At 37.7% G+C, this 72,089-nt stretch overlaps 2 protein-coding genes and 2 pseudogenes across 2 annotated transcripts; 1 reads left to right on the top strand and 3 right to left on the bottom strand.

Moving 5' to 3' along the window:
* Positions 1-11,725: 11,725 nt before the first annotated feature.
* LOC146906078 (uncharacterized) lies at positions 11,726-24,775 on the bottom strand (annotated as a pseudogene).
* Positions 24,776-25,157: 382 nt separating this feature from the next.
* On the bottom strand, positions 25,158-31,995 carry LOC146906079 (uncharacterized; annotated as a pseudogene).
* Positions 31,996-37,039: 5,044 nt separating this feature from the next.
* On the top strand, positions 37,040-44,658 carry LOC146906080 (peptidyl serine alpha-galactosyltransferase-like). Its single transcript, XM_085731066.1, has 7 exons — positions 37,040-37,446; positions 39,012-39,426; positions 39,651-39,851; positions 40,600-41,075; positions 42,792-42,956; positions 43,235-43,478; positions 43,913-44,658. The coding sequence occupies exons 1-7, from the start codon at positions 37,160-37,162 to the stop codon at positions 44,510-44,512; spliced, it is 2,388 nt and encodes a 795-aa protein (XP_085587192.1). The 5' UTR covers positions 37,040-37,159; the 3' UTR covers positions 44,513-44,658.
* A 565-nt stretch (positions 44,659-45,223) lies between these two features.
* Positions 45,224-46,838, bottom strand: LOC146906081 (E3 ubiquitin-protein ligase pqr1-like). Its single transcript, XM_085731067.1, has 4 exons — positions 46,711-46,838; positions 46,563-46,612; positions 45,889-45,966; positions 45,224-45,584 (listed from the first exon to the last, which is right to left on the bottom strand). Exons 1-4 carry the CDS (start codon positions 46,783-46,785, stop codon positions 45,293-45,295), a joined length of 495 nt encoding a protein of 164 aa, XP_085587193.1. The 5' UTR covers positions 46,786-46,838; the 3' UTR covers positions 45,224-45,292.
* Positions 46,839-72,089: the final 25,251 nt, after the last annotated feature.

Raw genomic sequence — 72,089 nt, forward strand, 5'->3', positions numbered from 1 at the left:
AGAGTCGACACCCATAGGAGGGCGCACGCTAGGGCACTTAGGCCCTTCTGGAGGGTGCATGGGCCCTTTTGGAGTGACACCGGTCCTTAGAAGCATATTTGGCGGTTCACAACCCCCCAAGCACGAGTCTTGGGACAAGGCAAAGTGATGAATAAATATACCTGTTGAGGCGACGCCTTTGAAGGGTTCTCCCAGGCATTCCAGAGTCTTTCTTGAAGGCGTTTAAGCCCTTAGGAATATAATGACGGTCCTGTTTACACTGATTTTTGGTAAACAACCGCTGGTTTAAACATAGTTACTTGCAAGATCAACCAGTAAATCTTAGGAGCATATTTGTGCTTTTGTTATTTCTAGGAAATTGTAATGTTCTTTGAAAGATTTAAATAAACGAAAATGATAAAAATAGTCGAACTCAACCCAGTTGAATCCAATCGAGTTTTGTTGAATAAAAACAAGTAATAATGTTCAAAAAGAACAAGTAAAATGCAAAGACATTTAAGAAAAAGAACTTAAATTGCATTGATTGAAAGTAAATTGGTACACAGATTCATACATTGCAACTTGTAACTCGTTTCTCGCTTCCATACAGATAATTTGAGTGTAAGTTTTGTATGATTGAATTGCGACCCTTTTTCCTTAAGGAAAACTACTATTTATACAAATAGAAATAACTAACTAAATTCGAATTCAAATCTATAACTATAGAAAACTAACAAGCCTTATCCATCTGTTTGAATTTCGAACATGCCTTTTTAGAAAGAGCCGTTGCTTGTTCACATCCAAAATGATAACTGTTCTTCGTTGGCTTCGTACGTCGAACTGAAGCACGTGCCCCCAGCAAGTCCAACTTCGATAAACTCTTTGAGAATAATTCATCATTTCTTCGATGACAAGGTCAACTCTCTTTGACTGCATTTAATACTTCATTTAATAATAGCCTTTGAAAATATAGGCTAACAAATTGCCCCCCCAGAAACGTCATTGTCGACTCATCTTATTGATAGGGAGAGAAAGATGTTTCTGACCCTGATGAATGTATTTCAGTTTAATCGACATCTTGAAATCAATGACGTCATCCGATTAGAGAAACAATTCAAAAGGTAGATTTTGGTGTCCCCACCATAGTTAGTGGGCTACGTTCCAGTCATTGGGAACTACCACTTTGTAGAAAAACTGTCAACACAAGATGCTGACACCTGTCCAGATCAAAAGGCTATAAAACATATAGCTTTTACCTTTACCTTTTCACTTTTCAAGCTTCCCTTTTTCACTGTTCATACTTCTTCTCCGCAAAGAAAACTTCGCTAGAGAAACCCTTTTTAAAGAAAATTTCATCTTTTCTAGAAAAAATCATACTGTTCTGTTCCTCCTCAAAGGCTACTAAATGCGACGAACCCATCAACTTTTCTAAGGAATTTTCTATTAGTGCTCCTGTGTTTTTAGAAGAACTAGACATCAAAGAAGCTGAAGAGAAAATCTGAAAATCCCAGGTAATTATCTCTTGCCCTAAATCACCACATGCATTATTAGGGCCACTACCCATAGAAAAAGAAACCCCAAAAGGTCTTAGTGCTGTTTTTCCGTGTTGTGAAGAACAACTCCCTTTAATTTTCACTAAGGGTCCATACGACTTGGATTTCTTAAAATCCAAGTTCAGAACGGAGCCAAAAATTGGGGAAAATGACCCCTACATTGGCTGGTTAGACAAGTTAGAAAAGAAGAAAGGTCAATTTTGGAGAGATATAGGAATTTTTGACCTTATTCAGCTGTCTAGACAAGGACCCAAATATCAAAATGAACTGATAATTGCCGCCTTACATTTTTGGAACCCTTCGACAAACAACCTTCACTTAAAATGTGGCATGTTTACGCCTACTTGCTTGATGCCACAGGCATTACTGGCCTCAAACCCACTGGCCAAACTTTCGATCCTGATAAGCATCAATCAGAATTCTCATTCGACTTTGCCAGGCCCACTTATGGTAACTTCATCATAGACCATTATGATACTTCAACCACTGAAGTTTCTGATACAGAACACATTGCCTTTTTAACTTGATGGTTATCCAGGTTCATTTTTTGTTCAAGATCTATCCAGATTCCTAAGAAATTAACAACTTTAGCCATTCAATTACATGAAGGCAAAGATATTTGCCTAAGCAAACTTATTTTAGGATCTCTGTATGAAAACCTGAACCAAGCAGTGATCAATATCAAAGAATACCCATCTCGAGGAAGTCTGATCATTCCTGGCCCCATTTGGCTATTTCAATTGTGGCTCTTGACTAGTTTTAGGACAAGACTGGTTGTTACCCTTCCCCCTCGCCTTTCGAAAGCATACGAAGACTGCTCTATCCAAGGTATAGGCCTGGCCATGCTCCAATATGGCAATAGGACTTCCCAAGACTTGTTCTCTATTGTTTTTAATTACCTTCTAGAAAGTGATACTTTTACCCCCGCTATGGCCCCATTCGCTGTCAGATCTCGAGGACCAGCTTGGTTTACAAAAGAATTTCCAGCAACTTCTGTCGAAGATGAGGTAGAAACAAATGCCATTTGGGAAGCCTATTTGACTCCCACACTTCTGTCTAGTAGGCTCACCACTGGTAGCCCTTATAGGTTATATGGCTATCAGCCAAATCATGTCGCCTGACAATTTGGTTTAGTTCAACCTAAGCCTACTTCTTTGTACAGAAGTGTAGATGACCTGAGGCAGCCAATGATAGAACATCTTTGGAGGTCAACTTTAAGTAAAGCTGAAAAACAAACGCTTGTTTTCAAGCCCATTTCATTTGCTTTATCTACTTCATGTACTGAGGCATTCTTTCGATGGTGGTGAGAATATTACAAGCGCCAGACCAATCGAGTGAATCCCGATCAATTGCTTCCTCAATTAATTCTTGCCTTTAATGTTGTGCAGAACAGGAAAAAGAAAATCAAAGGTACGCATATTCGAGAAATTCAAGCTTTTCAGAAATATTTTCAAACCACATATGACCCTTTACATTTAAAATAGTCAGTTAACTATGATGCCCAAACTCCAAGGGACAAAATTTACGATAAACTTCCTTTGATGAAGTTTCCACCTTTCATTCCCCGTAAATACCTTTTTGCATTACATTTTAAAACCAAATTCCCGCCATTGCCAACTAGTAAATTGGCATTAGCCTTTAGGCCACCATATCCAAGGAAACTGAGGACCTTGCACCCGAAGATCTCGTAAGCCTTATTCAGTTTATTCTACCTTTGAGTGTCACTTTGTGTAATAATCTCTTATTGTTAATGTCTATTCAGCCTGACTCCACTTCTGGGGCCATTGAAATTACTACGACCTCGGAAATGCCAAAAACCAAAGAAGGCCGAAAGAAAAGGAAACATAAAGTCCAAGAGATTATTGTCGAGACTACGCATACCGAAGGGATCGAACTCCAAAAGATTAAAACTCGGCCATAAGGATTCCAATCCTAATAGTGCTCACTCTTGTGTAGGTGATAACGTCTCGAAGGTAATTTATCGATCTAATGCCGTATTTGACATATTTTATCTCATGTCATTTCGATAATCCTTTACAACATTCATTTTGTCTTTCAGGGTATCGAACATGGCATTGTGGATACGTCTCAAAAGGGTCATCTTTTCTCAACTGATAAGGAAATTCCAACTCCTATTGTTGAAGAAGAGGAAGGCGTCGAAACTAGCTCGCCTGATGTTGTTGTTACTTCTCCCAACCAACCATCAAAAACACATGATGAGGGCTTAGACCTCGACAGGTTGATTGAGGAGGGAAGGCCAGTTCTTGAGAAGAACGCTTCTGACTAAAACGACCCTTCATCGAGCAAAGTCACATCAATGGCCAACTTAGACTTGGCGGATGCCATTATGAGTCAGGAAGAACTCGATCGTCTTGAGCAGGAGAACCCTCTAGACGCTTTTGCTTTCTTGATGAAGAATGATGCACTTTTCTCGAAGAGTAGTGGTAAGTCTTCGAACGTTTCCGCTGACGCTCCATCAGAGACATCAAAAGAAAACCTCTTAGCGGAATTTCGAGAAAAAGTCTTGAAAGTCAATCTACTGGAAGCCATCGAGCAAGATGAGAACATCATTGATGAGGTGAAAGGATTGCTTCACAAACTGTGTGAGCTCCGTTCTGGCTCTAAATTCCAAAACCTTTCTCAAATGTTGGGGCCTCTTCTTGATAATATTAATTAAAGTTTCCAAGAAAAGAAGACTAATCAGGCCCAACTCGAAGAGCAAACACAACGTTGTGATCAGCTTTTGGCAGATGTTTCCGCCTTTAATGTCAAATTTGAAGCCTTTCGTCAAGAAACTCTAATCACTCGACAGAAAAGTATAAGAGATTGATGTTGTCATTGCGAAGCACAAGGCAGAAATCCAGGCATTGGAAACCCAAAAGACCACTCTTTTAGACAAAGAGAAACTTATGAAGCAAGTGGCCCAAGTTGCTCTTCAAAAGGCCAAGGAAACAAAACGATTCCAGCAGCAAATACAAGTCCTCACTGAAAATCGCAAAACTCTCGATGGAAAGCTTTCAGAATTCAAAGATCAACTCGACAAGCTTTTGTCCGAATTTGTTGTTTAGCACAAATCTCTTTGTAATAATTTTCTTTTTGAAAACATTTCGTTCCCTTTTAAATTTTGTATTCCATGACGGTATTTCTACCGTTTTAATGGCATTAACGCTTTTTATTTCTTAGAAATTTCATTTGCCAAATTTATTTTCTTTAAAATATTACAAGAATACTATTTAGGAACAAGTTTCAAGAAAAAGTAATGATGAGAAACTAAAAAGTTTCTTTTGTTTAACCAAACAAGTTAAACTTGCCTAGGAAAACGTAAAACTTCTTGTCAATTATGACATTAGAGGAAAATAAATAGAGAATAAATAAATAAATTTTACAACTTCCCTCTTTTTCCAAGGCAAATCTGCAGTTATCACCAAGCCACGTGTGTGCATCTATACAAGTTAGGAAACCGTAAAAAGGTAACCCTCTAAACTTCTTTCCATTTCCATTTCTTGACATACTTCTCAAACTTTTCTTTAAGTTTTTTTTTTCTAAAATGGAGTTTTTGGGTGATGATCTTCTCATCAACATAGCTAAGAGGGTTGCTGTTGATGATGCCCCTTCTTTCTGCAACTTTATAAGAACTAAGAAACGACATTGTTTTCTCTGCCGAACCACTGGAGTTTTAAGAGTTCTCAACGTTCGTTGCGTCGAATTGCTTATCGAACTTGACCTTACTTATGATACTTTAAGGTTCTCATGGCGTTTATGGCACGCTGGCCATCCCATGTTCTGCATTGTTCGATGTACCCAGCAATTGCTTCATCCAAAACCAAAGTTGAATATGGTGAAGAAGTTGCTCGAAAATGCCTTGGCTATTGGTTCTAACAGCGTCAAATACTTTGATGTCTTAATTAGAGCCACCAGTTATTCTTCTCCTGACTACCAACAAATATTTAAGGATTTCGAAAATCTCTTAATGACTAGAAGAATTTTTCAATACCGTCATGATGTTCTGGGTTTCGGCACCCCCTATCGGTTTCACTACAACGAGTATCACCGGCGGCTTCCCCTTGGAATGGTATACCCACTTTTTTGCTATAGCCGGCACAACTGCCTTGGGGATGGATGGATGGGAGGTTACCGTGGATTTCTTCCCGATAGTGATGAAGGTTACTCTTACCAGGGCTATTGCTGTCGCCTCGATACAGAAATTAGGTGGATGATGGATGTTTTGGCTTTGATCGCCATGCCTGAAATTTCTATAGCTTTTAGTCGTTTTTTTTATAATGGTTAACTTATCCAATTTTGGACTTATGATGTAAACTGCCCGTTAGTTGGCACTAAGTCTATAATGCCATGTTTCTTTTTTATTTCGAACTACTCTTGTGCAATTCTAATTTCTTGCAGCATCGGCTTATATTTTTTCAAATATTTTCTGTTTATATGCATAACTCTTTGGTCGTCGTTTAATTCTTTGATTTCATATGCATTATTCGAAAACACTTTTCGAATTTCCCATGGTCCTTCCCAACTAGGAGACCATTTCCCCAACACTCGACTTTTCTTGTCCATTGGCAGAATAACTTTCCATACTAAGTCTCTCTGAGCAAAAAGCTTCGACTTAACTTTTTTATTGTAAGCCTTTGCAATTCTTTCTTTCTGCTTTGTGAGAACTTCTAGTGCCATCAATCTTTCTTCATCTAGATCCACTAACTCATCCAAAATCATATTCCAATAATGATTAGTTGGAATCTCGAATTGTCTTTGAACTCTAGTTGATTGAAGCAAAATTTCGACTGGCAAGACAGCATCATGGCCAAATGTGAGCCTATAGGGTGTAGTATTTGTCGATACTTTGTCGATACTAAGATGGTAAAGTTCGACATGCCCACAAAGCTTCACCAAGAAATTCATGCCAGTTTTGGGGTTTGCCCTTGGCTTTCCTCTTGACTATGGAAATAATATTTTTTTTTGCTGCTTCAACCTGACCATTGGCTTGAGCATAATATGGTGTAGAAGTCAATAACTTAAAACCTGTATTTTCAGCAAACTTTACCATCTTTCGACCAGTAAACACAGATCCTTGATCTTTGGTGATAGTCTCTGGAATGCCAAATCTGTAAATAATATGTTTTTGGATGAAACTTATTACTTCATCTTGCGTAACCTCTTTTAGTGGGATTGCCTCTATCCATTTGGTGAAGTAATCTATCCTAACTAAAATATATTTGTGGCCTTTCGATGACTTAGGCTTTATTTCCCCAATTACATCTAAGGCTCAGCCTCAAAACGGCCAAGGTTCACTTGCTGGCACACGTTGGATTCTAGCGTGCTCTTAGCACCCTTGGCAACCTTTGGCAAATTCTATGCAATCTTTTAGCATGGTTGGCCAATGTACTCCTTGTCGAAACAAAAGCCATTTCATCTTATGGCCCGCCTGATGTGTACCACATGCTCCACTGTGAGTATTGGAAACATCTAAATATGCCTCAGTTTCTCCTAGACATTTAAGTAGAACTCCCTCTGGAGTCTTTTTGAACAAATCGTTCCCCACAATTACATAGCTCAAGGCTTTATATTTTATTTTTCGACAAGTTGTACCATCAGGATTTTCTAAATAATTAACAATGGGTTTTCGCCAATCATTATCAGATAAATTGTTAACAACCAATATTTCAACCAAGTTTTGGTGTTGACAATTTTTCTGGGAGAGATTCTTTCGAACTGCGCTTATTTCTGATCTCGATTGGCTCTTGCTCATGATCTTTTGAAACTTTATACCCAGAAGCCGCTTGAGCAAGGTCGTTTGCTTCTTGGTTCTCTATTCGGGGAATATGTCTTATTTCGATATGGACAAAACGTTTGAGTAACGCATTTTCTATGGTGAGGTATAGAATTAAACTTTCCTTGACGCATTTGTATTCTTTGGTCAATTACCTCAACACTAATTCTGAATCTCCATTTATTTCGATACTTTTTGCCCCCAGTTCGAGTAAGATCTCTAAACCGGTAATTAAGGCCTCATATTCAGCCTCATTATTTAAAGAAAATTGATTAATTCGAAATTTGTACTTAGTTATAGTGTTGTCTGGCGAAACAATCACTATCCCAATCCTGATGCCATTTTTATTACTGGACCCATCGAAATACAACTTCCAGCACTGGTTCTCGATGCCCCCAGGCAACGGTTCTTCCACCGAATGATCAGCGATAAAATCAGCCACATTTTGGCCTTTAACGGATTTCAAAGATTGATATGTCAATGATTATTCCGTAAGTGCTAAAGCCCATTTTCCCACTCTACTATGCAAAATAGGTTTTGACAACATATGTTTAATTATATTGAAATGAGAATAAACACAAACATCGAAAGGCTTTATATAATGCTTAAGTTTTGTACATGAAAAATACAGACAAAGACATAATTTTTCACTATGGGTGATATCTTGTTTCAGCATCATTCAATACCCTACTAAGATAATAAATAGCTCTTTCTACGCCATTTTCATCCTCTTGTGATAGCATACTTCCCATAGTACTTTCAGATGTTGCTATATACAATTTCATCTTTCTATCTTTTAAAAGAGGTGACAAAATAGGAGGGTTCATTAAATAGGACTTGATCTCATCGAAAGCCTTCTGGTGCTCTGGCTCCCATTGAACACATCTTCTTTCTTCAGGCAAAGCAGTGGCGCAAATGCTTGTGTCCTGCCACTTAGGTTTGATATGAACCTTCTGAGAAAGTTGATTTTTCCTAACAAAGACAGCAACTCTTTCTTGGTTGTAGGGGCTTTAGTCTCCATTATTGCTTTGGTTTTGTTTTGATTAATTTCGATCCCTTTCTTGTGGACAACAAAACCTAAAAAAACACCTGCACAAACACCAAATGCACATTTTAATGGATTCATTTTTAATCCATATTGCCTCATTCTTTCGAATGACCGGCGTAAATGGTCTAAGTGCTTATCTTCTGATGATGATTTTACTACAATATCATCGATGTAAACTTGCATAAAATCTTTGATGAAGTCATGAAACATCGAATTCATTGCTCTTTTAAACCAAATGGCATCACCAGCAATTCGTAACAACCTAATGCCCCCGGGCATCGAAATGTTGTTTTAGAGATATCCTCTTCAGCAATAAAAATTTGGTTGTAGCCTGAATAACCATCAAGCATACTCAAATACTCGAAGCCTGCTGCTGAGTCTACTAGCATTTTTGCCACAGGCATGGGATACTCATCTTTAGGAGTAGCGAGATTTAAATCTCTAAAGTCAATACAGACTCTTATAGTCCCATTTTTCTTTATAACAGGAACTACATTTGCTAGCCAATCTACATACCTGGTCGGTCTGATGAAACCGCATTTCAAGAGTCTTTCGATCTCTTCTTTAATCTTTGGCAAGATCTGTGGTGCAAACCTTCTAGGAATCTGCTTCACTGGTTTTTTATTTGACCGAATCGGCAATCTCAATTCTACTACCTTTCGATTTAAACCGGGCATTTTGTTGTAATCCCAGGCGAAACAATCTTTGTGTTCCTTTAGGAGCACTACGATTCGATCTTTGAATTCTTTGGGAATTTTGGCGCTAACATACGTTGGCCTCTTGACAGAGCCATCTCCCAAATCTACTTCTTCTAGGGGATCTTGCGCCTTCATCTTAATAGTAGAACCCATAGGATCTTCTTCGAAACCCAAAGGTTTGTCGTCATATATACAATCCAACTTTTGATCATCAATGAGATCATCAGTAGTCTCTTCTACCGGAGTTTCGATCCACTCTTTCTGCAAGACCTCGACCTCTTTGGCCGTTTTGAATTGGGTTTCGGCCACGTAGGCCGTAATTATTTTCCAAAAATTGGGCTCAACCATGAATTACTTTTCGATGTTCCACCCAGTTGGTAAGATTGCATACTCCGTCGATCCTGGAGTGAGGTCATCAGTAACCTTCTTGTATGTCGAGGCCCTAGTTCTGAGCATGTTTTCTTCTCTTAGGGGAACTTCCTTATGATTCACCATTACGTAATCATGACCAACGAGTTCTCTTTCCCATACAAAACCATCAGGATGTAGTCTCATGGTGTATATTTCATCTTCTGAAATTACATATTTGGGACCCAACGAAAGTACTGGAGAAATGTTTGCAAGTTGTTTATCGAAGTTCTTCTTGGTGATGGTATTTACTTCAGCCATAAAATAACTTTGATCGGCTTCGACATTCTCCACTAGGCCATCTTCTCTCCAGATTGCAATCCTTTGATGTACAGTAGCAGGCACTGCCCCCACACCATGGATCCATTCCCTACCTAACAACACATTAAAGATAGCCTTAGATGGGACTACCATGAATGTAATTGTTCTTTTCACACTTCCAACTATCAAATCAACTTTGACAGCCCCAAGGGAATTGCCAGTTTTTCCTTCATAGTTAGTGAGGACTATGTTATGTGGTTTTAAGTCGGAATCAACAATCCCAATTTTTTCCAAAAAGGATTGGGGTTTCAAATTTACTGTGGCACCTCCATCCACCAGTACCTTATTCACCCCCACACCATTTATCTTGGCTTGGATAAAAAAAGGTTTAAGGTGATGCATCATCAAGATATCAGGCTTCTCGAACACTGCATGTTGATCCTCAATACAACCATTGTTCATAACATAATATCATAATGGCTTGTGAATGGCCATTTCTTCAATGAAATCGCTTTCCACTTCATTAACCTCAGAGGGCACATCATATTCAACCGGTAGTACTGACACAACATTACACACTATGTCGAGACTTGGGTCGGATTCAGAGAAATTTGAAGTCATTTCCTCATCCTCCTTTGGAAGGTCTTCTTTCAAAGTTGATAAAGGGGGAAATATTCTTTCGGTGGCTGGGCTTTTGACCATTTCGAAAACAGTTTCCTGTTTCTCTTCCCTTTTCTCAACTTTAGTGGCGTCTTTCGAAGCACTTGCCTTTTTCTGGCGTTGATACCTTCGCCGTTGTGTTTTGGTCATGGGGTTTTTTCCTTTGTAATTGTTGTTGTAGGCATACTTGCTGGAATTCGACGTCTCCTGCTGATGAGATGTTGTGGCCACTCTTTTCACCCATTTCGTTGGTGGGGCGGAGTAACCAGATTTCTTGCCCCCAGAAAAGAGCCAAGTATCTGTAGGAGCCTTCGAAGAAGGATTGAATGTCTTCCTGTGATTTTTGCCTGGATTTTTCTCTGAGGCTTTCATCTTATAAGGAACCCCTCGTTTGTCGAAACCGAATTTTGGCCAGTTATCAACCCATCCGCCTTTGCGCTTGGCTTGGGGTCGAAATCCCTCGTCGGATTTTGCAGCTTCTTTGTCGAAAACTGCACTGCATCTTGGGCAGAGCATGGCATGTGCATTGGAAATTTTGCACCTATTGAGAAAATCTATCAAATCTTCCTCAGCCTTGGGATACGCCACTTTCATTTTTTCAGCAAATTGGTCTTCAGTAACCGTTGCGCTTTCAAACTGATGGTTATCGGTGACCATCTCCTCACCGGCTTGTAAATTCTCTTTCAATATAGGGGCCGAGAAAGGGGATTCAGTGCCAAATTCTTCTGAAATATTTACCATGTTTATGGCAACCACATCAGCATACATTGAATCAGCTTTCTTCAAAGGATCTGCATCGATTTGCATTGCTGTATGGTCTTATCTCCAAACTTCAACCTTCCCTCATCGAGAGCTGTTTGTACAGAATCCCTGAAACGAGTACAACGAGATAAGTTATGGCCTAAAAATCCATGGAATTTACAAAATCCTCGTTTCTTTCTTTGTTATAAAGGAGGTAGTTTCATGTTTTTTGGCGCTAATATTATGCCATCTGCTACTAAGAGATCGAATATCTCTTCACATTTAGAAACATCAAAAGTATATGTTTTAGGAGGGTATTTGTCATTTTTAGGCTCTTCGGGATTTTTCCCATTCAATGGCCTTAACAATTTGCATGTATAAGGCGGTCCATCTTTTAACTCTGCCAAATTTATCTCATTTTCTTCGACGGAATCTGACCCCAATCGAATTTAGGGTCACTGTCTCCTTCATCTACATAGGCGAATTTTTCCTTTTTAGGGAATTTGTTCATCCAGGCTTTTTCAACCTTAAGTCTTTCGACTTGTCGAACTCTGTCTGCTAATTGTGCCATATCCCTAAGATATTGAGTGTCCAATTTCTTTCAACTGGAATAGTCAAGGCCACCAGCGGCCATTTCAACCAATTCATGCTCTGGCACTGAAGTAAAACATCTGGCCTTGAAAAGACGGAATCTGTTCAGATAATCATCGATTGATTCGTGCATCTTTCGTCGAACATTGGCCAGTTCTTTCAAACTAATTTTAGATTGACCCATGTAGTATTGTTCATGGAAAGCTTTTTCCAATTGATTCCACCTAAAAATGGAATGTGGAGGCAAAGTAGTTGTTTTATCTTGGTTTTCGGGTGTCAAACACTGATTACGTTTGAACCTTTTTAACCGTTGATATCTCATTTTTTCTTGGGAAGGGAAAAAATAAGCAAAACCCTTGAGAATCGAGGTCCAGGAGTTGTTTTCGCTATGGGAAGGTGTTAGGCACCCATAACGACTATAGTATCCTATAGGAACAGTCTTTACTTTCTACGCGCACGCTTTATTTTTAAATGCTATTTTGAAAAATGATATTTACACCCAAGGGTTTACTAAGTGAAGAATTGGAGGGAGAAGAAAGTGTTTGAATTTTTATTTTATTTGAATTGAAGGAATTTTGGTTCCTTGCCTACGTACCCTTTTAAGGGATCATATCCACCGTAGTTCTCTTCCAAAAAATGTTTTTGTTTTCGTTGGTTGATTTTAAGTTTGAAAATTGGAATTTTGAAGAATGAGAGAGAGAGGCCTCAAGGGCATAAGATTGTGAAGTTGTGAGGTTTGATTAGTGATTTTGGAAAAAAGTCAAGTATGATTAATTTTCATTGAAATTTGATTAAGAAAATAAAAAGGAAAATACAATGGGATTTTGATCCCAAGGTTTATTTAGAAAATGATTTGAGTGATATTGTTCATATTTTTTTGAAAAATGGTTTTTTCTAAGTGTAAAGCCTAAGCATTCATCTAAACATTCAATCCTAAACATACATCTAAACATGCATAACCTAAGCATACATCTAAAATAACCATGTGATGTGTGTGTGCACGTGTCGGTGCTTGTGTCGGTGTACATCATTAGAGTCCATATTACATCATGCCCTAATTTACATTCTATGGTCTTGCAAGAATTTAAAATTGCATGAAGTAAAATACAAAATTCCTAAGTCCTTACATTCTAAGCCTTGGTAAAAATTAACGTGTAAGAAATTAAAGTGCAAGAAATAAGAGATGAAAATATGATGTGAGATGCTTATGAAACAATGAACAAAGGGTTAGTAATAATAGGCATTGAATAGTAGAAAAAAGTGGCAAGAAAATAAAGCATATCAACATGGTAAAAAACAATAAAAAGTGGCAAAAATGCACTTAATAAAACACCAAAATTCCAAGGCAAATGCAAGACCTATAACTCTCACATTTTGACACTTTTCAAGGATTTTTTAGGTTCAGCCCCAATGTGAGTGTTACAAGGAAATTATGTGCCAAGGAATCATAGTATACTACTAAGCCAATTTTGCACTAAATCACACATTAACATAACAAGTAACTTGCTAACTAAGCAACCAATTATCACATATCCAAAAACAGCACCACATACTTCAATTTAAACACTAAACAAGGTCTCCAAAATACTCAACAATTAACCACTATTATAAGCAAAAGAATTGGAAACAAACCCTACACCAAAAGTTCTTCAAAATTGCACCAAAACAACACAAATCACAAGCTACTATTCATGCATTTTTCTATCCATTTTCAGCATACAAAATTCACATAAAACAAATCTAAATCATCAACACAATTGCAATAAGGACTCACTAAAATTTTTACAAGTTTTTAACAAGATTTTATCAAGAATTGAAAAGAAATGAATTAACAACAAACAAATATTTTTTCACATATTTTCAGTACTCATCATGCAAGAAATATCAAGAAACAATCAAAAACCATCAAGAAAGAACAATAGAAATTTGTTTGGGACTTTTCTTAAGAAATTTTAACACAACAGTGGTGTATTTAGCAAAAACAGTGTAGAAATAGCAAGGGAATTCACAAAAAAACGAAATCCGCAACATATAAGGGTCCAAGCCCAAGCCTAAGAGAAAAACCGGGTTATTAGGGGACACAGGGATCATTAGATCGATCCAATTGGATCGGATCCAAGATCCAATGTTCAAGATATGCGAAGGAACACAGAACTACCATAGGCGTACACGCATGGGATCAGAGGCAGGTATAAAAGCAAGTCAATGAAGAAAGAAGCCATATTTTGCAAACGTTTCTCTCTCTAACAGAAATCCAGTGAGAGAAGCTCTGAAGGAACGTCGCCGTAGAAGAAAAGAGGGGGCGGTCGGAGCTGCTCCGACGCGGTGGTCGGCGGGAGAGCCGCCGCGTCGGAGCTTTTTTTTTTGAAAATTTTACATCAAAACGCTCCTCTTCTCCTCCTCTTTCCAAATCCAGCATCAATCTTTCAAAACACTCAACATATAGGCCTAGATCTAGCTTACAAAAGACGAACAAAAATTACCTCTTCTACTCCAAAACGCGTCGGATCTTCAAGCTGTGGACTTCGTTCGGTTTGAAACGGCTTCCTACACTTTGCTTCGATCCGTCCTCAGTGTTGTTGTGAAATGACCGATTCGGTTTTGACTCTGGTAGTGAAAAGCTACGCTAGTTTATTTGAGATGCGTTTCCTCCCTTTCTTGCTGTTGTTGATGAATTCGGCTGTGAGTTGCGATTCAGTGTTGTTGCTTGAAACAGTTGAATTCGCGCGTTTGAGATCGATTTCGGATCGATTTGGTGATGAATCTTGATTTTCTGTTTGTGAAATCGAGTTTGTGATGATGTTGCTGAAAGTTACGGTGGTTTTGAGTTGTTATGGCGGTGGTTGGGAGGTTAGGGATGACCGGAAAAGTTTGTTACGGTGGTTCTAGGTGGTGGACGAATTCTGTTATGGTGAGGGAGAAGAGAGAGAAAGAATTTTTCTTTCTCTCTTTCTGATTTTTTTTTTGTGAAGTTTTTTTTGGGAAGTGTGAAAGTGATTGGTGTTGACCATGACTTGGACTGTGACTGGACTATTTATAGCTGATGTGTATGATGACTGGACCAATCTGCTGATGCCATGTGGCACTAGACTAATGACTTGGACAATATGGACTAATCTGCAAAATAATAAAAGACAAGGACCAAAATGCAAAATAACACAAAAAGACTAAAATGCAAAAATTAATAAAATTGAATTAAAAAATGTAATTTGAAATAAACGTAAAGTGAAACGATTAAAAATAACAAAACGGACTAAAACGAACCAATTACTTAAATGAGGTACTTTAAAGTAACCTCTCTCTGTCAAAATTTCGTGTGAAAAGACCAAAATGCCCCTAGGGACTAAAACGACTCAAATGCAATTTTAAAATGGTTTGTGACAAGGAATTAAAGCAAGAGTTTATATAAGCAAATTAAAAGACTCAGAGACAATTTTTTTTAGGAATTAAAAGGAATTTTAACACAGGAAATGACTGAAATGCCCCTAGGGGCTAAACTGACTCAAAGTGACTTCAAATGCAATTTTTGAAATGGATTTTGACATAGAATTGAAATAAAGACTTATTCAAACCAATTGAAAAGACTCAAACAAATTTTTAAAGAACTAAAATGAGTTTGGATGCAGGAATTGACTAAAATACCCTTTTTTATGGATTTTGCAAGTAACATTGAAATAAGATGCAGAGGAAAGTGCAATTGATCAAAGGCAAATTCAAATGACTTAAAATGCAAGAAAAGAAGGATAGAGCTAGTATTTTTAGGTCCAAAATTAGGGTATAACAGCTGCCCCTATTTAGGTTTCTTTGTCCGGAGGGTCAAGAGACGAAGTCTTTGATCTGACGGGACGAAGATACTTAAATATTAACATTTGCACTGTTTTTGGACATAAAAATACGCTCTCAGATTTTCAAAATATGAATGCCATGCAATGTTTTGATTATGAATGCAAGGCAAACGAACTGGAGTCTACAGGGCATGTCATATCACTGGGGATTTAGGTAGACATTGACAGGGTAGACAAACCAGGGAACAAAAGATAGGTACAAGCTGTTCTTTGGATCGAACTAGCCACCTGACCATGAGATACAAGCAAGAGGTGAGTACAAGCTGTTCTTTGGATCGAACTTGCTACTTGACTGGGAATAGAGACACAAGATAGGCACAAGCTGTTCTTAGGATCGAACTTGGCACTTGACCGGAGACATAGACATATAGGCAGATACAAGCTGTTCTTTGGATCGAACTTGTCGCTTGATTGAGAATGTAAACAGATGGGCAGGTACAAACTGTTCTTTGGATCGAACTTGCTGTTTGACCTAGAAATATAGACAAAAGACTGATACAAGCTGTTCTTTGGGATCGAACTTGCTGCTTGATCAATATCACAACATGTAAGTTCGTGCAAACTGTTCTTTGGATCGAACTTGTCGTTTGACCGATAACAAAACATAAGCAGGGTACAAACTGTTCTTCGGATCGAACTTCCCGTTTGACCGGAAACATAGGCATATAAGCAGGTACAAGCTGTTCTTTGGATCGAACTAGCCACTTGACCCATAACAAGACTTATAGCAAGATGCGAATTGGAAGTTTGATTTGAAAAGATACAAATTGAGAGTAGGTTGATATTGACTTGACTTGAAAATAGACATGACCATTATTGTTGGCCCAAGAGCAAATTGAGAGTGGATTAATATTGACAAAGACATTGAATTGAAAGTTTGAGATTGAAATAGGGATTGAAAATTGAAAACAATCAGAGACATAGACAAAGACATAGACATAGAATTTGAATTGAATTGAGAGTTTCACAGAGACATAGACATTGAATTGGAAAGTTGAAATTGAGTTGAATTGGAGATTGAAATTGAGTTGAATTGGAAATTGTGATTGAGTTAAATTTACATTGAGATTGGATTGAAAGTTGAGATTGATTTGAATTTGACAGTTGAAATTGAATTGAATTGAAATTGAGATTGGATTGAAATTGGGGATTGGAAATTGGATTTGAGTTGAATTAAAAGTGGAGATTTAACTGAATTGAAAGTGGAAACTGAGTTGGATTGAAAGTTGAGATTGGAAATGCAACATGTATGTATGGTATAACAAGATTATTGAATGTATGAGCACATAAAAATGCATGATTATGCATGTATGAATGCTTGGAATGCATGATTATGCTTGAAACACTGGAAGATTGGGCACGTAGTGGCTCGTGCCACAACATATTCGCATGGAAATCCTCTTTGGAGAGACTGTCGTTGAAAGACGTATCAAAACCATGGCTGAGGGCAATAAAACTTGTAGAGGAGGGACCCTTGTAAGATTCTTTGATACAGGTCGCCGTTGTTAGGCGTGTCAGTGCTGGGTGAACATTGGATGTTCGCATCTGTGGTCAACGCTTTTCATTCTTTCATTCTTCAATCCCATTTTTGCCTGAACCGCCCTTTCGGGTTTTCGATTCACCGGGGAATAAAATTCTTTACATTGCCCCATTTTTGCCTGAATTGCCTTCATAGGTTGTCAATCAGCGGGGTGCTCATTTTTGCCTAAGCCGCCCTTTTGGGTTTTCAACTTAGCGAGCTTTTTATTTTCATTTTTGCTTCATTTTTCTCTTTCCATTCTGTTTTTCATTCTTGCCATTGACCACAGATCATCCTGGGGAGTAACCTGCTCGTAACATGTATTGATATGGACATTGATATACATTTATTCATGCATGTTTCATTGAAATGTACCTTATTGCTCAGGTTTGCTTTCAAAAATAGACAGGAAAAGATTTTTCAATTTTCAAAAATGTTTGTTTCATACATTGACATTATCAAATAGAAAGAAATTGTTTTGTATATAGCATTGAAAATAGAAAGAAAAATAGAGTTTCAAACAATAGCACAGGCTCAAATTGATGTAGAAGAGTGAGAGTCGGCCAAAGACATAACTCCACGGATTTACAAAGCTTGGAAAATGGTAATTTTATTGGTTGGTGGTACATTGAACACGATGACCGCTACATTTCATAGAAATTTTGAATTCACAAGTACAGAAGCTTCTGATGAAGACAATCATTGACAGCTGCAGATGCCCCAAGGGGTGATGGTGGTTTGCCAGATATAGTTACTTGTCTTTTATTGTCAACCTCATTTTTGCATGAACCGCCCTTCCGGGTTTTCGGCTCATCGAGGCGCTCATTCTTGCCTGAGTTGCGTACAATCTCAGCGAGCTTTTTCATATTCATTTTTTTTGTCCCTAACTTTTGCCTGGACCGCCCTTTCGGGTTTTCGATCCACCGGGAAGCGCATTTTTGCCTAGGCCGCCCTTTCGGGTTTTCGACCTACCACACTGTTCTTTTCTTTTTAGACAAAGTATTTCTTGACTATATCGGAATTAACAGGATTCGGAAGTTCAACACCATCCATGTGTGTAAGAATCAAAGCACCACCAGAGAAAGCCTTCTTGACAACATAAGGACCTTCATAGTTAGGTGTCCACTTGCCCCTTGGGTCGGGTTGCTGGCTTATCCTTCTTTTCAATACAAGTTCGCCTTCCTTGAATTCATGAGGTCGGACTTTCTTGTCAAACGCATTCTTCATTCGCACTTGATTCAACTGTCCATGAGCCATAGCATCCATACGTTTCTCTTCAATCAGATTCAATTGATCGTACCGACTTTGACACCATTCAGCCTCAGTTAATTTTGCTTCCATGATTACTCGAAGAGATGGAATCTCCACTTCCAGAGGGAGAACTGCTTCCATGCCATATACCAAAGAGAAAGGAGTTGCCCCGGTTGAACGGCGCACCGTAGTACGGTAACCATGCAAGGCAAACGGTAGCATCTCATGCCAATCTTTGTAAGTAGTGACCATCTTCTGAACAATCTTCTTGATGTTCTTGTTAGCGGCCTCAACTGCACCATTCATCTGAGGTCTATAAGGAGAAGAGTTGTGATGTTCGATTTTGAATTCTTCACATAAAGCTTGCATCATGCTATTGTTCAGATTGGAACCATTTGTGGCATCTCTTAGCATGTTTGTGGCAGTCACATTCCATGGTTATCCAGTAATAGCCGGCTCTTAATAGTTTTCTTGACATAGTGTGACCCGAAGCATGGGTCCCAAAGGTGCCGTCATGTACATCATGCATCAATTTCTTAGCTTCTTGTTTGTCAACACATCTCAACAGGACCATGTCGTAGTTCCTTTTGTATAGGACTTCTCCGTCCAGAAGGAATTTACTAGCCCATCTTCTCAAGGTCTTTTTATCCCTGTTGGAAGCACCAGGTGGATATTCATGACTCTGCAAGAACTGTTTGATATTATGATACCAAGGTTTTCCATTATTCATGTCTTTATCAGCTTGATCTGGAATATTTTCAATAGTAAACACATGAGCGGGACTATCAAGACGCTGCACTTTGATCACGGGCACATCATTCCAATGATTGACACGGAACATGGAAGACAAAGTGGCAAGTGCATCAACCATTTGGTTTTCATCCCGAGGGATGTGGTGCAGCTCAACCTTGGTAAAGTATGTCAACAGACGTCTTGCATAGTCACGGTAAGGGATCAACTTCTCATGATGAGTCTCCTATTCACCTTTTATCTGATTAATAACAAGTGCAGAATCTCCATAGATGTCAAGGTGCTTAATCCTCAGATCAATGGCTTCTTCAATGCCCAAGATGCATGCTTCATATTCGGCTATGTTGTTCGTGCATTCAAAGGTTATTCGAGCAGTGAAAGGAATGTGGTGCCCCTGCGGAGTTACAATAATGGCCCCAATTCCTTTACCGTAAGCATTGACAGCACCATCAAAGACTAACCCCCACTTGCTATTGGGATTCGGCCCTTCATTGATCAGTGGTTCTTCACAGTCCTTTGCTTTCAGATACATAATCTCTTCATCAGGGAAATCAAATTTAATCGGCTGGTAATCATCAAGAGGTTGACAAGCAAGATGCTCAGCACGGATGCTTCCTTTGATTGCTTTCTGAGCTTTGTACACAATATCATATTCAGACAACAACATTTGCCAACGTGCAATCTTTCCAGTAACGGCAGGCTTCTCAAAGATATACTTGATTGGATCCATTCGGGATATCAACCAAGTTGTATGATTCACCATATAATGACGCAGGCGTTTGGCAGCCCAAGCTAAAGCACAACAAGTTTTTTCAAGCATCGTATACCGAGTCTCACAGTCGGTGAACTTCTTGCTCAGATAGTAGATAGCATGTTCTTTCTTTCCAGTCTCGTCTTGTTGACCGAGGACACAACCCACAGAATCATCTAACACTGACAAATACATAATCAAAGGCCTTCCTTCCACTGGCGGGACAAGGATAGGTGGTTCCAATAGGTATTCTTTAATGCTATCAAAAGCTTCCTGGCATTCATCATTCCATACAACAGGCTGATTCTTTCTGAGCAATTTGAAAATTAGCCCGCAGGTAGTAGTCATGTGAGATATAAATCTTGAAATATAATTCAGGCGTCCAAGGAAACCTCTGACTTGCTTTTCAGTTTGAGGGGCCGACATCTCTCTGATGGCTCGGACTTTGTCAGGGTCAACTTCAATGCCTCTTTGACTGACAATGAAGCCTAGCAACTTTCCAGATCTTACACCAAATGTGCACTTGTTAGGATTCAACCGCAGCTTGTACTTTCTTAGTCTTTCAAACATCTTTTTCAAATACACGACATGCTGCTCTTCATCACTTGACTTCACAATCATGTCATCCACATATACTTCAATCTCTTTGTGAATCATATCATGAAACAGAGTTGTCATACCTCTTTGATAGGTAGCACCAGCATTTATCAAACCGAACGGCATCACCTTATAACAGAATGTTCCCCACGGAGTGATGAAGGACGTCTTTTCTCTATCTTCAGGTGACATCCGTATCTGGTTATAACCAGAGAAACCATCCATAAAGGAGAACACTTTGGATTGAGCAGTACTGTCAACAAGCACATCAATATGAGGCAATGGGAAGTTATCTTTTGGACTGGCTTTATTCAGATCTCTGTAATTAACACACATTCTAAATTTCCCATCTTTCTTTGGTACTGGTACAATGTTGGCAACCCATTCAGGATATTCAGTTGTTATGAGGAAACCCGCATCAATTTGCTTCTGCACCTCAGCCTTGATCTTAAGAGCCATGTCTGGACGAGACCTTCTCAATTTCTGTTTAACAGGAGGACATTCAGGTCTTGTCGGTATCCGATGTTCCACGATCTTGGGATCTAGACCCGGCATATCTTCATAGGACCATGCAAAGACATCTGGATAATCATGGAGAAGCTGAGTAATCTTCTTTTTCACTTCTGGCTCAAGTGCAGCACCAATCTTGATCTCTCGTTTGTTCTCTTCAGTACCCAGGTTGACAAGCTCAATCTCTTCCTGGTGAGGCTGAATGGCTCTTCTTTCTTGCTCAAGCAGTCAAGTGATCTCATACGGTATCTCTTCATCATCTTCCTCATCTTCGGCTTTATATACAGGGAATTCAAAATTTGGAGGAACCATAGGGTCACTGTGTTTAACGGGTTTATTATGGTTCAATCTGCATAATATGATTGGAATGATTTTTTTAGAAAAAGTTTTTCATGCAGATTTTTGAAATTAATAAGAAAATACAGATGTTTTGGCTTTTTTGGCATTACCATTATTTCCAAGAAAAAACGCTAAAAGTAAAAAAACAAAGAGTCGCGGAAAAGACGACAACTTTTATTGATAACGGCAATGCCGAAACAAACATGCCCTTACAATGATATCACTTTTGCCTTGGGCAGAGCGAAAGGATTGTTATTTTGAAAACAAAAAAGCATGAGCAACAAGACACATTACATGGAAGCATGCATGACTAAAGGAACATCAATGGCCTCCCAATTTCTCACAGTGCCTCCTGGTACTACAAATGTAGACACATGACTACTTTCAGCAGCATCTTTAGCAATAGCATTGATAAACCCAGCACTGTAGAAAGTTCCTGTTGAAACGCCTGAGGTCGGGGAGAATCCAAGGCCCTCTTTATGCTTGTTTTCCAAAATCTGTATCACCTTGCCCCAGCCAGCAGCTTGCCCTTCTTGAACAGCTTTCTGGGCGTCTTTCAATGAAGCCATACTAGCACTAGCCCTCCAAGGTTCTGCACCTTCAACAGTCAAGCCCTGAAATGACGTCCCTTCAGCGGACCCTGCTTCAACACAAGAGAAAGATGACACTTGGCTAACCAGATACGCTTCTTCACCAAGTACAGTGACAAGCTTACCATTCCTCACAAACTTGAGCTTCTGGTGTAGAGTAGAAGTTACTGCCCCAGCATCGTGAATCCAAGGTCTCCCGAGGAGACAACTGTAAGAAGCATTGATGTCCATGACCTGGAAAGTGATCTGGAACGTCTCAGAACCAATGGTAATTGGTAGATCTACCTCCCCAAGAACATCTTTACGAGATCCGTCGAAAGCCTTAACCAAATAGCTGCTTCCCCTTAGGGAAATTCCATGATGACTTAACTGTCTCAGTGTAGACTCGGGCATTACATTTAAAGATGATCCAGTGTCCACCAGCACATTGGATATCATGTCAGACTTGCAGTGTACTGAGATATGCAGAGCCTAGTTGTGGTGTTTCCCTATTTCGGGGAGCTCATCATCACCAAACCCCAAGTTATTGCAAGCAGTAATGTTACCCACTATTCCATCGAACTGATCCACGGAGACTTCATGATCCACATAGGCTTGTTCCAGTACTTTCATTAACACTTTCCTGTGAGCTTCTGAGCTCAAGAGTAGAGACAAGATGGATATCTTTGACGGAGTTTGCAGCAGCTGGTCAACAATCTTATAATCGCTCTTTTTGATAAGCCTCAGAATTTCGTCCAGATTAGACTCTTCAATAGACTGGCCTGAGGGGCCGGGGTTCTTGTCAACAGGAGGAGCAACTAGTGGAGTTATTGTAGCAACAGGTGTAACCACCTTCTTTTGGAACAAGGGTGGACGGACTTTTCCGCTCCTCAAAGCCGTAATTTCTCCGGCGACGTTATCAATCGTAGCTGGGGATACTAGAGGCACTTCCACTCCATTCTCAACCATGGTTGCATCGTACTTGTAAGGGATTGCTTTTGTAGAGGCATAAGATACCGGACCAGGTAACCTGATCACCAAAGGTTCAACATTCTTTGTCTGAGATGCAGTTTCAACCGGAGAATCATGAAACACTGGCACAATCACGCAAACATCACTGGCAATCAAGTGCTTGTCATCCATCAGGCTTTGTATATCATCTTGCACCACACCACAACCCATATGATTTTGAAGACATTCTGAATAAGAAGCATGATTGTGATTGAACAAAGAAGCCTGGCAAAGTTTGACATGTAGCGGTACCAAAGGAGTAGCAACATTACGGACATCTAAAGTGGGAGCTTCTTGTGGAACACGAACTCTTTCGAAAGCCTCGATCATGTTAACGGCAGCATGGTTTGGAAGTGGGTTGTCAAGAACGTGAGGAACACTATTTTCAAAAGTCAACCGTCCTCTGTCCATCAGGTCTTTTACAATATACTTCAGAGCATAGCAACCCCCAACATCGTGGCCTTGAGCGCCCTGATGGAATTCACATGTGAGATCCTGTCGGAACCTGGGAGGCAATGGTGTAGGCGGAGGCTTGCCTGGTCTGGTGACACAGTGGCCTTTAGCAAGTAGGGTAGGGAGCAGATCAGCATACCGCATTGGTATTGGTGGAAAATAAGTCTTGGGTCGAGGACCCTGTTGTTGCGGAGGTTGCTGCTGAGCAGGAGGTTGCTGCTGTACTTGTTAAGTAATGGCATTAACGGGCACTGGCGGTTGACCCGGTGGCAGAGGATATTGCTGGTAGAATGGTGGGAAGAAAGGATGTTGAGAGTACTGCATGTAAGGGTAACTGAGCAGCAGATATAGACTGGTTACCAGATACCATCCCTACTTCAGGTTCCTTCCTCTTATGGTGGCCATTACCATACTTCTTAGGTGCGCTAGCTGAAGATTCCCCCTTTTCAAGAACAATGATACCCTCTCTGACAGCCTCCTCTAGACGAGTTCCCATAGTAACCATGTCGGAGAAATTATTCGGAGCAGAGACTATCATTCTTTCAACATATTCCTTCTTCAAAGTTTTCAGGAATGTCTGTGTCAATTCTTCCTCATCAAGCCGAGGAGAAACACAGGCAGCTGCCCCTCTCCATCTCTGAGCATATTCACGGAAGGTTTCATCTGACTTCTGAGACAAAGTTTTAAGAGAATCCCTATTTGGCTTCAAGCGGGTGTTGAACTCATAGTGATTTTCAAAGGCAGCAGCAAGTTCTTCAAAAGTATGGATATTGTCTTTGCTCAAACTAGTGTACCAGTCTGCCGCATCTTCCATCAAGCTATCCTGGAAGCAGTGGATCATCAGCGCATCATTATCCGCGTAGTTGGCCATCTTTCGGACATACCGAATGACATGGCTATGTGGACAAGAAGATCCATTGTATTTGTCAAAATCTAGCACTTTGAACTTCTTAGGAACCTCAAATCGAGACACTAGACATAGATCACAAGCCTTAGCAGAGACACCATTCCCACGGCCAGCCTTAACCTCGCGGAGTTCTCCAGCCAACTCTCTTAACTGTCTCCTCATAGCTTCCATTATAGGATCTTGTCCACGCGGAGTGTCAACATCAATTACCTGTTGCACGGTGTGTACAACAGGGTCGGTAACAACAGTAGTCACTTGAGGCATAGAAGTGGGTGTAGTAGCAAAAGTTGTCACGGGAATCTGCCCTTGATTGCCAATACCAGCAATACCAGCCGCAGTATTAGGAGCATAGAAAGCTGGGAGTCCATAAGGGTGTCCATTGGGCATAGTAGACAGTGGGATAGATGGAATCACTTCAGTAGAAACTGGAACAGATGTGGCTGGTTGTTCTTGTGCAGCCATCATAGTGGACATAGCGCCATGAGCCTTAGCCAAGTCTTCTTTTATAGCAGCCAATTCGGCACGGAGCTGAGCATTTTCTTCTTCAAAGTTAGCCATGTTTCTTCTCCTGTAAAACCTTATTTGATGAACTCTATCTGGTTGGTAAACTTTACGAGCACGAGCCACTTTTCAGACTGCGGCAGAAGAACCAGGAGGAAATGAGCACGAGAGAAGTCTTTTATGACCAATGAATGCATATGATGCATGAGATGTGTTAATGCATATGCAAAAAGACTCTTTTTGTGTTATCGAAGGGTTTTTTAGAAAAATTAAAAGCTTGTAAACATTACTAAACAATTGAGACATCAAACCTAGACAAAACAAACAAACATCATAGAGTCTGACAAGATGATTCCCTTTGAAATACTAAGCCAAGGGATAGACTTTGAAATGTAAAACAACATAAACAACTTGAAATAACAGTAGGAAATAGAAATCCTCAAGCATAGGAAGTGGAAGCATCATCCTCAGACTCAGACCCAGACTCATAGCTGCAGTATCGAGCATAGAAGTTACGGGCACCTCTAGCCCTCTTGGAGTCCCTCATAAGCAACTGATCCTTTTCTTCAATCTCTTTCTGAGCTTTAGCCAGCTCTTTCTTCAGTGTCAAGACCTCATGAGTCTTCTGCTCATCCTTTCCATCCAAAGTCATAATCAAGTTCTCAGCCTCATAGTATCTGGTTCTCCACTGATGCTTCTCCCGACTCTCCATAGCTAGATGCTCCTGATACTTCTCCTGAGTAGGTGGTAATAGAGGCAAAGGCATGGTTGGAATAGATACAGACACATATCTCATAGCGGGGTAAGGCATACCAATCTTCTCAGCTTGGTTTATCACCCACTGCGTATAGGCCTCATGAGCAACACCGGACCTTACACCCATATGCTTCACCTCTTTCTTTCGAAGCTTAGACCAAGCCTCCATGAAATCTTCTCTTATTCCCGTGGGTGCATTGGAGTAGTGGAAGAAGTAAGGAGATGTAGCAAGATTGATAGGCTTTTCTTTCATCGGGAACCCAAATTGTCGCAAGGCGAGCTCTGGGTTATAGTTGATCCCACCCCGGGTACCAAGAAGAGGTACATTAAGAAACTTCCCACCACCGAAGATGATTTCCTTGACTCTAGAAGCTGGAGTGAGCCAAACCACGTCATTAGGAGTGAGAGCCATGATCCTTTGTGAAATACACCAATTCTCTGGATTATCATGGAAGGACTTCGGAAGGTGCGAAATAAACCACCTATAGAGGAGAGGTACACAGCAAAGAATGTATCCACAACCCTTGCCGGATCGATCATGAATAGCATGGTATGTGTCAGCTAGCAAAGTAGGAACCGGATTCTTGGAGTGGAAGATCATAATAGCATTCATATCCACGAAGTCATCAAGATTTGGAAAGAGAATAAGCCCATAGATGAGGAGTGCAAGAATAGCTTCAAGAGTGTCCTGGCAAGTGGTTTTGAGGTTGGCTTTCTCAAGTAGATACTTTGAAGTGAACCCTCGGATGTGAGCCTTAGTGACAAGATTCTTGGAGACATCGGTGGTCTTGAGATAGAGATCTTTAGCAACAACTAATGTAGTAGGAGGATTCTCAAGTCCCGCGAAAGGTACCCCCTTAGCAATAGATAGACCCATCAAGCAAGAATAAGCCTCTAAAGTGGGCACTAGCTGAAAGTCGGGAAAAGTAAAGCACCGATACTCCTGATCATAGAATTGCACTAGAGTGTGCACAAGCTTCTCATCCACGTTAGTCTGGAGAATAGTGAGTAAAGCCCCGTAACGATGTCGGAAACCAGTCGGATCCTCGATCTTGAGTGCCAAATCTCTCAAACTAGCCAAATCCACTTCCTTGAACTTGTAGGACTTAGTCTTCCCCATTCCTACAATGTTTACAAATTCAATTTGTTCTAAGCCCTTCAATAAAATGCATGGAAAAAGTTTATGCAAGTATGCATGTATGCATGATTATGTTCAAGTACGGAGAAAACATGGTGGGTTGAAATTCAAAGTCAAGGAGTCATGGGTGGACACGGTGTCCGGTGAAACTAGGGTTTTAGGAGATAGTAACCGGGTTCTAAAAAGTTCCCAAGTTGCAACCTCTCCGACGTATATCACGGTGTCACGAGACAACACTTGTTCCATGATTATCCGTAAGAAGGTCTAACTTGAGTGTAGTATCGCGTGACGACTAAAATTCAAGACAACACTCGGTTTAGTCTCCGCACTACATCCTAGAAGATGGCCATGGATGGGTTCGGTTATCTACGGTTCATAGCGTCATAGAACAATTAGAAGCAAAGTGCCTAAACGCGACAACACGCGCCGACAACATCACCCCCAAAATGCCTCAGCTATGTGGGATTGATCGCATAATCCAAAACACGAGGCAACCCCCGGAATGAATTGTCGATTATATCCCTCCTAAATCCTAAGTTCACTCAGCCCGGGTGTAGGACTTTTGATATTCTCACCCCACACGTTTGCAAGAAATTAAACATTTATTCACATAAGAAAGCAAGTAAAAGAAATAAGTAAAAAAGAGCGCAAGCGTGGAAATAAAGACTAGGCGTAACTCTCGAATTTTATTCCCCAGTGAAGTCGCCAGCTGTTTTATCTTGGTTTTCGGGTGTCAAACATTGATTACGTTTGAACCTTTTTAACCGTTGATATCTCATTTTTTCTTGGGAAGGGAAAAAATAAGCAAAACCCTTGAGAATCGAGGTCCGGGAGTTGTTTTCGCTACGGGAAGGTGTTAGGCACCCATAACGACTATAGTATCCTATAGCAACCATCTTTACTTTCTACGCGCGCGCTTTATTTTTAAATGCTATTTTGAAAAATGATATTTACACCTAAGGGTTTACTAAGTGAAGAATTGGAGGGAGAAGAAAGTGTTTGAATTTTTATTTTATTTGAATTGAAGGAATTTTGGTTCCTTGCCTACGTACCCTTTTAAGGGATCAAATCCACCGTAGTTCTCTTCCAAAAAATGTTTTTGTTATTGTTGGTTGATTTTAAGTTTGAAAATTGGAATTTTGAAGAATGAGAGAGAGAGGCCTCAAGGGCATAAGATGTGAAGTTGTGAGGTTTGATTAGTGATTTTTGAAAAAAGTCAAGTATGATTAATTTTCATTGAAATTTGATTAAGAAAATAAAAAGGAAAATACAATGGGATTTTGATCCCAAGGTTTATTTAGAAAATGATTTGAGTGATATTGTTCATATTTTTTTGAAAAATGGTTTTTTCTAAGTGTAAAGCCTAAGCATTCATCTAAACATTCAATCCTAAACATACATCTAAACATGCATAACCTAAGCATACATCTAAAGTAACCATGTGATGTGTGTGTGCACGTGTCGGTGCTTGTGTCGGTGTACATCATTAGAGTCCATAGTCCATATTACATCATGCCCTAATTTACATTCTATGGTCTTGCAAGAATTTAAAATTGCATGAAGTAAAATACAAAATTCCTAAGTCCTTACATTCTAAGCCTTGGTAAAAATTAACGTGTAAGAAATTAAAGTGCAAGAAATAAGAGATGAAAATATGATGTGAGATGCTTATGAAACAATGAACAAAGGGCTAGTAATAATAGGCATTGAATAGTAGAAAAAAGTGGCAAGAAAATCAAGCATATCAACATGGTAAAAAACAACAAAAAGTGGCAAAAATGCACTTAATAAAACACCAAAATTCCAAGGCAAATGCAAGACCTATAACGCTCACATTTTGACACTTTTCAAGGATTTTTTAGGTTCAGCCCCAATGTGAGTGTTACAAGGAAATTATGTGCCAAGGAATCATAGTATACTACTAAGCCAATTTTGCACTAAATCACACATTAACATAACAAGTAACTTGCTAACTAAGCAACCAATTATCACATATCCAAAAATAGCACCACATACTTCAATTTAAACACTAAACAAGGTCTCCAAAATACTCAACAATTAACCACTATTATAAGCAAAAGAATTGGAAACAAACCCTACACCAAAAGTTCTTCAAAATTGCACCAAAACAACACAAATCACAAGCTACTATTCATGCATTTTTCTATCCATTTTTAGCATACAAAATTCACATAAAACAAATCTAAATCATCAACACAATTGCAATAAGGACTCACTAAAATTTTTACAAGTTTTTAACAAGATTTTATCAAGAATTGAAAAGAAATGAATTAACAACAAACAAATATTTTTGCACATATTTTCAGTACTCATCATGCAAGAAATATCAAGAAACAATCAAAAACCATCAAGAAAGAACAATAGAAATTTGTTTGGGACTTTTCTTAAGAAATTTTAACACAACAGTGGTGTATTTAGCAAAAACAGTGTAGAAATAGCAAGGGAATTCACAAAAAAACGAAATCCACAACATATAAGGGTCCAAGCCCAAGCCTAAGAGAAAAACCGGGTTATTAGGGGACACAGGGATCATTAGATCGATCCAATTGGATCGGATCCAAGATCCAATGTTCAAGATATGCGAAGGAACACAGAACTACCGTAGGCGTACACGCATGGGATCAGAGGCAGGTATAAAAGCAAGTCAATGAAGAAAGAAGCCATATTTTGCAAACGTTTCTCTCTGTAACAGAAATCCAGAGAGAGAAGCTCTCAAGGAACGTCGCCGTAGAAGAAAAGAGGGGGTGGTCGGAGCTGCTCCGATGCGGTGGTCGGCCGGAGAGCCGCCGCGTCGTAGCTTTTTTTTTTTTTTTTTGAAAATTTTACATCAAAACGCTCCTCTTCTCCTCCTCTTTCCAAATCCAGCATCAATCTTTCAAAACACTCAACATATAGGCCTAGATCTAGCTTACAAAAGACGAACAAAAATTACCTCTTCTACTCCAAAACGCGTCGGATCTTCAAGCTGTGGACTTCGTTCGGTTTGAAACGGCTTCCTACACTTTGCTTCGATCCGTCCTCAGTGTTGTTGTGAAATGACCGATTCGGTTTTGACTCTGGTAGTGAAAAGCTACGCTAGTTTATTTGAGATGTGTTTCCTCCCTTTCTTGCTGTTGTTGCTGAATTCGGCTGTGAGTTGCGATTCAGTGTTGTTGCTTGAAACAGTTGAATTCGCGCGTTTGAGATCGATTTCGGATCGATTTGGTGATGAATCTTGATTTTCTGTTTGTGAAATCGAGTTTGTGATGATGTTGCTGAAAGTTACGGTGGTTTTGAGTTGTTATGGCGGTGGTTGGGAGGTTAGGGATGACCGGAAAAGTTTGTTACGGTGGTTCTAGGTGGTGGACGAATTCTGTTATGGTGAGGGAGACGAGAGAGAGAAAGAATTTTTCTTTCTCTCTTTCTGATTTTTTTTTGTGAAGTTTTTTTTGGGAAGTGTGAAAGTGATTGGTGTTGACCATGACTTGGACTGTGACTGGACTATTTATAGCTGATGTGTATGATGACTGGACCAATCTGCTGATGCCATGTGGCACTGGACTAATGAGTTGGACAATATGGACTAATCTGCAAAATAATAAAAGACAAGGACCAAAATGCAAAATAACACAAAAAGACTAAAATGCAAAAATTAATAAAATTGAATTAAAAAATGTAATTTGAAATAAACGTAAAGTGAAACGATTAAAAATAACAAAATGGACTAAAACGAACCAATTACTTAAATGAGGTACTTTAAAGTAACCTCTCTCTGTCAAAATTTCGTGTGAAAAGACCAAAATGCCCCTAGGGACTAAAACTACTCAAAACGACTCAAATGCAATTTTAAAATGGTTTGTGACAAGGAATTAAAGCAAGAGTTTATATAAGCAAATTAAAAGACTCAGAGAAATTTTTTTTAGGAATTAAAAGGAATTTTAACACAGGAAATGACTGAAATGCCCCTAGGGGCTAAACTGACTCAAAGTGACTTCAAATGCAATTTTTGAAATGGATTTTGACATAGAATTGAAATAAAGACTTATTCAAACCAATAGAAAAGACTCAAACAAATTTTTAAAGAACTAAAATGAGTTTGGATGCAGGAAATGACTAAAATACCCTTTTTTATGGATTTTGCAAGTAACATTGAAATAAGATGCAGAGGAAAGTGCAATTGATCAAAGGCAAATTCAAATGACTTAAAATGCAAGAAAAGAAGGATTGAGCTAGTATTTTTAGGTCCAAAATTAGGGTATAACAGTAGTGAACCAAGTGAAGGCATTTTTTGTCAAAGAACTTGGAAAATATTTCAACCTTAAGTTTTCATTGTTTGCCATTTCACCCGCCTCCATAAGGTATCGAGCAATGTGTTCAACTGTCGATTCATTGGTCTCCCCAGCAAATTTAGTAAATTTGGGGACTTTCCAATTCCTTGGTAATTCACTCTCCAAAACATACTCAGACAAAGCCGACACAAAATTGGGCCTATGTAAACCCATATTAAAACCATTTTGGGCTAACAAAGCCTCGACAACATTCGCTATGTTATTATGCCCTTCATAATTGTTTCGACGGGCTTGCATGACCACTTGGTCTGCATCTTGGTGTCTATTTACCAATATTGGTGCCCTTTCGGGCTCTTTCGGAATCTGTGCCTGTGCCCTTGGCGGTTGTGTTTGATTTTCAGGCACTTGGACATTTTGACTAACTGCAGGAGGTTCTATTGACCCAACATTTAAATTTCGAGTTACCGGTGTGCTTTGCGCCGCAGGGGCACCGAAGAAATCAGCGATTCGCTCTATCTAAGCGGACAACGCTGGGTAACTGTTGTTAGTATCTCGAATTAGAGGATTAATCACTGCACCCATTTGTTGCGTTACCAAGTTGGTCATCTCATGGTTGGCCTCATCCATTTGTTGCCTTAATGCCATCATGGATGCATTAGTTAAAGATTGTTGGGGTGTTGCAAGAGGAACGCCAACCCCAGGAGCAAACAATTGGGGCATTGGTGTGTTTAAACTCTCGGAGAACGAAGAGGGGTTCGTGTGTAGGCCTTGCATTAAGGAAGTTGGCATACCGTATTGCATATTTCGACGGCTTGTGCCAAGATTGAAAAATGCTGGAACGGCCTGCGTAGTTTGCCAGGGACAGTCGATACTGTCGGAATGGCCTGAGTTGTTTGAGCGGACGTCGTGACCGCTGGAATGGCCTGAGATGTTGGCATGGCCATCGTTGATTCGACAGTTTCTAATAGCATCGTTATGGTGCTACTCAGGATTGCCTGTGTACCACCAGATGATGTGGGAGGGTTGGTTGTTGTTCCTAACGAACTAACGGCGTTCGATGCCGCTGCATTTGGAATGGGAGGAGGACGTACCATTTCAGGAAGTTGTTTTTTACTCCTTAAGAGCATCCACAGCGCAAACCAACAGTATAAATCAAACAAAATACAATATGAAATTATTCACAAAGGCACAAAAAGGCCCCACTGGGCGTGCCAATTTGTTTACACTTATTTTTGGTAAACAACCGCTGGTTTAAACATAGTTACTTGCAAGATCAAACAGTAAATCTTAGGATCATATTTGTGCTTTTGTTATTTCTAGGAAATTGTAATGTTCTTTGAAAGATTTAAATAAACAAAAATGATAAAAACAATCGAACTTAACCTAGTTGAATCCAATCGAGTTTTGTTGAATAAAAACAAGTAAAAATGTTCAAAAAGAACAAGTAAAATGCAAAGACATTTAAGAAAAAGAACTTAAATTGCATTGATTGAAAGTAAATTGGTACACAGATTCATACAGTGCAACTTGTAACTCGTTTCTCGCTTCCATACGGATAATTTGAGTGTAAGTTTTGTATGATTGAATTGCGACCCTCTTTCCTTAAGGAACAATACTATTTATACAAATAGAAATAACTAACTAAAGTCGAATTCAAATCTATAACTATAGAAAACTAACAAGCCTTATCCATCTGTTTGAATTTCGAACATGCCTTTTTAGAAAGAGCCGCTGCTTGTTCACATCCAAAATGATAACCGTTCTTCGATGGCTTCGTACGTCGAACTGAAGCACGTGCCCCCAGCAAGTCCAACTTCGATAAACTCTTTGAGAATAATTCATCATTTCTTCGATGACAAGGTCAGCTCTCTTTGACTGCATTTAATACTTCATTTAATAATAGCCTTTGAAAATATAGGCTAACAGGTCCACAACTCCCCAAGCACGAGTCTTGGGACAAGGCAAAGTGATGAATAAGTATAAATTTTGAGGCAATGCCTTCGAAGGGTACGTCTAAGCATTCCAGAGTCTTTCTTGAAGCCGTTTAAGCCTTTAGGAATATAATGACGGTCCACAGTCCCCTAAGCACGATTCTTGGGACAAGGCGAAGTGATTTATATAGTCGATAGTCCACATCCCCCAAGCACGAGTCTTGGGACAAGGCGAAGTGTTTAATTATAATGTTGCTCTTTCGATATTGGAAGATGAGCGATATCTGCATTTGCATGTTCTTTGGCGAGTTCATGGGTGTATCGTATGGGCAAGCCTTTTTTGGCGATATAGTACTCTGTAACTTGGGCGAGCCCTTTTTGGCGCTATAGTCTGCAACTTCATTGTTGATGTAATTTACCGAGGCAAGTTTTTCATGGCGTCATAAGTACTCTGCAACTTCGATTTGTCGATTGTTTGTCAGTGGTATCTGTGATTTTCCTTTGGGCGATCACAATGTTGTTTTTGGTTATTTATTGTTTCCTTCGAAGTCTGTCTTTTATTTAGCTTCGTGGTGCGTTTAAGTGATGCTTGTTTTATTTGCTGGGGAAATATGGTTGTTTTTCTGACTATAGTTTCAGTCATTTTCTGGCGATTGCTGGCGTTTATCTTTTGATAATTGTTGGCATTTTATGGCGTTGTGGAACATATGTTGATGAGTTGAACTTTTCTATGGCGTTGTGTCGAATTTCGTAGCATAGTTTGTCCTTTATATTTTACGGTTGTATCTTTGTAGGCGAACATGGTGTGAAGAACTTTTGTAAGTTGCTCGTTTCGTTCAGGGCTACGTAGGGTTGACGCTTTCGTTCAGAGCCGCATAGGGTTAATGTTAAAAATTGTTCAGAGCCTCGTAGAGTTGACAGGGTATTCAGGGCCACGCAGGGTTGACGCTTTCGTTCAAAGCCTCATAGGGTTAACATTAAAAACTGTTCAGAGACTCGTAGGGTTGACAGGGCATTCAGGGCCACGTAGGGTTGACACTTTCGTTCAGAGCCTCGTAGGGTTGACAAATAATCGACGTTCAGAGCCCTCTATAAGGGTTGACGTTTTAGGCTCCCTTTGAATGTAGAATTCCTTGTAGATTTCGTAGTAGTTATATCTGAACAAAGTAGAACAGTAGAAGAAGAAGAGTTCTAAGAAAGTATGGTGCCTCATTAAAAACCTGCAAAATAAATCTCAACGGCCGATAAAGGTTAGAATAACTCAGTGTTTCATCTTTAAGCTCTTAATGGCAGGACCGTTGCTTCTACATTTCATTTCGGTGTGCTGTTTGGTGAGTTCTTCCTTTTGTTTAACCTCGCCCTTGGCGGGCTTGTTTGTCTCCCAAGATTTATTTATCTGAAATATAACGTTACTTTCGAACTTCCAAAATAAAGGAGTCTTAATCATACTCAATCCTGTTTAACGAGAACTAATTACTCGTTGTCTTCTCTTATTAACTCGCCCATATTTTCTAGTCCCCTTCCTATTCTTTCCATTCTCTTACAAGATTTAAAATAACCTTCTTACTTGATTATCTTGTGCTTTTAATCCTTTTTTCTTCTTCTATTAGATATGAACTAAGTTTTCCTACTACTTTTCTTAAATCGAAATCCGCTACTTCCTTGTTAGATTTAAACTAACTCGCCCACTTCATTCTTTTTATTTTATACTCCTTCTTTTCCTCCTACTAACATGAATTTTAACTTGCTTGGTATTTCATTTTCTATGTATTTACTCCCTCCTATGAAGTTGGAATTAAGTCTTCTGCTAAATTTTATTCTTCTAAATGGGTCTGGCGCTATTAATCCATTATTTATGTTTTTACTAAACAATTAGTTCAATTCGCAAAGTAAACAGTACATGAAAGGGGTTCCCAGGAAAAGAGAGGTGGGTCACTTGGACTTCTTAAATACCAAGACTTCCCACGCCCAAATCCCACATATGTGACCTTTTAACAATACTACACTTTACTTCTGCCACGGGGTACCTAGAGTAGTATTTCTTTTATTAACTTGGTCCTACCTCTTGTGTTTTACTCATCATTCTTTCTTTATTTTCTTCAAATCAAAAAATATATCTTCTCAAAATATATTCGCCAATAAATTCTCTTCAAATCAAACAGTATATTTTCTCAATATATATTCAAAAATAAATTCTCTTCAAATCAAACAGTATATTTTCTCAAAATATATTCGGCAATAATTTCTCTTCAAATCAAACATTATATTTTCTCAAAATATATTCGGCAATATTTTCTTAAAATCAAACAGTATATTTTCTCAAAATATATTCGGCAATAAATTCTCTTCAAATCAAACAATATATTTGGCGATAAATTTTTTTCAAATCAAACAATATTTTCTCAAAATATATTCGGCAATAAATTTTCTTCAAATCAAACAATATATTTTCTCAAAATATATCCGGCAATATTTTCTTGAAATATATGTAGTAAAGAAAGGAAGATGAGTAAAACTGTTGTCCATGGCGTCGTTGGCATCGAGAGAAACCATAATGAATTCATCTCTGCCTACTCGTAAGGATGACTATGATGGTGATGAATTGAGCTCCTCTTGTTGGTTGGATCTTCCATAGCTAAATAGATCCAAAGTATGTCTCCATTTTCGTGTGATCCTGTTCCTTTTCAAAATAAGATCTTCACATAAACAAGTTGAAATTAACGAGATAAATAAGGGAATCAATTAACAAACAAGTATAATTGTCTAATGTATACAAAACATATTATTTAAGTATTTCATAACAACAAATTTTATTCTCCAAATCAACGATAACTGCACAACAGAAAAAATAAAAGGATAACGTTCATGAGAATCAAACAATTAATATCAAAGTCATAGTTTACTTATAGAAACCGCTTAAAGGTAAAGGTATTAAGATACACGCCAACATATTATTGGAATTGAAGAAAGATATAAAGAAAAGAATGGTTCTTCCCTTTGAGATGCGATTTAACCTAGGTTCGAAAAACGGCGATGAATTCTTTTAGGCCTTAATGGTGACGACATGCGATGAGGAATCGATAGCACCCAGTGATTGGAAAGGGTGATCGCTTCGAGGCAGTTTGATGTTTGATGGCTTTGTGGGAAAATTGAAGCTGAAGCTGTTTGGTATTCGCCGACTCCTCTCTTTTGATATTGCGTAGGTTTTTAGGTTTATGAGTGTGGTCTAGGTTAGTTTTACCGTTCCCACAGACAGCGCCAACTGTACTTGCAAAAGTACAATAAGAGAATCTAGGGTTTAGACTGTTTATCAGATGCCTTGAAAATGATCCCAAGAGGGGTATTCATAGCCCTTCGTGGGCTTGTGTTTTCGTGACTTAGACCCCAAGTAACTTGGGACCTAAGTCGGTTCCAAGGGTTTCTAGATTATTCTAGAAGCATTAGAGGTGGTGCCCCCTAGGGCACATAGGCCCTTCTGGAGGGCGCCGAGGCCCTTCTGGAGGGACACCGATCCTTAGAAGTATATTTTGCAGTCCACCATGTTTGTTTCAAGTTTTGAAAATTTGTTCTCGGGAATGTTATATTCCCATAAATGTTATTATATACACATGATTTCTTCTATTGTTATTCTCATGATTACATGATGGGAATCTAACATTCTCATGGGCATAAAACTCAAACTTGCTATAAATTCTCACTACCACTCACATTTATTTCCATTTTTAGTTTTTTAATTAAATAATTTTTAAAAATATTTACAGAAAATCTAAATTTTTACCAAACTCATAGGTAGAAATGCTATTCCTTAGAATAGTATTCCTAGAAATGTCATTCCAAGGAATGTAATTTTTTGCCTTGAAACAAACAAACCCTTATCACTCTCTTTTTTTTTTTTTTTTTTTTTTTAAGAAAACCCTTATAACTCTTAATAGTTGAACTAATTCATTCATGAGATTTAAGTCAACTCTTTATCAACTAACACATTAACAAATACCTTGATCCAACTAATTAATTAACTAATAATTCTTTGTTTCTCCAAAAAAACAAAAGCTAAATAATTATCAAAACAAGAATTTTCTTTTTCCCTAAAAAGAAAAAATTAATACTTTTATTACATATATAGTTTTGACTAAATTCTAAAAATACAACAACAAAGACAGCGAAATGCGACTGCAAATAAAAACATATCCATCCAACGTTTGACTTCACCTTAGCACAACCTCTTTATGGTAATAATTACACCATGCCTTCAAATCCAAGAAATTCAGATCTTACACACAAAATTAGACACAACCCATTTCATATCTAACCTTAAAATCAAGCTACAATGAAAAAAGTAATGATTTTGATGCTTTTTATGATTCTGGGTCATGATGTGGAAGCTGCTTTTAAGGCACCATGGAGGATCCACACACTGTTTTCAGTTGAATGTGGAAACTACTTCGATTGGCAGACAGTTGGATTGATGCATAGTTTCAGGAAGGTGAAGCAGCCTGGACATATTACGAGGCTTCTTAGTTGTACTGATGAGCAGAAGAAGAGTTATAGAGGGATGCATTTAGCTCCCACTTTTGAAGTTCCTTCTATGAGTATACATCCTGTAACTGGTGACAGGTAAAGTTTGTGTTTTGATTAGAGTTGAATCAGTTTTTTTTGGATTTTAGTTTAGATTGTTAGTTATAGTGAGAGAGAGTAGAGTGAGAGTTTGTTAGAGTGAGAGAAATGAAGTGTTGAATGTTTTTAAAAAATCCATTTATGGAAACCGTCCGGATGTGATAGAGATGAAGTTGTAGATGCCTAAACGCGGATGAGATTGGTCTGGATGTATGCATCTAGATACATCCGGACAAATCCGGTATGGATGCATACATCCAGACTAATCTTGTCCGGATTTGTGCATCTGGGGAGAGGGTAAAATTGGCAAAATATAATATGGCCAAGGGTAGTGAAGCAGCTTCTTGGTCTAGCGGTCGTGTGGCCAACCCTCGGACCCTCTGCGATAGTGATTAATCATTGATTGAAAGTGTTGCGATAGTGATTAGTCATTGGTTAAACATTTTGGGATGTACCGGATTTAGGATAAAAAGTATTTAGTTGAGGGAATGAGATGGGATGTGTTATTATTGCTATTATTAGTGATTGTCCTGTGATATTAGTTGCTTTCACTTGTAATTATGTTTTATATAGCAGTTATTGGTTTTCCTAAACTTTGATAATTTTGGTATTTGCACATAGATTAAGTAATTACTTAATTGATATGTTCTGTACAAAAGTAATTAACCTTGTAAAAGTTAAATGATATTAGTGATATTCCTAAGACATCCGTAGTTTTAGTTCAAGACTAAAATGCTTAAACTACCAAAGTTTTGGAATTGAGTAAGTATGTTATGTTATAGCTAAATTATTTCAGTGAAAATATCTCTAGATTTGTGCTGAAATCAAATATGGCTGAGAACAATTTATCCACGCTGGTTTCTATGTTTGTTTTGTGATTACAAGTTACAACCGTGTATTTTTCGCTCCTTGATTTTTAAGGTCTTTCTCAATTCTTAATCATATCTCTCACTTTATCTCTTCATTGCTTGTTGTATTTGCCTCAATTATATGAAAAAAGCTTTTTGTTGTTGTACTTACCCGATTAGATATCAGGTTGTCAAGATGTTTTTCTGATGCCTTTTACTAAACATTTTATACAATGGTATCCAGTTTTCGATTTGAGTAATGAATGACTTCTCACATATTTTGTTGTACTTATCTACATTTATGTCAGATGTTATTTTAGGCTTTGTTTGGGAGGGGGTTTTGAAGGGAAGGGGGAGTGAGTTATGATAAATTCTCTTATTGTTTTGAGAGGTTTTAAAGAAGAGAGAACGGGTTTGGGTATTTTTTATAAGTCTTTTTTCAGTGCTTTTTCTTATAATCTCCCCACATTCAGGGGTTTCCGCTTTTGTCCCAAATATGGTTACCCTCTCCTAAGTAAATTTTCTATTCCTCCTTTATAAGATATTCCTGCCAGTACTTTTTGAAATGGTTTTATCTTTACCATTCCGCCTTTCAAAGTGTTATAATTTGTAGTCTTTTTCGATATTGAGATGTGTACATGAATAACAAATCACAGAAATGGAATCCTTTTCTAACACGATAAGGTGAACAAGACGTAAATTTTGTCGACTATGCAGGTACCCTGCCATAAATAAACCTGCTGGGATTGTACATTGGCTCAAACATAGTGAAGATGCAGAAAATGTCGACTGGGTTCTCATTCTGGATGCAGACATGATAATCCGTGGCCCAATTAGACCTTGGCAAATTGGCGCAGAGAAAGGAAGACCTGTTGCAGCATATTATGGGTACTTAATAGGTTGTGACAATATTTTGGCTCAACTCCACACGAAACACCCCGAACACTGTGACAAAGTTGGTGGGCTTTTGGCCATGCATATAGATGACCTGCGAGCTTTGGCACCGATGTGGCTGTCAAAAACAGGAGAAGTTCGGCAAGATAAGGCTCACTGGGGAGCAAACATAACCGGTGACATATATGAGAAAGGATGGATCAGTGAGATGTATGGATACTCTTTTGGTGCTGCAGAAGTGAGTTTTCACTCTCGAAATGGTTTTTTATCTCAAGAATTATATCCCCTCCGTAATAAAATAAGTAAAAAAACTACTTGTATACGGTTTTTTTTATACATAGCGACCATATTCATCTGGCGCTACATTTCTAGTTTTTGAACTATTTAACTTTCACTAACTGTTTTCCTTTTTACCTTCTTCTTTCTAATAATTTCCTTGCAATGTTCTTCAATTGTTCACAGGTTGGGCTCCGACACAAGATCAACGATAACTTAATGATATACCCTGGTTATGCTCCTCAGGAGGGTGTTGAGCCAATTCTTCTCCACTATGGGCTGCGATTTAGTGTAGGGAATTGGTCATTTAGTAAGGCTGATCATGATGACGACGACATTGTTTATAATTGTGGACAGCTCTTTCCTCAACCTCCTTATCCTAGAGAGGTATGGAAGAAAGTATTTATCGCAAGAAAGTTGTGTCTTGTAAAATTTCAGGTTCACTCATTTTGTGACATAAGGATAGAACTTGGATGAAAAAATATTCAAGTGAAATTGAATTTTGTTGAAGAAAATTACAAATCTCAAGCTTTTTATTAACAAAATAAAACAACTTAGATGATAACGTAAAATACAGTAGAAAATCAAACTCTCGTACAGTTATTCGAGGGATCAAGACTCTACCTCTAACAGAAATCCCTTCAAAAATAAAAAATCCTTTCAAGAAACACCTGCTACAAACTTTTCCTGCTTATTTTCATCCCATTTGATTTTTATGGAAAAATCAAATTTAAATATTTGTAGATTTTTTGTTATGTTGTTAAAAAACTCTCAGAATCTAAAAAATGTAGAGTTCGGATTATTTGGAGAAGTTACTCTGCGTAGCTTTTTGAAAAACAGGTGAAATACGAACGTTTCACAATAATTTTTTTCTTCTTCTTCAAACTGTTACCAAACAAGCCCTTAATGGTCTATTGGAATATCTATACTTTTGTTCTCTTTTGATTATTACAGTTAATGTCTGTAGAACTCTCTGAATTCCCTTAATTTCCTATTTATTCTTTTATAATTCTCTTAATTTTCAGCTAGTAACAAGCTTAAGTGCTAATCTTCTACATCCATCCATTTTCCTTCAATTTATTCTAGCATAAGGTTTTTCCTAGATTATACTGAAATTGAAAGTTTTTTATTGCAGGCGAATGTCTTGGAAACTGACCCAAATCTACGACGAGGACTACTTTTGAGTATAGAGTGCATGAACATTTTAAATGAAGGTCTATTGTTACACCATGCATCAAATGGCTGCCCTAAACCACCATGGTCTAAATACTTGAACTATTTAAAAAGTGGAACCTTTGCTAAACTAACTCGACCGAAATTTGCGACTCCTGCTACTTTAGAAATGATGGAGGATAAAATTCAAGAACAGGTTGATCATGATCCTGCCAGGCCATATCCGAAAATCCATACTGTTTTTTCCACTGAATGCAGCTCATACTTTGATTGGCAGACTGTTGGACTTATGCATAGTTTCCATTTAAGTGGACAGCCCGGAAATATCACTAGGCTTCTTAGCTGCTCCGATGAGGACTTAAAGCTATACAAAGGCCGTAACTTGGCTCCCACACATTACGTTCCTTCTATGAGTCAACATCCGTTAACAGGCGATTGGTAATTATGTCTGATTCAATTTTCAATTGTGTTATGTTTACTTTCTTAGTTTGTTAGTTTGTGACCCTTGGGACTTTGGTGTCAACATTAGTGGTTAAGAAGTCAAGCATTAAATGAGAAAAGAACTAACTTTGGAGTACTTCCCCTATTTCGTACTCGAAATTGCAACAATCAGTCAAATTAGTCCCTGATTTTTACAGAAAGGCCCTTCCCTCTTGTTTACTTCAGCCATTAGAGAGTATGGCATTGCAGTAAAAGTTAGGAGTCATTAGCTGGCAATTTTAAACTTAGGTTTGTGAACAAGATTTTACTATATGAGATCAAACTCATGATAAAATTGTTGTTTGATCTGAAACCTTATTCACCATGGTCGAACAAGATTTAATTGGGATGGAAAAAATTTATTGAAAAGGAAAATGAGGATTCATCTCTAAGACTGATTGATTATAGTTTAGGAAAACACTGGAAACATTATATTATTTAGAAAAACTGGTCTTCTGAAAAGAGATTTGGATCTAGAGCTGACTACAAGGATGTAAAGTATTAGTTCCCTCATCCCTGTGCTGTTATTAAATGGTAATCCCTAATTAGCATATGATAACTAATGTTTATTTTTTTAAGCTTGAGTGGAAATTTACTTTTGAAATGAAAAGTGAAGTCGGTCTAGGTTGATTTTTTCTCTGATTTGTACTTCTTTTTAATCGTGCTTTCTAACATTCAAACCATATTATTTATTGGATGTGATAATTATGTACCTTGGTAGAGTAGATTTTGATGCCCTAAATATTAGGATCTGAATTTAGGGCCCGTTTGTTTCTGATATTTTTCAAAAAAAAATCTATTTTTTCCCTTAAAAATAATCACTTTTTTCATTTTTAAGTGTTTGTTTAGGATTTTTAGAAAAATCATTTTATCAAAAAAATCTATTTTGACCCTAAAATGAAAAGCTATTAGGATTAGCTTTTCTCAAAATCTATTTTTTTCAACAGCAAGGAGATAACACATGTGCATGTTAGAACTCATTTTTTTTTTAAAAAAATAGATTTTTATGGATAGTAGGCAAACACAAATAGATTCAGATTTTTTAAAAAATCTCTAGAAAAAAATCTCTAGATTCTTTTGACACAAAATCTATTTTTTATAAAGCTGAAACAAACGCACCCTTAGTCTATCGACATTTTGTGGTACTCACATTAAACTTAATTTATTATTTCCTTTGTATAGCTGCTCTTTGTTATCACTGTGTAGACTTCCGATTTCGTCTAAGTTGCTAATTATAAGAATGTTAACCATAGTCTGTATCAAAGATATTACGAAATAATTGTTGTAACTGTTGCCTAGGGGTTTAATACCCTTACACTAAAGGTAGTTATAGAACGGTTAGGGAGAGTAATTGAAAGGCATCACTTGTTTGGAGAGAGAGAAAGAGGAGAAGTCAGGTTTCTCGCAATGGAGAGAATTTCATTCTGTTATACTTCTTCTAAATGTTCAGTATCAATTTGCACGAGTGCGTTGGTGCACAAAATGGTGGTTTTCTAATAAAGATTCCTTACTCATTAGTTCGAAACTCAGTTCTTATTCAATTACTCATTTTTGGCTCATGTTTGGTTTTTCTTGTTTAAATGATACGACTAGCTTACTCCACAGTACCTAATATGAAGTTACTGAGAGTTGGTCGCATTTAACTGCATTTAATTTCTCTCTATTTTATTTCAGGTATCCAGCAATTAATAAACCAGCTGCAGTCCTCCATTGGCTTAATCATGCAAATATTGATGCTGAATTCATAGTGATTCTTGATGCCGATATGATAATGAGAGGCCCAATTACACCATGGGAATTCAAAGCTGCAAGGGGCAAGCCTGTTTCAACACCCTATGAGTAAGCCTGATGAACTTGATTTACCTTTGTGAGATCTGTTAATTTTTTAATCTTTATTTTGGTTTCAACGAGTCTAGTAGCGAAACTCACAAACTAAGTGTGGAGAAGAGGGGTATTACGGGTCGAACCTGCTCCCCTGCACATCAAATGTTGGTGCAATCATTAACCATCTGAGTTGCTCTTACTGGAAAGAGTTGTTAATTTTAATGTATCCATACACAACATTTTTAATTTGCATGAGTGTGATGTTTCATTTCTTTTGTTTTTTTACATGCTAGCTACCTTATTGGCTGTGACAATGAGCTTGCAAAATTACATACTAGTCATCCTGAGGCCTGCGACAAGGTTGGTGGTGTAATTATTATGCATATAGATGATCTGCGCAAATTCGCTTTACTCTGGCTGCATAAAACTGAGGAGGTTCGAGCTGATAGAGCTCATTATGCCAGAAACGTAACAGGAGACATTTACGAATCTGGCTGGATTAGCGAGATGTATGGTTACTCGTTTGGCGCAGCCGAGGTATTTTGTTTTTCAATTCTTGTTGGTTGTCACTCATACTCTACAGTCCATTTCATCTGAGCACAGGCATAGGAAGTGGACACAGTTTCAATAAAAAAAAAAGTTAAATCATGCTGACATTTTATATTGGCCCAGTTTGGATAAAATACTTAAGCACTTATGGCATAAAAAATTATCACACAAGGGCTTGTGTATAAGATGAAAACAACTTACGGACATGTCATAAACTGTTTCTATAAGCACTTCCAAACAATCTCGCTAGTGCTTATGCCAATAAATAAGCTGAATTAAGCTAATACAAACTAATCCAACATGGAAATGGCTTCCTGATTGAAGTATCGTGGTTCATAAATCGTACCATGTGTTCGTATTTAACATGGTTGTTGAACTTGTGTATTGGTATACTAATATAACCATTAATTATATTGATGCAGTTGAAATTAAGGCATACTATAAACAGAGAGATAATGATATATCCGGGATATGTTTTCGAACCTAGCATAAAATATAGAGTTTTCCACTACGGATTGCCATTTGGTGTTGGGAACTGGAGTTTTGACAAGGCCAAATGGCGAGAAATCGACATAGTCAACAAATGTTGGGCCAAATTTCCAGAACCACCAGATCCATCAAGTCTCAACCGTGACGATGAGAAGAGTTTACAGCAAAACCTTCTCAGTATAGAATGTATCAAGACACTGAATGATGCACTGGATCAACATCATGAGAGAATGGGGTGCAATAGAGATAGTTCCTTGTCCACATCGAAAGGGAACACTAAAGAGGAAAGTGTAATCTCAGAGAAATTTGATGTAAAAGGAAAACATATGTTAGAAAATGATTCAGATGAATTTGCAAGTGTTCATAATGATAAAATGGGGATACCTAGTTCTTTTAGGTTTTGGGTGTTATTTTTCTGTGTATTTTCTGGATTAGGTTTCTTGGTAGTGATTTTTTGGGTGCATTCAGGTCATAAAAGAAAAGGAATGAAAATGAAACATCATAGAGTCAGAAGAAGAAGCTTGTATACATGATGCATTTTTTGGCCTTGATGTACCACTAGGAATTTTTGCTTCTTCTATAAAAATAAATTTGTAATGAAATATTTTTCTCGCCTTGATGTACCTCTAGTATTTTTTGGCCTTGATTATACATAATACATTTTTTTGGTTAATAGTCATTTTAGTCTTTGAATGTGTAACAAGTAGTCATAATAGTCACTTGATGTATCAAAATTTCAAAATTATCTCTGATTGCAAACTTTGTTAATCAAAATAGTCTCTACCGTTGAAATAGTCTCTCGATGTTGACAATAACTTTTTGACGTTAATATTTTAAAGTATAACGAAACAAGGATGGCCCAAAAGTGAAACAGGACAAACCTTTGATTTTGGCCTCATAAAATATAATTTTTAAAAGTTAAAGAGTAATTTTAGGAAAATGATTGTGTGTTTTGCATAAAACTTATTGATAGCAGGTTCAAATCTCATGTGCCAAAACAATATTATTTTTTGAGTTTGCAATAAAATATACTAAATTGTTTAGAGATATATCAAACTCATATTAAAAATTTGCTTTAGGTCTTTAAACGTGTTGGGTTGGTCCCAGTCATGAAACCAATTGTATTGACATGTATTTCTCATAACCGCGCAAATAAGGTACAACAAACGATATAGTGAGCTCAAATATTTTCTTTAATGCTTCGATTAATATTACGAAGTGTACAATTTAAGACAAACTGAGGTATTATGCCACCAATAATTCAACTCAAATGATAAACTAAAATTCTTACCTTTTAACCAACAAAAAAATAATCAAACTAGTCTTCCAGACAAGTTTTCTAGCAAATTCATCACTATATCGTCCAACACTATATTGTCCCGCATGTTTTCTACCTCGATATCCTCCGGAGTTACGATGACATTATTGGCCATCGACGTTGTTGTGTCATTTCTCCTTGAACTCATCAAACCACTGCTTGATGCTCCATTCGGTTGTTGTTGGCTATTGAAGAAATTAGTTGCTTTTCTTTCCTTGACATCCTGAGGAAACAAGAGTTGTATTGTGTTCCATAGAATTGTATTCACATTGCAAGAATCATCATTGCTGCAAAAGAAAGCAATGCCATTAGCAATCAATATAGATATTTTAATTTAAAATATCTAAAATTCTTTAAAATATTCTTTAAATCTATAAATTCTTTAAAATATCTTATATATCTATAAATAAAAGAAAAATAGAAAAATCTTTAAGATACCGCATTAAGATATCGATATTTTTTTTAGTCATGCGGTTGCAACAGAGTCTGCAACCGTAATATTGCGGTCGCATCACTTCACGTGGTGCACAGTTTAAGACCTTGGTCAGGAGTATGTGAATTTTTAAAGTCAAAAACTGTATAAACACAGACCTTGTGATCTTTTGCCTGCACATGGGACATTTCTCGTTAATCTTTTCTGGGGCCGATAGCAAGCATTCTCTACAAAAGCTGCAAAATTGTAGACGTAAATAATAACTCAAGGAGATTATTTGATACATTAATGATATATCTAACATAATTTCAATTGCACATAAAGAATGCTTCAAAAATATATTTGGTCATGCAAATAATTATTCTTTACTATGCAGAATTAATTATTTTTCAGTAATCCATATAAAACTCGCTTTGCCCCCTCCTCTTTTGCGAAGGTTAAGATATATTATTCATGCGAAGTTTCCATCATCGATTAATATTGACTAGGTTGTCTCATTTGCCCATTTTTATAGGCAGTTATATAGTTTTCACAAACACACACACACACACACACATATACACACACACACACACATATATATATATATATATATATATATATATATATATATATATATATATTAAGAAAAAGATAGGTAGTACTAATGTAAGTTCAACGGGTTAAAAGTGATGTACATCTAAATATTGTGTGTGAGAGTTTCACAACTTAGAAGTTAAAAACAACACTTGTTATATTTTCAAATACGAAAAACATATGTAAACCCTAAAATAATAAAATAATTGATGAGAGAAGTGAGTGTTTGTGTTGTGTCTTATGACTTGATAAGTACCTGTGGCCACACAAAGATGTAGTTGGCTCAAATAATATATGCAAACAAATCTGCAAAAGTGAAACAAAAATCACTATCATGTCCATAAAAAGAATGAAACGGAAAAAAAGTAAGATGTTTTTATGAAATAGAAAAAGTCACTTCTTACTGCGCAGAGATACTCCTCCCTGAGTTGATCAATGAAAGGAGGAACAGACTGACTGGAAGATGAACCAGAGTCCATCTTAGGGATTTATCTATATTCAGTGCTGCTGAATCCAATCGATGGTTGTTGAGAACAGTGGAGGATTTTTGGCTTTATGCATTACTATATAGAGTGAGGCAACTGGGTCAGATTTATCAAGAATAAAAAATAAGAGTTTTTCTGGTTGAATGAAAAAAAAGGATTTTATGATAAAATATTTTATTGACAATTTCTAGTTGCACCTTGAAAATTTTCCCATCACATCCAATTATTATTTGTTTTTTTTGAGGAAAACAAGAAATTTTAATTAAAATTTAACGATAATATCAAAATTGCATTTGTTCATATGAATTTTTAATTTTTAATTTTTTCATAATATTATCCTGCAGATTTTAGAAAAATATCATTAATATTTTTAATTTATATTTCTATTTAGAATATTTTTAGGATTTGTTCTTTATTTATTTTTATTTGAGGAAAGATTTATACTTTATTTAAATATATGATTTAGAAATATGTTATCTATCAAAATATTATTTGGGGGAAGATTTATGTTGTGTTTAAATATATGATTTAGAAATATGTTTATATGAAAATTTTCATATCTTAATAAGATATCATAAAAATAACATTAGTATTTTTATTTTATATTTCTTTTTAGAATGTTTTTAGGATTTTTTATTTTTTTATTTTTATTTGAAGGAATCTTTGTACTTTGTTTAAATATATGATTAAGTCCTCGTGAGCTTACCTCAGTTTGTAAGGACAATGTATAATATATGCAAAGGTCCGGGGTTCAAACCTCGGCCAAAACAAAAAAAATATATGATTTAGAAATATGTTTTGTATGAAAATTTTATTTGAGTGAAGATTTTTTTTTTACTAAGCGAGGAGAGTGAACAAGCATCAGAAGGAAACACCGACATCCCAACTATGTTGGCACCCCGGGAATCCTCCATCCTATGCCGCCAAACTCTAACATTTTATTAAAAAAAGGGGGGAAAACTATACAAGATGAGGGGGGACTAGGCCAATACCCTCAGAAAAAAGAAAAACAACAAAGCAACAGACTACAAGTCCCTAAGGAAACCTGTAATTAGGCAAGCCTACTCTATCCCCAAAAAAATCAAGATACAATTCAGCAGGTAACACATCTAACCAAACAGAGCCCTGCATAGAATGACCCAAATTTGCTAGCTTATCCGCACAACAGTTACCTTCGCGAAATATGTGAGATGATATAACTTGAATACCAAGGCTACGGGGCGCTATGCCATCTGTTTCGAAGCATAATGGGCACTAAAGAAGAATTTGTAAAAATTAGCAAAGCACTAGTGGAGTCGCTCTCCAACCAGATATGCCGCCACCCATGAGTAGACGCATGTTCCATGGCTAAAATGATAGCGAAAACCTCAGAGTGGTAAACTGATGCCTCCCCAATGTTACAACAAAAGGCGCCAAGGAGAGAACCCCTTGAGTCCCGAAACAGTCCCCCATAAGCCGCATGACCAGCAATGACGGAACCATCAGTGTTAACCTTCAACCAAGGAGATGAGGGCGCCTTCCACAACACCGGGATGATTTCCTTCACCTTACGGCAATGAGCAGCCACCGAAAAAGAATCCAAAAGATGAGAGTCAGATTGCAAACAATTCCCAGTCGAGGTATTACCAGATAAAGCCACCCAGGAATGAATGCGAACCTTTGCGGTGTGAAGGGTTGTAGTTTGCGAAGAAAACCGAATATTATTACGAGCAAGCCAAATTGTATGCACTGTATGAATAATTGCTGCAATAAAGATATCCGCTACTTGAGAAGAGCACGGAGCAGGAATGCAAGATAAAAGAGAAAGAGCTAAAGTACAGTCAATTGAACAATTGAGTTTATTACCAAGCCAAGTCCAGAGCTCATTTGCAAAAGGGCACCGTAAAAATAAATGTTCTGACGTTTCAGTGACGTTCAAACAAAGGCAACAAGCTGAAACAATTACACAGCCCCGAGTTCGAAGATTCTCATCTGTAGGCATTCTCCCATGCAGTAAGCGCCAAAAAGTGGAAGTGTGAGAAGGGGGAATGCACCCCTTCCAAATCTGATCCGCCCAAGACAAAAGAGGTGCCGACGGCTTAAGAAAATTTAACGCCATTTTCAAAGACAATTTACCATCAGCAGAGTTGGACCAAACAAAAGTGTCCGGCATAGTAATAGACGGCAAAACAATTGACTGAAGTTTGTCAGTTACATCATCAATTCAAAGTGCTTGTGGCAAATTCCAAACTCCAGCAGTAATAATATCTGAGACTTTACCCGTGAAACCAGCATGAAAGAATGGATCAATATGAAATAAATCCACAAGAGAGGTACCAAGCCAATTATCGTTCCAAAGAGAAATGTTCTCACCCGTGCCCACAATCCACAAAGAGTTATCAAGCACCGTATCTATGTGAATTTTAATACCAGGCCAAACAGAAGATTTAAAATAATGATTTATAGGTTTACCGTTGGAAAAGAATCTACGCTTCAAAAGGGCTGCCCATTGGGAGTCTGTGGCGACAAGCTTCCATGCTAATTCTAACATTGAAGCTTCATTAATTAAACGGGTTGGCTTCAAATCTAAACCACCTTCTGCCCATGGTCGACTGATACACTTCCAAGAAACCGTGCAGAGCTTTCTAGTAAGAACATCCCCGCTCCAGATAAATTTTTTAATCCAGGTGTCTAATAATCGAAGCAGACGACTCGGCCACATATAAATATGAAAAGAGTAAAGCAACATTCCATGAATAATAGATTTAACCAGCTGAACCCGACCCATGATAGAGAGAAGAGAACCCGTCCAAGAAGAGAGCTTAGCCTTTATCCGGTCAGAAATCATTTGAAAGTGAACAACCTTCGGCTTGCTTTTAAAAATAGGGCACCCCAAATACTGAAAAGGTACAAGTCCCACAGTGAAACCCAACATGTCTGAAATCATCTGAGCACGCGTGGAATTCATAGCCCCAGTGTACAGACGGCTCTTTGCATTGTTAATAATTTGTCCGGACACCTCCGAATACCGATGAAAAATAGTTAATAGCACACGGATATTACGTTTAGTACCTGTACAAAAAATCATAACATCATCAGCGTATAAAATGTGTGTAGGGAAATAAACCCCACGACAATAATGCATCGGTAGCAGCCTCCCAGATGTTACCGCCATAGAAATGGCCCTACTCAGAACATCTTCAACCAAACAAAATAATAGAGGGGACAACGGGTCCCCTTGTCGAACCCCTCGAGAGCAAGAGAAAAAACCAACAGCTTTCCCATTCACTAACACAGACAGGCGAGCTGAATTTAAAATAGCTAGGATCCACTTCACAAAAGTTTCAGCAAAACCGAAACCCCTAAGAACATCAAGCAAAAAATTCCAATCTAAGGTGTCAAAAGCCTTCACAATATCTACTTTTAAAGCCACATTACCTCCATATTGATGCTTGTCAAGTAAATTAATGGCTTCAGATGCAAGAATCACACATTCATAGATATTACGATCACGAATGAACCCACGCTGCTCAATAGAAACTATCCTCATAGCTATGGACACCAATCTGTCCGCAAGGATTTTAGTGACAACTTTGAACTGAAAATTAGCCAGAGCAATAGGTCTATAGTCCCCCATCACTCTCGGCCCTGGCACCTTTGGTATAAGCACAATTAAATTATTATTAATGTTAGCAGGAAGCTCATCAGTAATAAATAACTCTTGAACCGACTGGACTAAATAGGTACCAACAATGTCCCAATAGGTTTGATAGAAGAGCCCACCAAACCCATCTGGCCCCGGGGCACCGTCACCGTTAAGAGCGAACACCGCATCTCTAATTTCATCACGTTGTGGAACACGCATAAGCTGACAATGCATGGACTTAGCCCACCTAAAATTTAGCATTACATTTAAATTCCTTAGTAAATACATATATGTTTATTTATTTTTATTGAATCAAGAGTGAGGAAGACATCAAAGAGCCGTTGGACATCCCGACTAGGTCGGCAGCCGAGTTATTTTGTTCTTCAATTCTTATTGGTTGTCACTCATACTTTACTGACCATTTCATCTGAGGACAGGCTTAGGAAGTTGACACAGTTTGAATAAAAAAAGTTAAATCATGCCGACATTCTATATTAGCCCTGATTGGATAAAATACTTAATTAAGCACTTATAGCATAAAGACTTATCACACAAAGGCTTATGTATAAGATGAAAACAACTTATGGACATGTCATAAACTGTTTCTATAAGCACTTCCAAACAATCTCGCAAGTGTTTATGCCAATGGGTAAGCTCATTTAAGCTAATACAAACTAATCCAACATGGAAATGGCTTCCTGATTGAAGTATCGTGGTTCATAAATCGTACTATGTGTTCATAGTTAACATGGTTGTTGAACTGTGCATTGCTATACTAATATAACCATTAATTAAATTGATGCAGTTGAAATTAGGGCTGTACTTGCAAAAAGTACAATAAGAGAATGCTCCCAAGGGTTGTATTTATAGCCTTCAATGGGCTTGTGTTTCGGTTTCTTGGTCCCCAAACAACATGGGTATTTGTGTATTTTAGGCGGTTTCTAGAAGCTAAGAAAGGCGGCGCCCTAAGGAGGGCGCACCTAGGCCTCAGGAGCCCTTCTGGAGGGCGCCTGAGCCATTCTAGAGGGCTTAGAGCCTTTCTGGAGGGATTTTAAGCCTTTAGGAATATTATGACGGTTCACAGCCCCCCAAGCACGAGTCTTGGGACAAAGGCGAAGTGATGAAAATGTGGGATTGGTCCTTCTAGAGGGCACCCAAGTCTTTAAGAAAGTATTGACGGTTCACAGCCCCCCAAGCACGAGTCTTGGGACAAGGCAAAGTGATTGTCTTGTTTTGTCCTGGAGGAACCCCCTAGGGTGGTCCTAGAATGTTTGGGAGGCCCCCTACGGTTTATGTGCGTTTTGTGTTTAAAGCACTTCCCTAGGGCGATTTTAAAAAGTTTTAGTAGTCCATAAGGGTATAAGTATCATTTGTGTACAGTTTATTGGTCCATATAGGCCCCAAGCACGAGTCTTGGGACAAGGTGAGATGGTTTGTAAAGGCGTGAACGATGTATTTGGGCTTTTGGAGATTCCATTTTTGTGAGTTATGGACGGTTTGTATGAATCTTTTATTTTGCTTGCACAATTTTTTTTTCCTTGCTATTTCGCATAACTTTATTTTATCTTCTTGTGGTGATTTGCTTTTGTTGATTTCATTACTCCTGTTGAAATTTTTCTATGGGCGTGCTTGTTAGTTTTAGTATTTGGCGACCTTGTCGTCTCGGCTCTGTCGGAGGCTTTTGGTGCCTCATAATGGCAAAAAAATAACTATGCGACAATGTCGACACGAGCCCCCCTATGACCGAAGTCGTTTCCGAGGTGGCGAAAATAACTCAGCAACAATGTCGACACGAGCCCCCCTGCGACCGAAGTCGTTTCTGAGGTGGCGAAAATAACTCGGCGACAATGTCGACACGATCCCCCTGCGACCGAAGTCATTTTCGAGGTGGCGAAAATAACTTGGCAACAATGTCGACATGAGCCCCTTGCGACAGAAATCGTTTCCGAGGTGGAGAATAAACATAACTTGGTGGCTATGTCAACGCGAGCCCCCCTACGACCTTAGTCGTTTCCGGAGTGGCAAAATCAGTTCGGAGACTTTGAGAATTTATTTGTCCATTCTCTTGTTTTATTTTTCTCTTTGGAGGTTGATTTGTAGAATCCGCCCCGTCAGAGCCTTTAACAAGGTTGACGTTTATGGCGCCGAGTCTATTTGTAGATTCCTGTGTAGTAGTAGCCCCTGAACAAGATAACAATCAGAAAAGGCAAAGCATTTGTAGAAATTAAGGTGCCTCGTTTAAAATATGCAAAACAAATATTAAAGGTTGAGAAAGGTTAGAATAACTTCGTGTTTCATCTTCAAACTCTTAATGGCGGGATTGTTGCTTCTATAATTCTGTTTGGCGTGTTGTTTGGTGGGTTCTTCCTTCTGCTTAATCTCGCCCTTGGCGGGCGTGTTTGTCTTCCAAGCTTTGTTTATCTGAAATATAACTTTACTTCCAAAATAAAGGGTCTTAATCATACTCAATCATACCTGTTGTTTTCCCCCTTTTTGCCTATATTTCTTGCTCCTCTTTGTTCTCATACTAAATTGGAAATATTTTATTTTAACATTTACTCTTTTTTGTTCTCCTACTAACTCATGACTATCTCGCCCATTAACTTACCATGCTCCTATTAAATCCAAACTCACTCACTCCATTTTTCTCTATGTTTTCACTTCCTCCTATGAAGTTGGGACTAAGTGTGCTACTCAATTTTATCCTTCTACGTGGGTCTGGCGCTATCAATCCATTATTTATGTTTTTACTAAACAATTAGTTTAGTTTGCAAAGTAAATGGTAAGGGTTCCCAAGAAAGAGAGGTGGGTCACTTTGTGAAGCTGAGAAAAACACAAGAAGGGGTGTTGAATTGTGTTAGCTTTTTCTTCGTTTTCTCCTAAGCTGAAAACACTGATCAGAAGCAGATAGAGTTCTACTTCTGAAATGATGTTCAAGACTAAATGCAGCGGATAAAACAGAGAGAGAGAAAGAAGAAAGACAGAAAGCAATTATACAGGTTCCTTCCACAAACCGGAAGTAGTCCTGTCCCCCTTGCACTTCCAAGGATAGTTCACTAAAATGTAATATCTGATTACAAATGCTCACTGTTAAAACTAGCAAGAGACTCCAAACTACTTAAGCACGACTGCAAGAGATTTCCTATGCTCCTGAACACAATCAAGAGACTTCCTATACTCAAGCACAACTGCAAGAGACTTCTATTCAAACAGAATTACAAAGAAAAATGTTTGAGGTTGAACACTTGATATACAACCAATGGTGTTCATAATACAAATCAGATACAGACTCTTAAGACTCTAGAATTTCTAAGATATGAAAGTTGTTAAGAAATTCTGAGTGAACATTTGATGCAGAACAATTTTGACAGTGTTTTGGCACTTGTAAATTGTTGTTGAGTCTCTTTCAATTCTCTAAGTCTTCACTCCTTTATATAGAGGTGTGAAAGAGACATTGTGAATTGCCAGCACATCAAAATAGAGTCGTTTGAAGCTTTGATGAATCACAAATGATCTTTTGCCTGATATGGTTGTTGTCCTATGAAGGATCAATTTCTAATCCATTCCAAGTATGAAGGAACATCGATGAAGACATAGCTCTTTTTCTTGTCCTGTAGTAGAGACAAAAACAGAGTAGTGGAGGTAGTGGTTGTACACTTCGTACAATTATACTTTGTCAACGCTGTTCAAAGAATAAGCATCCAATGCCTTCAAATCCTTTCAAAATAGTCGTTGCTTCACTCTTTTGGTCTTCTGCAATGCTTAGACGAGATTAAATCCATTGAACAACCTTTGAAGCTTTAAGTCTCTCATCTTCTGATGAACTTCAGCTTCTGGTGATCTTCAACTTCTGATGAGTTGCTTCTGATGAACTTGCTTCTGATGACATCATCACATCACTTCAGGAGCACTTGACTTCAGACGCACTTTGACTTCAGATGCTTTAAGTTTCATTTTGTTGATTCCATTGCTCTCTTTTGTTCTTCCAGAACCTAAATGATGATATCAAATTTTTGTCTATGGTCTTGTACACTTGAACAAATACTAGCATTTCCAATTGACAATTTTTAATACCTTTTTATCATCAAAACTCTAAAGGGTAGTGTTAAACACATTTTGTTCCAACAACTTGGACCTATTAAATACCAAGGCTTTCCTCACCAGAATCCCTCACATGTGACCTTTTAACAATACTACACTTTACTTCTACCACGGGAGAAAAACATAGTGAGAAATTCTATAAATAAAATAATTCAGAAGCAAAAACTTGTTCAGTAGCATAAAGTAATTCAGAAGCATATAATAGTTCAGAAGCAGAGAAATGCATAAGTACAAACATAGAAATTAAGCAAGATAAGGGTGTGCAACAAAGGTTGGGCTTGTTTCTGGAACATTTCCATCATTTGTTTGAGCATCTTGTTTGTCTCTTCTTGTTGTTTCTTCATATCCTGTTTGAAAGCTTCATTGCTTCTGAGTAGATTTTCCTCTCTAATTCTTGCTTCTTCTAGTTTTGCTTCTGTAGAGGCCTTGTATTCAAGCAGTAATAGTTTCTGGTCTAAAAGCTCTTTCCTTAACTGCTCGTTCTCTCTTTCCAGTAGAGAGTTCTTCTGCACTGATTCCAGTTCAGTTGAAGCTGACTTGAAGCTAATCTTGTTCAGCCAAGTTAAATTCAACTCCAAAGGATGAACACTGGAAGGAATAGAGTCAGATGCATTCCTGGCTTCTAGGCACAAAGGTGTCCTTACAAGAGTTCTTCTCCTGACTTCAACTTCTTGCAAGTTACTAACAACTCCTTTAAGCCAGTCTTGAAGATTGTTCTGAGCAGTCTCTTGAGCATCAAGAGATTATCTCTGAAGTTCAGTCAAGACGAAATCTACTCTTTCTTTCAATCTTTTCCACTACTTGATATAGTTGTCTTCATGTACCAGATTGTTCCTTGCTTGAACTAACTTGTTCAGCTCCCGAAATATATTCTCACACACATCTGCTAATATAGAAGATTCTAGAAACAGGGTGGGTGGAGAAGGTAAATTTGTGGTTCTAGCAGGAGCACAAGCTTGAATGGTCAGGTTTGAAGATGAGGATATATCTGTTATATCAGTTGTTATGGAAGGTGATGTGTTTATCTCAACAGCATGAGTAGAGTTGGGAACAAAAGGTGGATCATCAACATGTTCTAATACAAATGGTAAGGCTGGATTAAGAGTTTCTCCAATATGAGTTGAGCTTGGTTTAGTTACCATTGTAATCTCTGGTTCAGTAACATGTTCAGGTAAAGCTACAATGATTTGAGAATCATTCAGAGTTTGATCCTCTGACACTTGAGTGATAGCATCAGATTCAGGTTGATGAGACTCTAGATGAGTTTGGTTTGGAGATTTTGGCCTTCGTTCAGGTTGTTGTTGTGGGGTGTTTCATACCCCAATGTTTGACCTAAGGTCCTACATTCATAAACCGTTTGATCTTGAATAGTCTCTGACTTTTTAGTGAAAAATTCGGCAGAGAGGTACCTCACGTTTGGTTCCGAGTCAGACTCCCTTCTCTCTTTCTTTTTTAGTTTTATTGGTTTTTTTTATTATTTGTTATTTACTCTTAAATTTCCATCTTTTATTTAATTTTATAGTTTTAATTTTATTTCTAATTTTTTATTTTTATCTTTTAATTAGTCAGTTTTCTTTTTATTTTAATCACTTCCATTTTATTTTTATTATTTTTTTTAATTGTCCAAGTCCAAAAAAAAACAAAGTGTCAATAGCTCGAATAACAGTCCAAGGTCCATTTCTTTTTTCTTTTTTTCACGCCTAAATTACAGGCATAACCAAGCTCAAGTCTACTCTTTGTTTCCAATTATATCAGAAACGCGTTCTTTCTCTTCAATTCCATTCAACCAAAATTCAATTCCATTTAACTTCATTTCCTTTTAATTATCAACCTTGATCGCCTTTAAAGAGAAGAGGGAATAAGTGAGATAGGGACACAAACAATTCAGCCAAAGGAACCAATTTTTAACCTGCAAACATGCATCAGAGACACAATTTTCATACAGAGGCACAACACCAGAATCATCATCAGTTTCAAAACCCCATATCACGTACAACCACAAACCCATTCCAAAACCAAAACATCCATAACCAAACCCTTTAAACCTTTATTCACAACAATCACAAAATTCCAACCACAACTACACAAGTCTCTAATCAATTCACAAACCAACACGGCAACAATTACAGAGCCATTTTCAAATAGCAAAACACCTGCCATAACACCAACCCATTCAAACCTCCAAAATCGGCCTCCATTCACATAAATCGTTTCCAAATCAAGTCTGATCCAAACATCCACACCAGAGGTAGTATTCCTTTTCCTTTAGATCTTAGGTTTAATTAGTTTTTTCTTGTGATTGTGTGAAAAAAAAAAGAATCAAAAAGAATAGAAAGAAAATAAAAAAAACGAGAAAGAAGAAGATAAGTAAGAGAGAGGATTTTTGATAATTATGAAAGAAGGAGAACGTGAAGGTTGTTTATAGGGCCCCTGAATCACGTGTGCAAGGGTGCATGGTATTACCATGCACCCACGTCATCCTGCCACCCCTTTTTCAATCAAACAGCTTTCAGTGTTTTCCTTTTCATCTAATAAGGACCTTTGATCAAAGATCGGACTTCGTATTTTCTTTTCATGCATTTTTTTTATTATCATTCACATACTTATTTTATGTCATTTATTTTATTGCATAGAATTAGAATGTATATAGGTCAAATGTAAATGATAAATGAGAAAAAGTGTGTGTGTGTGTGTGTGTTTGTCTTTTATTTCTTTACCGCTTTACATATATCAAAAAATGCAAAAAAATTAGGTTAGGGATTATGTGGTGATCCAATGTCACTACAAAAATCCATGCGCATTTATTTTTTTCTTGCTCCATTAGTTTATTTTCATGCTTTAATTAATCAATCAAACATCAAAAACTTTTTTCATAATAAACCTTGGTTCCAAAAACCAAGTGATCTTTTCTTTTTTTATTTTTCTTAATCGAATTCTAAATCAACTTAATCATAATTCAAGTCTATTTTCTTTTAAATTAAAAAACACAAACAAGCTTACTTGCCATTTGGCTTTTTCTTTTAAAATCTTTTCAAAATTAATAAAAAATACAAAACCAACAAAAAATCAATTTCAACCCGAACTACGTGATTTTGATCTTTCACGGGTACGTAGGCAAAGGACACTCGTCCTCTCAAATCAATAAAATGTAGATAATTAGGTCTTCTTTTTTTAATCATTTACAATTCCATTTTTTCAAAACAAGCAAGTTTATAGCACACTAATTTAATAAAACCAAGAGGTTCACGTAGAGTACTACGGACATAAAGGGTGCTAATACCTTCCCTTTATGTAACTAACCCCCGAACCCTAACTCTTTTCAAAATGGGGTAGTTTGAACTTTTTTCCCCTTTCCTTAAAAAATAAAAGTTCAGTCGTGAAATCAAAAGTGAGTCAAATGCTAATTAAATAGCTTTGATCTCCGAAAAATAACGCGACCTAAATGGTGACTTCACTGGGGATTCCGAAGAGGGTTAAGCCTAACTTGGCTTTGTTTAAAATTTTGTGCTTTAAAATTGCTTAAAAATAAAAAAATGTAAAAACAAAAAAATAAAAGATGGAAATTCGTGTATATATGTGTTCTTCCTTCTTCTTTCTCCTTTCTTAAACGTGAGTGGTGAGATAAGTCCTACACCCGGACTTGAGGGAAACATAAGATAGGATAGTGGTATAATCAAAGTCCCATACCGAGAGTAAGTTTTGGGATATGGTACATGTGATAACCCCACTCAATGGAGGTCTCCTAGAAGTAATTTATGTCGAAATGAGTAGTCATTGGCATTGTTATTTTCAAGTGACTGTTACAGTTGAGGACCTTTAGTTACCTTTAACTCATCTTGGCCTTTTAGGACGTAGTGCGGTGGCTAATCAGGAGTAGTCTTGAATTGGTTGATACACGATACTACACTCAAACGAGACTTTCCTACGAATGTTGTTGGACCGGGAGTAGTCCCGTAACCCAATAATATTTGAAAGTGGTTGTAGACTTTGAGAACTTGGTAAAACCCGTGATACAAGTTCAAATGAAACCATAGTCCTTACCAAATGGCGTTGTGTCCCTTAAACTCCAACATTGTGGAACTTAAACCTCATCATGTCTTTCATACATAATCATGCATTCATTCATAAACAACTTTTTTCCATCAAATATCGAAGGATTTAGACACGTTTTTTGCAAACATCAAAGATGAACGGACTTTTTAAGAAAGAACACCAAGAAATACAAACTTAAAAAAATCTTAACTAAGCTTTAGCTTTTGTTAAGAACTTCTTCCTTGGTTTCGTTCTTACCTTTTGAAAAATGAACCAATTGCAATATCTTTACAATTTTCAAATGAAATCATGTTCATCTACAATGTTTCCAATTAACTTTGATAAGTCCTTCAAAAAAAATTGTCCATTTTTGCATAAGCATCATGCATCATTTGCATTTCATAGTCTTAATTCCGAGTCCCACAAATTTTTTCTTTTCCATAAAAAGGTCAACCCATCTCAAAAGAGTCATGGCGTCCTCGTCCGAAACTAACTCGCATTTACAACACTCGAGCAATCATAAAGAGAAGATGGATTTTCTTGAGCAAGAAAATCAAGTGCTCCGTGAAGAAGTGGCAGACATGCAGACTAAGATGGACGAAATGACTGAATTGATGAAAACATTGGCAGCTGCACAGAATCAACCACCACCACCTTCCCTCCTCTGTCTGCTGGCGAAGTACTCCATCCCATTGTTTGTCAAACTCATATGCCTACTTTTCAACGTGCAACTCACGTTCCTCAGCAAGTTACGACATTTCCTCCAGCTGATGCGACCTACTCAGCACCTGCCGTCCATACTATCCCACAAGAAGAGGAACCCATCTTCCATTCTGGGATTGTGGGGGCATATGATAGGATGGATGAGCTACAAGAGAAGTTTGATGAAATGCTGCGAGAAATGAGAGCTCTTCGGGGGAAAAACATTTGGAAAGACTGCTTATTATCTCTGTTTGGTGCCGAACGTCTAGATATCCCACAAGTTCAAGGTCCCAGATTTTGAGAAGTATAAAGGGAACTCTTGTCCTGAGGAACATCTAACAATGTATGTGAGAAAGATGTCTGCCTATGCCAAGGATGATCCAGTCCTTATCTATTTCTTTCAAGAGAGTTTGGCTAGTCCTGTCTCAAAATGGTACATGAATCTAGACAAAATAAAAATCTGAACTTTCCATGATCTGTGTGATGCTTTGGTAGAACAATACAGTTACAATGTGGATATGGCCCCAGACCGAAGCGATCTTCAGGGTATGACTCAGGGAGACAAAGAAACATTCAAGGAATATGCCCAACGGTGGAGAAATGTCGCTGCCCAGGTCAGCCCGCGCATAGAAGAGAAGGAGATGACCAAACTTTTCTTAAAGACTCTCTATCAATTCTACTACAAGAAGATGATCGGAAGTGCGCCCAAGAACTTTGAAGAGATGGTCGGTATGGTTGTACAATTGGAAGAAGGAGTCCGAGAAGGAAGATTAATCATGGAAAGTGTACTTGCCAGCAGTTCTAATAAATTTGGGAACAACTTTCCGGGAAAGAACGAACAAGAAGTGAGCATGGTGGCCCAGGGGAGGCCTCAACAAAAATATTCGGCTTATCAACACATTGATGCAGTCACACCCGCTACCACTACCATTCAACAACCGGGTTATCAGCCACAATATCCTCAGCAACCGTATCATCAACAGCAGCCTCGACAACAGGCCTCAAGGGCACAATTTGCCCCAATTCCCGTGAAATATGACGGTTTGCTTCCACAGTTGCTCGAAAGGAATCTAGTCCAGACCAAGGCGCCTCCTCCAGTACCAACAAGATTGCCAGCATGGTATAGACCTGACCTTTTCTGTACCTTCCATCAAGGGGCACCTGGCCATGATATTGAACATTGCAATGCAATGAAGTAGGCAGTCCAAGATTTGATCCGGACCAACCGCCTGACCTTCTAAAACTTAACACATGGAGTGGTTAGCTGTAATTGGGTCGATGTTGATGTCTTCTTCCGCTACTCTATTTGTTTCCAGTGATATGTTTGTTTGTTTACTATCTTTTCAAAAATCCTTTCGTCCCGCCCGAGACGAAAGTGAACTTATGTAGGGCTTTTTACTTTAAGTATGGTCATCATTAATAAAAAGGTCGTTTTGATCCCGACTTTGTTTTTATTTTTGTGCTTGTTTTGGAAAAATGGTAATACAAAAACCCAAAAAATAATAATCATCCTCTAATATCTACATAATCATAACTTATTTTTACTTGTCAAAATCAATAATCAAATCATGCATTAATAAACCCGTTGAACACATTGACCCAGTACTCTCTCCCAACTTCGAGTTCCTTGTATCCGAAGCTGAAGAGAGGAGAATGAAGAGTCTCCCGATGAGATCTCTCGCATACTGGGGCTTCTAGCCATCGAAGCCGTGAACAAAAATCAAGAAGATTGTCAAGAGGATGACATTCACCTGCAAAGACTGGCATGAGATGTTATCATTACCGTACATGGGTATCGTGCTTCAATACACATTTCAACAGGGGCAACCCCCCTCCTTCCCTCAGTATACAACATGGAGATCATGCTTCCCTTGGAGGTTCAAAGTCCCGTCAATAGGATTACTGCTGGAATCCCAGCTCGGTTGAACTTTAAATGCATGACGACCTTGCACAATTACATCAAAAGAGGTTGAAACAAACTTCCAACAAGAAGGTTCGTCCTCATGAATTTTAAGAAGGAGACTTTGTGCCCAAAAAGGTACTATTTTCCAACCAAACTCTAGGGGCAAGTGGACGCCTAACTTAGAAGGCTCGTGTGCAATGACTTTTACAACTATGGATGGTGACAAACCCACACGTCCTGTGAATACCGATGCAGTCAAGCAATACTTTGTCAAAAATAAAAGCTCGATAAGTCGCAAACCTAAAAAGGTGACTTAGGCAAAAATGAGCGTCTCGGTGGACTGAAAACCCGAAAGGGCGGTCCAGGAAAAAGTTATAGACATGAACAAAAATGATTATCCTTATAGTTTGAAACCCAAAAGGGAAATCTATGCATAAGTTAAGGATCACGACAAGTAACTGCATCAGTCAGCACAGTCCACTTGGGGCATCCAGCTATCAAAAGACCTCCGATTTGAAGCATCTGCAGATCAAAGACTTGGAACAGGGGCATTCAAAGTTTTTAGGGAGAATAACAGTTATTGTGTTCAATGTACCTTCCCATATATTTTCCATTTTCCAAATTTTTCAAAGATCCGTGGGGCCACGCCATTGGCAGGCCATCACTCAATTCATCAAATTTGAGCCTCTGCCCATTTATTTGGAACTCTCATTTATTCTATTTGCAAAACTTCTTCTATCTTTGATGGCAATACTTGAAGCAAAAATTTTCAAAATACAAAACTCTTTTTTTTTTTTACATCTTTTTAAAGTGTAAACAACAAACATATTCTCTTTGAACTCGTGAGTATTTAAAGTGTACATCAACATCTGCCTCGAGAACGGTTACATTACGAAAGAGAAACATGGTTAGGCACCATGGAGAAGATCTCTGCTTTGAGCAAGATGCAGTCATAATTCAAAAATACAAATATACAAAAAAGAAATACTAAATAAAAGCTCGCTAAGTCGAAAACTTGAAAAGGCGGCTTAGGCAATAGAGAGCGTCCTGGTGGACTGAAAACCAAAAAGGGCGGTCCAGGCAAAAATTAGGGGCACAAAAAAGGAATATATTCTCGTTGGATTGAAAACCCGAAAGGGCAGTCCAGGCAAAAGTTAGGGATCTTCAAAAAAAAAAACATGACTGCTGAAGCTTGCCGATGGAAGTACACTCTGTGTCGGTTTACAAATGGCGACTTCTTCCAAACCTTTGGTCAACAGTGGGTTTTTCTCCTCAGGAGACATCGGTTTCTACCTTGTGCCGGGTTCTACCCATTCAAGGGCTCAATTTGTTCACAATAATATCATCTCTAATGAAGTTTGCCGAGTGTTTGTACTGCGATGTCAGTTCGCCTCCCATTTTACCTGTTGCGTCTTGTCTCATCGAGTCCACCTGTCACATACAGTTTATAAAGTCATACAAGTTACATTCATACATTTATACATTCACACATTCATACATTAATACTTTCACATATTCATACATTCATGCATACACAACGTATACACGACATCATTCACACATGATTGCATTAGTCACCCAGAATCCTGTTTCGGTCGTGTCTCTTCAGTTCGGTCTTTACTTATGATTGTGTCAAGCCACAAGTTTCTAGAGTGTCTACAAATGAACATCTTATATTTACCTTCTTATAATCAAAACTGTCATCCCCAGTGTGTCTGGTCCAGACGAACTCTTACAAAGCCCAGTGGATTCCGGCAGACTGTTTACAAAGCACGGTGGATTTCAGCAAACTGTTTATGAAGCCCGGTTGATTCCGGCAAACTCTTACATAGCCCGGTGGATTCCGGCAAACATTTTATGAAGCCCAGTGGATCCTGGCGAACTCTTATGAAACCTTTTATCAAAGCCGAGTGGATTCTCGCAAATGTTTACCAAGCCGAGTGGATTCTCACAAACCTTTCATCAAAAGCCGAGTGGATTCTCGCAAACATTTAAAAAAAAGCCAAGTGGATTCTCGCAAATGTTTACCAAGCCGAGTTGATTCTCGCAAACCGGTTATCAAAAGCCGAGTGGATTCTCGCAAAACTCTTATGAAGCCCAGTGGACTCTGGCCAACTTTTATCAAAAGCCGAGTGGATTCTCGCAAAACTTTTATCAAAAGCCGAGTGGATTCTTGCAAACCTATTATCAAAAGCCGAGTGGATTCTCGCAAAACTCTTATGAAGCCCAGTGGACTCTGGCCAACTTTTATCAAAAGCCGAGTGGATTCTCGCAAAACTTTTATCAAAATCCGAGTGGATTCTCGCAAAACTCTTATGAAGCCCATTGGATTCTGGCCAACTTTTATCAAAAGCCGGGTGGATTCTCGCAAATGTTTACCAAGCCGAGTGGATTCTCGCAAAACTTTTATGAAGCCCAGTGCGTCTGTTCAAGAGATGTCACTAATCAATTTCAATTTCAATAGTGTCATCCCCATCTTAGCTGTTCTATTGATGTCACTAATCAATTTCAATTTCAAAAGTGTCATCCCCAGCTTCGCTGTTCTAGTGATGTCACTAATCAATTTCAATTTCAATTTCAAAAGTGTCATCCCAGCGTTAGCTGTTCTAGTGATGTCACTGATCAATTTCAATTTCAAAAGTGTCATCCCGAACTTAGATGTTCCAGTGATGTCACTATTCAATTTCAATTAAAATTTCAATTTCAATTAAAATTTCAATTTCAAAAGTGTCATCCCCAGCATTAGCTGTTCTAGTGTTGTCACTAATCAATTTCTATTTCAATTTCAATATCAATGGTGTCGTCCCCAGTTTATCTGTTCTAGAGACGTCGCCAATCAATTTTATTTTCTCCAATGTCATCCCCAGCATAGTTGTTCAAGTGATGTCGCTAAAAAGTTTTGTCTTCATTAAGCTATCGTTCCAAACCGATACGGTAGCAAACAATCTCTTACCCAGTGAAACTGCAATTCCCCAGCGGAGTCGGATCCCTTTCTTTAACGAATTTGGGTATCCCGTTGTTTTCTTATCTCAGTCAAATCATCTTTGCCGTCCTGCATTCATACTTGCATCATGAACATTTCAGAGCATCTTAGGTCCAAAATTGGTGTACTTCTGTATTTAAGTCTCTTCGGTCCGTCAAATCAAAGATTACATCTTCAAATCTCCGGACGAAAAAACTTAAACAGGGGCATCTGTCATACCCCAATTTTTGACCTAAGATCCTACATTCATACACCGTTTGATCCTGAACAGTCTCTGACTTTTTAGTGAAAAATTCGGCAGAGAGGTACCTCATGTTTGGTTCCGAGTCAGACTCCCTTATCTCTTTCTTTTTTAGTTTTATTGGTGTTTTTTATTATTTGTTATTTACTCTTCAATTTCCATCTTTTATTTAATTTTATAGTTTTAATTTTATTTCTAATTTTTTATTTTTATCTTTTAATTAGTCAGTTTTCTTTTTATTTTAATCACTTCCATTTTTTTTTTAATTGTCCAAGTCCAAAAAAAAAACAAAGTGTCAATAGGTCGAATAACAGTCCAGGGTCCATTTCTTTTTTCTTTTTTTCACGTCTCAATTACAGGCATAACCAAGCTCAGGTCTACTCTTTGTTTCCAATTATATCAGAAACACGTTCTTTCCCTTCAATTCCATTCAACCAAAATTCAATTCCATTTAACATCATTTCCTTTTATTTATCAACCTTGAGCCTTTAAAGAGAAGAGGGAATAAGTGAGATAGGGACACGAACAATTCACCCAAAGGAACCAATTTTCGAACCTGCAAACACGCATCAGAGACACAATTTTCATACAAGGCACAACACTAGAATCATCATCAGTTTCAAAACCCCATATCACGTACATTCACAAACCCATTCCAAAACCAAAACATCCATAACCAAACCCTTTAAACCTTTATTCACAACAATCACAAAATTCCAACCACAACTACACAAGTCTCTAATCAATTCACAAACCAACACGGCAACAATTACAGCGCCATTTTCAAACAGCAAAACACCATCAACAACACCAATCCATTCAAAACTCCAAAATCAGCCTCCATTCACATAAACCGTTTCCAAATCAAGTCTGATCCAAACATCCACACCAAAGGTAGTATTCCTTTTCCTTTAGATCTTAGGCTTAATTAGTTTTTTCTTGTGATTGTGTGAAAAAAAAAGAATAAAAAAGAATAGAAAGAAAATAAAAAAAAAAAACGAGAAAGAAGAAGATAAGTAAGAGAGAGGATTTTTGATAATTATGAAAGAAGGAGAACGTGAAGGTTGTTTATAGGGCTCCTGAATCACGTGTGCAAGGGTGCATGGTATTACCATGCACCCACGTCATCCTGCCATCCCTTTTTCAATCCAACAGCTTTCAGTGTTTTCCTTTTGATCTAATAAGGACCTTTTATCAAAGATCGGACGGCCCATATCCAATCTTTTATTTATTTATTTTTTCCTTTCTCATGCACTTTTTTTAATTTCTTTTGCATTCGTATTTTCTTTTCATGCATTTTATTTTTTTTATTATCATTCACATACTTATTTTATGTCATTTATTTTATTGCATAGAATTAGAATGTATATAGGTCAAATGTAAATGATAAATGAGAAAAAGTGTGTGTGTGTGTGTGTGTGTGTGTGTGTTTTTTTTTTGAGAGAGTGTGTGTGTGTTTGTCTTTTATTTCTTTACCGCTTTACGTATATCAAAAAATGCAAAAAAATTAGGTTAGAGATTATGTGGTGGTCCAATGTCACTACAAAAATCCATGCGCATTTATTTTTTTCTTGCTCCGTTAGGTTATTTTCATGCTTTAATTAATCAATCAAACATAAAAAACTTTTTTCATAATAAACCTTGGTTCCAAAAACCAAGTGATCTTTTCTTTTTTTATTTTTCTTAATCGAATTCTAAATCAACTTAATCATATTTCAAGTCTATTTTCTTTTAAATTAAAAAACACAAACAAGCTTACTTGCCATTTGGCTTTTTCTTTTAAAATCTTTTCAAAATTAATAAAAAATACAAAACCAACAAAAAATCAATTTCAACCCGAACTACGTGATTTTGATCTTTCACGGGTACGTAGGCAAATGACACTTGTCCTCTCAAATCAATAAAATGTAGATAATTAGGTCTTCTTTTTTTAATCATTTACAATTCCATTTTTTCAAAACAAGCAAGTTTATAGCACACTAATTTAATAAAACCAAGAGGTTCCCGTAGAGTACTACGGACATAAAGGGTGCTAATACCTTCCCTTTATGTAACTAACCCCCAAACCCTAAACCTTTTCAAAATGGGGTAGTTTAAACGTTTTTCCCCTTTTCTTCAAAAATAAAAGTTCAGTCGTGAAATCAAAAGTGAGTCAAACGCTAATAAAATATCTTTGATCTCCGAAAAATGACGCGACAGAAATGGCGACTTCACTGGGGATTCCTAAGAGGGTTAAGCCTAACTTGGCTTTGATTAAAATTTTGTGCTTTAAACTTGGTTAAAAATCAAAAAATGTAAAAACAAAAAAATAAAAGATGGAAATTTGTGTATATATGTGTTCTTCCTTCTTCTTTCTCCTTTCTTAAACGTGAGTGGTGAGATAAGTCCTACACCCGGACTTTAGGGAAACATAAGATAGGATGGTCGTATATTCAAAGTCCCATACCGAGAGTAAGTTTCGGGATATGGTACATGTGATAACCCCACTCAATGGAGGTCTCCTGGAAGTAATTTATGTCGACATGAGTAGTCGTGATTGGCATTGGTATTTTCAAGTGACTGTTAAAGTTGAGGACCTTTAGTTACCTTTAACTCATCTTGGCCTTTTAGGACGTAGTGCGGTGGCTAATCAGGAGTAGTCTTGAATTGGTTGATACGCGATACTACACTCAAACAAGACTTTCCTACGAATGTTGTTGGACCGGGAGTAGTCCCGTAACCCGATAATATTTGAAAGTGGTTGTAGACTTTGAGAACTTGGTAGAACCCGTGATACAAGTTCAAATGAAACCATAGTCCTTACCAAATGGCGTTGTGTCCCTTAAACTCCAACATTGTGGAACTTAAACCTCATCATGTCTTTCATACATAATCATGCATTCATTCATAAACAACTTTTTCCCATCAAATATCGAAGAATTTAGACAAGTTTTTTGCAAACATCACAGATGAACGGACTTTGTAAGAAAGAACACCAAGAAATACAAACTTCAAAAAATCTTAACTAAGCTTTAGCTTTTGTTAAGAACTTCTTCCTTGGTTTCGTTCTTATCTTTTGAAAAATGAACCAATTGCAATATCTTTACAATTTTCAAATGAAATCATGTTCATCTTCAATGTTTCCAATTAACTTTGATAAGTCCTTCAAAAAAAAATTGTCCATTTTTGCATAAGCATCATTTGCATTTCATAGTCTCAATTCCGAGTCTCACAAATTTTTTTCTTTTCCATAAAACGGTCAACCCATTTCAAAAGAGTCATGGCGTCCTCGTCCGAAACTAACTCGCATTTACAATACTCTGTTATACCCTAATTTTGGACCTAAAAATACCAGCTCAACTCTTCTTTTCTTGTGTTTCAAGTCATTTGATATGTCTCTGATCAGTTGCATCTTCCTCTGCATCTTGTTTCAATATTATTTGCAAAATCCATGGAAAAGGGTATTTTAGTCATTCCCTGCATTCAACTCATTTTAATTTTTGAAAATTGTTTGAGTCTCTTCAATTGGTGTGTATGAGTCCTTGTTTCAATCTCATGTCAAAATCCATTTCAAAAAATTGCATTTGGAGTCATTTTGAGTCAGTTTAGCCCCTAGGGGCATTTTAGTCCTTTCATGTGTTAAAACTCTGTTTAATTTCCCAAAAAATTGTCTCTGAGTCTTTTAATTTGCTTGTATAAGTTCTTGCTTTAATTTCTCTGTTAAAAACCACTTTTAAATTGCATCTGAGTCATTTTTAGTCGTTTTAGTCCCTAGGGGCATTTTGGTCATTTCACACGAAATTTCGACAGAGAGAGGTTACTTTAAAGTACCTCATTCAAGTAATTGGTTCGTTTTAGTCCATTTTGTGTTTTTTATTAGTTTCACTTTACGTTTTGTTCATTTTACCAGTTTTATTCCAATTTTATTATTACTTTTCATTTTTTTGTCCTTTTATTTTCAGAAATTGCATTTAAGTCCTTTTGGGCTAAAATTTGTTTTCTTTTTTTATTATTGCAGAATGGTCCTTATTAGTGTCAAGTTTTTTTTAGTCCATTTGTCTCAATTGCAGATTGGTCCCTTAATTTCAAAGAATTGCAGATTAGTCCCTCAAGGCAAAAAGTCCAGAAATCAGTCCAAGGTAAAGTCCAGATATGTGGCAAGTCCTAAGTGGCTCAGAGGCCACATGGCAGCCTATATAAGGGGCCAAGTCATCAATGCACAACAGAGAATACCATTCAATCACTGACACATCATCAGAAAACCCTAACAAACTCTCTCTCTCTTCCAAACTCCGGCCACCGTAACTAACTTTCCACCACCACAAGAGCAACCGTAACAAACACCATTTCATATCAATTCATCACAAAATCCACATCAAAAATTCGTCACACGAAGCTAAAATCCAACAGATTGTGCGAAATCAATTCGAATTGACATGAATTCTCAGAGATTCATCAAGAACCTTCATCATTGAATTCATACCTTCGCAATTCAAGCACAAGTGCGATCACGAAGGATTTTTGGGAAGAGAAGAAGAAAGATCAAAAAGAATTTGAACCAGTGAAGAATACGAGGATGAAGAACTGATTTATTTTCAGTTTCTGTGCAAGAACTTACCAGAAGCATCAAGAATACATCCAGGATCCAAGTTTTCCAAAGAATCCAGTTCGAATCTCCAATCAAATTCAGGTAAACACATAAGAACCCCCTCGTTTTCACGTATGATCATCATCGAAGGTTCGTAGTGAGAAATAAACGGTGAATCGAAGTGAAAGCTTCGAAAACATTCGAAAAATTCCAAAACCGAAACCCTAAATTGTGAAATCATGAAGACTCACCGTTTATTTCTCAAATCAAAGTTCAAAGTCGTTATCAGCATAGAAATTAGGTTAGGTTAGGGTTTGGTTTCAGAAAGATTAGAAAAAACTTGAAAACCCTAGAAACCGTAAGTTTTGGATGTAGATCTATACAGATCTAGCAAGATTTAGGAAAAACGAATTAGGTTTTCAAACTCAGGAAGAAAAGACGAACACACCACTACAAAAAGCTTTCAAAAACGGTTAAGATTGGGATTCCGACGCGGTGGTTCCGTCACCGGAAACTTAACCGTCGCCGGAATCTTCATCGGTGTTCTTCGTTTTTTTCCAGAAAACACAAGGAGGAAGATGAAGTTCTAAGAGAGAAGTGAGAGCTTCTCTCACTAGAACGAAAGAAGAGAGAGAAGTGAAGGTGTGAAATGGTGTGGACCGGTCCCTCTTAGCTTTTATAAACCACTGAACCGGACCGGTCTAACACCGGTCTATTCCTGCGCCTTCCCCATCGTTGGATCTAGGGTTGATCCATTTGGATCAATCCAACGGTCCCTGAAACTCTCTGTGTTTCCTGGATCTTTTTCCTTTGGGCCTGGACCTCTTTTCATTTTTCCTTCGTTTTTCTTGCTAATTACACCACTGGACCTTGCTTTTTACACCTCCTGCATGTCAAATTTTTGTGCAAAAATTCCAAATAAATTTCCATGAGTTCTTGATAATTTTCTTGGTGTCTTTATAATATTTTTGCATAATAAAATTTGGCAAAAAAATATGTGTATTAATTCTTGTTACTTGTTTACTTTTCTTGTTAATTTCTTGAGGAATTTTGCTATGATTTTGATCATGATGCCTTGATGCATGATATGGGTACTTAATATGCGATTTTAAGATGTGTTTGCCACTGTTTGTTATGTTCACTCCACTGTTGTATGATTGATTGATTTGTTAGTTTCTTGTTTTGCAAGTCTTGTGAAAACAAAGTGTCCAATGTGTCTAAAAAATGTATCATACCTTTTGACTTGAGTATATTCCTATAATTCCCTTGTTATGGCTACAATAAAACTCTTTGAATACTACCATAATAAGGAAATTATAGGTCATGTACTTATTGAGAGGTTATGGTGAGTTTTTTACTACATTTTGACACTTTTATTCTTGTCATTTTTACTATTCTTTGTTTAGTATATCCTTGTCTATCTTTCTATCATTTTGTGCCTCAAATTCACTAACCATTCTACTTCATATTTCATACATCATGAGCATTCCATACTTCATCTCCTCCTTCACTTTATTTCTTGTACATTTAAATTTTTACCAAGACTTAGAATGTAACACTTAGGAATTTTGTAATATTTTTCCTATGCTTTTAATATCTTGCAAGACCATAGAATGTATCTAGGCCGATGATGTAATAAGGACAATGGACTCTAATGATGTACACCGACACGAGCACCGACACTAGCACACACCTCACATGGTTACGTTAGATATATGCTTAGGATATGCATGTCTAGATGTATGTTTAGGATTGCATGTTTAGATGAATGTTTAGGATTTACATTTAGAAAAATCAATTTTCCAAAAAACTTGAACAACATCACTTGAAAACCTTTTTCCAAATAAACCTTGGGATCAAAATCCCATTGCATTTTCTCTTTTATTTTCTTAATCAAATTTCAATGAAAATTAATCATACTTGAATTTTTTCCAAAATAACTAATCAAACCTCACCTTTTCTTAAATTCTCATGCCTTTAAGGCCTCTCTCTCATTCTTCAAACTCCGATTTTCAAACTTAAAATCAACCAACAAAAACAAAAATCTTTTTGGAAGAGAACTACGGTGGATTTGATCCCTTAAACGGGTACGTAGGCAAGGACAAAATTCCTTCAATTCAAATAAAATAAAAATCCAAACACATTCTTCTCCCTCCAATTCTTTACTTAGAATACTCTTAGGCTTAATAAACACTTTCAAAATAGCATTTAAAAATAAAGCGCGCGCGTAGAAAATAAAGACGGTTCCTATAGGTTACTATAGTCGTTATGGGTGCCTAACACCTTCCCGTAGCGAAAACAACTCCCGGACCTCGATTCTCAAGGGTTTTGCTTATTTTTTCCCTTCCCAAGAAAAAATGGGATATCACCGGTTTAAAAGGTTCAAACGTAATCAATGTTTGACACCCGAAAACCAAGATAAAACAGCTGGCGACTTCACTGGGGAAATTCGAGAGTTGCGCCTAGTCTTTATTTCCACGCTTGCGCTCTTTTTACTTGTTTCTTTTACTTGCTTTCCTATATGAATAAATGTTTAATTTCTTGCAAACGCGTGGGGTGAGAATATCAAAAGCCCTGCACCCGGGCTGAGTGAACTTAGGATTTAGGAGGGATATAATCGACAATTCATTTCGGGGGTTGCCTCGTGTTTTGGATTATGCGATCAATCCCACATAGCTAAGGCATTTTGGGGGTGATGTTGTCAGCGCGTGTTGTCGCGTTTAGGCACTTTACTTCTAATTGTTCTATGACGCTATGAACCGTAGATAACCAAACCCATCCATGGCCATTTTCTAGGACGTAGTGCGGAGGCTAAACCGAGTGTTGTCTCGAGCTTTAGTTGTCTCGCGATACTACACTCAAGCTAGACCTTCTTATGTATAATCATGGAGCGAGTGTTGTCTCGTGACACCATGATATACGTCGGAGAGGTTGCAACTTGGGAACCTTTTTAGAACCCGGTTACTATTATCCTAAAGCCCTAGTTTCACCGGACACCGTGTCCACCCATGACCCCTCGACTTTGAACTTCAACCCACCATGTTTTCTCCGAACTTGAACATAATCATGCATTCATGCATACATGCATAAACTTTTTCCATGCATTGTTATCGAAGGGCTTAGACAAATTGAATTTGTAAACAT

This window comes from Medicago sativa, chromosome 7 (assembly GCF_051527215.1).
Source record: "Medicago sativa cultivar Bolivia chromosome 7, Bolivia_mono, whole genome shotgun sequence".
NCBI lineage: Eukaryota > Viridiplantae > Streptophyta > Magnoliopsida > Fabales > Fabaceae > Medicago > Medicago sativa.

Excerpts from the sequence above, each read along its gene's own strand:
- LOC146906081 (XM_085731067.1), bottom strand. The coding sequence starts at position 46,785 with ATGGACTCTGGTTCATCTTCCAGTCAGTCTGTTCCTCCTTTCATTGAT. Across the intron at positions 46,613-46,710 it reads GGGAGGAGTATCTCTGCGCA|ATTTGTTTGCATATATTATT; the intron begins GTAAGAAGTGAC and ends TCACTTTTGCAG. Across the intron at positions 45,967-46,562 it reads ACATCTTTGTGTGGCCACAG|CTTTTGTAGAGAATGCTTGC; the intron begins GTACTTATCAAG and ends ACAATTTTGCAG.
- LOC146906080 (XM_085731066.1), top strand. The coding sequence starts at position 37,160 with ATGAAAAAAGTAATGATTTTGATGCTTTTTATGATTCTGGGTCATGAT. Across the intron at positions 39,852-40,599 it reads AACCTCCTTATCCTAGAGAG|GCGAATGTCTTGGAAACTGA; the intron begins GTATGGAAGAAA and ends TTTTTATTGCAG. Across the intron at positions 42,957-43,234 it reads CCTGTTTCAACACCCTATGA|CTACCTTATTGGCTGTGACA; the intron begins GTAAGCCTGATG and ends TTTACATGCTAG.